Source organism: Anolis carolinensis, chromosome 2 (assembly GCF_035594765.1).
Source record: "Anolis carolinensis isolate JA03-04 chromosome 2, rAnoCar3.1.pri, whole genome shotgun sequence".
Lineage (NCBI taxonomy): Eukaryota > Metazoa > Chordata > Lepidosauria > Squamata > Dactyloidae > Anolis > Anolis carolinensis.
The window spans coordinates 29,919,366-29,991,454 of NC_085842.1; the positions used below are offsets into that span (position 1 = coordinate 29,919,366).

A 72,089-nucleotide genomic window follows, 5' to 3' on the forward strand; every position below is an offset into this window, starting at 1 on the left:
TTCTGCTTACTCGAGAGATACTTTTTTAAAACAAGCTTAACACTTCATACTATGCCATGTCATAAACTCTGCATTGACTTGATATTAGTACTAAAATACAGTAAATAATAATAACAACTTTATTTGTATCCTGCCACCATCTCCTAAAAAAGGACTCTGAGCGGCTTACAAAAAGGACATAATAGTGCCATAAAACACATAAAAATGCAGGTAAAATCACATCAGCATGTTAAACAATAAGAATATCTATTAACGTAAAACAACCCGTTACATAAATAAAAGGTGCAACCTCAATAACACACAGCAATAACTACTATTAAAATAGGTAGTACTACATCCCAGCCACAGCTGAATTTCAAACATTAAAGTGTGTCACTATCAATTTATTGGCTCCTCTAGATTAGCTGATGTCTTGGTCATTTTCAAAAACCTACCTAAAGAGCCATGTTTTCAGCTCCTTGTGTGGGGAGCTAGCCTAAAGTAAGATCAAATAAAGACAAGTACATAAAATATTATTTTAAAAAACCATTGTGAATGCAATATGCAATTTTAGTTAAATGACAATTAAAACTTTAAAATTGAAAGTAGTGTTTGAATTTTTTGCTGGTTGCTTAAGAGTCCTGATTGAGTTCCAGTTAACTGAGAGTCTACTGTATTGGGGCTTTCTAGATGGGTAGGTGCAGCCAAGGAGGTTGGTTGGAAAAAGAATTGGTTCCTATGCAGTTGGCTTGCTGTGTGTTGTAAGAGTATTAAATAAATATTTAATCTTTATTTCATGTAACATATATGCTTTTATTTTTGAGTAGCCTGTGCCCTTGTTAATGGTGATGGGGAAGGCAGCACCCAAGAGATATTTGATGATGCAAGACAGACAAGTCATCTGGCTCCACTGCTGAAGGCAGACTGTCCCTTGAAAGACGTCTCTGCAACACATTCGGGTAGCAGCTGTGAACAATACGCAGCACTCCAAGGTAAGCGGTCCCTTTAGAGCAAGGCAATCAAACCCACTTTCATTAAGGTCTACATCATCCTTACAATGGCCTTCAGAAGGCCTTTGAATCCATGAGTGGAGAATCCATGGATACAAATAGCCAACTATAATTTTTTTTACATACTGGTCAGTGCTCTTTAGTTTTTGTCCAGTTTGGGTCCCTAGATGTTATTGAATGACAACTCCCTTCACTTTTGATTATCCACCATGTATGCTGGGGATAATGGGAATTGCAACTCCATAGCACTTGTGGCTCTGACGTTGGATAAAGGTTTAAGGACATTTTGATTATAAGAATCCTATATACAAGTCTTGCATCTAAATTCAAACTCCACTATTCTAACCAAACAGTACAAACTGAAGCCTTCTGGATATTACAATGTCACAGTTCCCATCAGCTCCAGTCATGATGTCTAATGAGGAGGGGTTTTATTTATCTTGTCAGAAGTGAATTAAGGATACAGTTATCATGTATTTAAGAACACAAAGTTAAAAACTGGGAGGATTTGTAAAAGACACCATGATGTAATGGATTGACTGGAAAGGGATGTGTCGGCAGTTGATTGGCGGAGCATGCCAGGAGCCAGAATTCTGATTGGCTACTGTTTCTGGCTTGCTGTTGACAGAAACGGTTTTAACTGCCACTTTCACCAAAGAGAGTGAATAGAGCGCTGACTGGAAACAGACAGGCATGAAATGGCTGCCAACTCTCTGAAACATGTTTATTTCTAAGGCAAATGAGGCATCTTTAAAGACTGTTTAAAAAAAGGCCTGTTTATTCCCTCTGTTCTCTGTAAGATTTCAGAGAGACTGCTATATATATTGTTATTCTGTTTGACCTTTTGAACTGAAGTAAAACTGAAGTAAAGTTACTGTTACTAACTACACAAGCTTGAATGACATTTTATTACACTGCAGGGTATATTTTTGGTTCAGAAACTGTGGTACAGCTTCTATTTATTTACATTTACAACCTCCAACAAAAACTTGGCATTATACTAGATTTCCTTTGAACAAAAGCTGGCCATTTTGAGTGCCTCTGATGTTGCTGTGAGAAGGTCCTCCATTGTGCATATGGCAGGGCTCAGGTTGCATTGTAGTAAGTGGTCTGTGGTTTGCTCTTCCTCACACTCACATGTCGTGGACTACACTTTGTAGCTCCATCTGCCAAAGACTATTGGTGCCTCACTAGACTACAGATCCCAGGATTGCACTACATTGAGCCATGGCTGGTAAAGTGGTGTCAAACTGCATTCATTTTATGCATGGGTTTCCTCTTTCATCACGGTCCTGTGCCTCTACAGCCTCTGTGGAGTATTGGAATAAGAGTGAATAGAAAGGCGGTGAGGCTCAATAGTGTGATCTTGGATCAGCCATTACCTTTGTGTAATTTGCTTTACCGGATTGTTGTGAGCATAGGAATGACTGAAAAGGGCACATGCTTTTTCAAAGAAAGGATACAGCTTTAAATGTGTACCCTTTTTTTCTGGACAGCTGCTGTCTTGAGGAACCAAGACACTCTTCTAATGATCTTGAAGAACCAGGACATGCTGAAGGATCGCGTGGATAGGCTCCTGGGGACTCTTTCCAGCTTTGAAGAAAGATTTCAAGCCCTTGAGCGGAAGATGGGCGTCTTCGCCCAGTTCACCCAAGAACTCTCTCAAGTCGACAATGAAGCCATCTGGGGCTAAGGAAGACACTTCCATGCAGCACAAACAAATACTTTGGTTAGCATTCAAAATATGTGTATGTTTTTGTGTCTCCTTCTCCTTAAGTGAGGCAGAAACTTTAAGAGGCTGCCTTGGCCCTTAAATAGAGTTACATGTACAATAGAAAAACAAAATATTAAATTCGATCATCATGGTTTTTCATCTGATTTGCAAACATTCCTGTTCTCATAAATGAAGATGTGAACTATTCCAAAATAGGATCTGATTTGGTCCGGTTTACTTTAACAACAAGCAACCCAGAAGTTAGCTGAAGATGCTTATTGTTATGAAGACATTCAGTTTGGACTATGTTCAAAGTAAGAAGCATCTATGGATTAAAAAAATGTTTCTGATGGGCACTTAAAATTTTCTTTTCTAAATTTCAGCATTTGTCCATCATTTAACTAGTAAGTACTCTGTGTCAAATTCCAGTGGTAAAACTTGATACCATTATATTCAATGTAGATAAGTGACATTGCATCGTGTGACTTTTTCCTGAGCCAGCAGTAAAAATATAGCAAATATATACAGTTCATTGATGCTTTCCCCCCAATTTACCTGTACTTAGGTTGGTGGGCTTTGGAAGAATCAAATAGGATACAGTGTCCACCATGACATATGTAATACTGTTATCATCAAGTCAACAGTGAATATCCATCATAACCTAAATGGCTAGTTTCAACAAAATTAACTACGTTTAAGAAATTTCTGGCATGTGCCAACTTGAGCTAGAAAATAAAACTCAGAACAACCCATATTTTGGAGCGTCTGATGCAATATTAGGAAATAAATGCATTTCTACAACAATCTCAATGCATTTTTTCCTCTCAGGTTATGTATAAGTGTTGCTTGTCAGTAGTAATTGATTGTGTCCATATTAGCATGTGCAAATGGTGAAAAAAATAAACATGAATGGCCATGCAAACAAATCTTTTGCTTCTGTAACGTAAAAGTAAGACTCTTTCAAGGGTGAAGAGGTGATAATACAGTAAGACCCCTATATTCACAGGGGAAATGTTCCTGGCTGGACTGTGGATATCTGAAACCATGGGTATGACCAAACACAATAAATTACCTAACTTCTTGGCATAGCATAGATTTGCATTGGAGGACCTAAAGCTTTTTCTAGTGAGATGCCCTTGCTAGGTCCTCCAATGCAATCCTAGATTATGTGCATAAGACTCAAGGCCCGTGGGCCGAATGTGGTGGAGGCTCCTTCTTTGGAGGCTTTTAAGCAGAGGCTGGATGGCCATCTGTCGGGGGTGCTTTGAATGCGATTTCCTGCTTCTTGGCAGGGGGTTGGACTAGATGGCCCCTGAGGTCTCTTCCAACTCTATGATTCTATGAATCCAGCCCTCCATGATTTTTTGTATGTCCCTCCAGATGGCTGTATTTAGACATCATGACTAGACCTGATGAGAATTGCAATAGAGCAACATCTGGAAGACTGAAGTAGAATAGTGGGGTCTGAATTTAGATGCAAGGCTAGTGAATATGATGTCTGATGTTAAAATGTCCTTTAACCTTTCCCAACCCTTGTTTGGGTGCAATTCCCATTATCCCCAGTCCGCTTGGCAGATATAATCAAAAGTGATGGGAGTTGAGTTGTTCAATAACATCTGGGGACCCAAACCAAAGAGCACTGACCAAAAATAATAGTCTGCCCTCTGTATCCATGGATTCTCCATCCGTGAATTCCACAACCCTTTGAAGGCAACCATAAAGCTGACGTGGCCCGCAATGAAAATGAGTTTGACACCCCTTTCCTAGAGAGGCCATTTTCTCCCAGCATGGGTAAGTAAGTAACTGTGGTTAGGGCTGCTGTGATTACAGCGGTCTTGTATAGAGAAATCTATTATTAGAGGTGGTCTGCATGATCCACCCCTACCATTACTTTTCAATTCCCTCCAATAGTCAACATGTATTTCCATGACTACTGGGTGATGGAGCCTCCGGTGGCCAAGGGGATAAAAGCCTTGTGACTTGAAGGTTGTGTTGCTGATCTGAAGGCTGCCAGGTTTGAATCCCACCTGGGGAGAGCGCGGATGAGCTCCCTCTATCAGCTCCAGCTTCATGCGGGGACATGAGAGAAGCCTCCCACAAGGATGGTAAAAACATTAAAACATCTGGGCGTCCCCTGGGCACCGTCCTTGCAGACGGCCAATTCTCTCACTCCAGAAGCAACTCAGGTTGCTCCTGACACGAAAAAAAAGACCACTGGGTAAGCTCAGGACCCTAACTTGTTCTTTTTTTTGGTGGGAATATTCTCCCCTTAACTTGAGAATCTCCTGTCTTGTATGTAAACAATGCCCTTTTGGCTACACTTGGAGAGCAAATTTATTGTTGGGGTATTTAGCAAGGGCTGGGAATCTATAACCCTCCATATCTTGGACTTCTATCCTTGTCTTCCTTGACCATACAGATGGGAATTGTAGTATGCCAAACTTTTCAAGACCCCAACATTGAGGCCAGGGCCCACAATTTAAGAAGCAGTGCTCTAGATAATACTACGTAACACAATTTTTGTTCCTGGATTATAAATGTCATTTCCTAATTGGTTCTATCATAAAACATGAGAAAAGTTTATTAAAATGCAAAAACCGCAGGGATGGGAAAAGTTAAAGCCTCCAGATGTTGGGAATGCATCTCCCAGCATAGCCGGTGGCGCAGCAGGTGAAATCGCTGAGCTGCTGAACTTGCTGACAGAAAGGTCAGCAGTTCAAATTCGGGGAGCAGGGTGAGCTCCCGCTGTCAGCCCCAGCTTCTGCCAACCTAGCAGTTCGAAAACATGCAAATATGAGTAGATCAATAGGTACTGCTCCAGCTGGAAAGTAATGGCGCTCCATGCAGTCCTGTCGGCCACATGACCTTGGAGGTGTCTACGGACAACGCCGGCTCTTCGGTTTAGAAATGGAAATGAGCACCAACCCCCAGAGTCGGACACGACTAGACTTAATGTCAAGAGAAAACCTTTACCTTTACCCAGGGGGGTAGGACCTCTGTGAAAGTGAAAAACCACAAATAGAGGCATGTCTGATTTTTTTTAATGAGATAGAACCCCATATTATGGATTTTTAGGTCTTCCTGCATGACCCAAGTTCTTAAAGGGACCTCCGCCCTCCTTTACTTGGGTCTCACCTTCTTGAGACGGAACCCAGCAGGCTTTAGGACCCGGTGAGCAGACTGACCGCTAACCTCCTTTTGCCCAGTATCACATACGCTAATACCTGGACCCGCTCCCCATTGGCTGAAAGGCATTGCGAGCCCGCTTCCTATTGGCTGGAGGTAACTGAACTCGCTCCCCATTGGCTGCCGATTATTCTGGGCTCGCTCTCCATTGTCTCTTGTGTGTGTTAACAAAGCGGCTCAAGCGCGTCTGTCATTTGAGGCTGCGCACGGAAGAGAGAAGGAGGTGCCTCAATGTTGCGGTGTTTGGAGTGAACGGGCGCCACCTAGAGGTGAAACGCAGCGCTGCAGAGAACTCTGTTTTAGACAGCTCTGTGCTGTATTCTATATCTTTTTGCATTTATTATTTCCAATAGTGTTTTTTTTACATCTGCCTACTTTTTTTGCCTTCTCGCCTGCAGAACCAGCCTTTGTCTATATATGCACCTACACTGAAGAACTAATGCAGTTTGACATAACTTTAAACTACCTTATATGCACTGACCATATAATGCAGTTCCCAGACTGCAATGTAGAACCAGCCTTAGTTGTTTCATATTTCTTTTCAATGTTGGGCTTCTGACAATGCTTTAAATTGGCATGTTTTCATATTTGTCCACCTTAAATCTCTTAGAGGATGGTGATGATTACATTTATGTAATTCTGGGTTGCTGTGAATTTTCCGGTCTGTATGGCCATATTCCAGAAGCATTCTTTCCAGACGTTTCATCCACATCTATGGCAGGCATCCTCACAGGTTGTGACGTCTGTTAAAAACTAGGCAAGTGGGGTTTTTATATCTGTGGAATAATGTCCAGGGTGGGAGAAAGAACTTGTCTGTTTGAGGCAGGTGTGAATGTTGCAATTGGCCAGCTTGATTAGCATTGAATGGCCTTGCAGCTTCAAAGCCTGGCTGCTTCTTGCCTGGGGGATCCTTTGTTGGGAGGTGTTAGCTGGCCCTGGACACAGCATATTATTTGAGACCACAGAAATGCTGGACCATTCTCACAACCGCCATGCCAGACTACACAGAGAAGCGACTGCGGACTGTGGCGCAGGCTGGAGAGCAAGCCAGCTGCAACCAGCTGCAATGAATCACTCTGACCAGGAGGTCATGAGTTCGAGGCCCGCTCGGAGCCTATGTTTGTCTTGTCTTTGTTCTATGTTAAAAGGCATTGAATGTTTGCCTATATGTGTAATGTGATCCGCCCTGAGTCCCCTTCGGGGTGAGAAGGGCGGAATATAAATGCTGTAAATAAATGAATAAATAAATAAATAAATAAATAAAATCCACAAGCATGTGGACAATTTCAACAGAAAGGAAGAAACCATGAAAATGAACAGACCTCCCAACCTCTGAGGATGCTGCCATAGATGTGGGCGAAACATCAGGAGAGAATGTTTCAGGAACATGGCCATACAGCTTGGAAAACTCACAGCAACCCAATGATCCCATTATGGCTGCAATCTGTGGAAGCATTTTTCAGTTCCTGTTTGGTAGAAGCTTTACCTGATATGACATTTTTGGGTGTGTGGTGGTGAGCCTGGCACGGGTGTCACTAATTCCAGACTGTTTTTTTTTCCTTCGCAGTGCTTGTCCAACATGAAAGACAGCAGCGTCCTTAAGCCCCTCCTGGATGAAGGAGACCACATGGTCGTCTCCCCTGAACAAACCACTTCAGACCATGAGAGATTATTGGAAAGCTTAGTGCCTTTACGCAACATGCTTGACAAGGACACAAAATTTGCCCTTTTCTGTTTTTGCCAATCGTCTCCAGAGTGCGAGACCGCCCGGTCCAGGGTGCTCAGAATCTTGACTTTGCTTCTCATCTACGGCCTTCTCTTCGGATTGATCGTTTTTGCACTGGGCCAGTCCTATGTCACATCCAAAGTTCATACTTATCCCATTCAGCCAATCCCAAGAGAGTTTGAGAGGATTAAAGGGGTGATGAACATAACTATAGCCGTCTCAGGTGTCCCGAAGAATCTGACTCTAGCAGCCCTGCTGGAGGCCAAGGGGCAAGAACCACATGGGGGAGCCATGAAGATCTGCTTGGATAAAGCTGCCCAGGAGTTCTCTAAGGAGCCGGCCATCGTAAAGAAGAATGCCTTGATGGCCATTCTGTGCAATGGGACAAAGCAGGTCTTTCGCTCTGGGAAGGGGCAAAACAAAATTGGAGTTGTCTTGGCCAACGGGAAGGTGTATTACGTATTCATACACGGGGCCAGTGCAGAAGTCCACCTGGCAAGGCTTGGGCACCAGACATTCCCACTCAATCGGACCAGCATCCTAGATGTCCTCGAGGATCTAAAGTCCCAGAATGGCTCCGAGGAGATGCAGAGATGCCTCAACAAGACCTTAAGCGAGTTGCCCCGGGAGCCCACAACAGTGCCGGCCAATGCCAAAATGGTGGTGTCGTGTGGAGGGCAAAACTTGACCTTCCTCTCTGGGACCGGGAAGAATGAGATCCATGTGTATAGAGAAGAAACGGGTGGGGAGATCCAGTTCCGGGTGAAAACTTCAGGGTGGGATTGGTGGGCCAGGGTTTTCACAAGGGGAAGAGTGGTGTGACATGACCGGAGAGGACCATGCAGAAAGCAGTTTTGTGGCTCTGCTGAGAAACCGAGCAATTACTTATATAGTATTTGAATCTTCAGTACTCCTGGGATCACATTGCCACAGTATTTTATCCAGTCTCTGTTAGTCACATAGATTGCAATAAACGATTGCTTCAATGCAACCCTTTGTTCAGAATATTCTTTCAGGGCTGAGAGTGTCTACTTTGGAGTGAATATCAAGAAGAGAAGGCTGAGAGGAGACATGATAAAGGTAAAGGCTTCCCCTGATGTTAAGTCCAGTCATGTCTGACTCTGGGGATTGGTGCTCATCTCGATTTCTAAGCCGAAGAGCAGGCGTTGTCCGTAGACACCTCCAAGGTCATGTGGCTGGCATGACTGCATGGAGCGCAGTTACTTTCCCGCCGGAGCGATACCTATTAATCTACTCACATTGGCATGCTTTTGAACTGCTAGGTTGGCTGGAGCTAACAGTGGGTGCTCACTCCGCTCCCGGGATTTGAACCTGGGACCTTTCGGTCTGCAAGTTCAGCAGCTCAGAGCTTTAACACACTTTGCCACCGGGGTTCCTAATGTATGGTACTAGCTGCTGAGAAATCTATTGCTTATTTTAGATATGAACTGGCCAAATGGCCTTTAGTCCATTACCCCTAGCTTCTTGCTGTGGAGGTAATGTCAGCTCATATTTCTTGCTTGGCCATTTTTTTTTTTTTTTCGTGTCAGGAGCAACCGGAGTTGCTTCTGGAGTGAGAGAATTGGCTGTCTGCAAGGACGTTGCCCAGGGGACGCCCGGATGTTTTGATGTTTTTACCATCCTTGTGGGAGGCTTCTCTCGTGTCCCCGCATGGAGCTGGAGCTGATAGAGGGAGCTCATCCACACTCTCCCCAGGTGGGATTCGAACCTGGCAGCTTTCAGGTCAGCAACCCTGCTTGGACATGAAACCCATTAAATAACCTTATGTAAGTTGCACACTCTCAGTCCAGAAAACAGTGTGATACGGTTCACAATAACAATAAGTTCACTGTAAGTTGGAAACAATACGTAAAGAGATCTATGGAAATGCTTTTTGATATGTCCAGGACAGCACGTAAAGTCGATTCCCATTTAAAACTATATTTAAGTTATTGCTATACAAGAAAGCAGATAATGTTGTAAGTTAGCATGAGCTCTAATGAAATATTATTATCATCTCACCTTATGTTTCTAAAAAGAAACTCAAAGCAGCTAACACTAAAAACAATATATAATTTAAACCCTACTACACATTCAAACATTAAAATAGGATTAAATACTGAAACTATTAAATAGTTAAAACCATCAGCAGGTTTCTGGGTATTATAACTGCTGAATGCTTTAACAAACACTAGCTAGTCAGTTTTCTGATATATTTACTACTTCAGAAATTCACATCAGTCAAATGCAGTAGTCTATAAGATATTATTTTTCTAGTTCAGAGCTGGACAGAAGATAGATCTGGACCCAAAAGTAGATTTCTAAGAGATTTGTAGCAAAACCATGCATGATATGTGATATCCATCTATTTAATAACTATGGCAACAGAATTGCAATCTTATATGGTGATGTTAAAATAAAGGAAATTTTGGATAAATCATGAGTGAAACCTGTGTGTGTGGAAGAGTTAAGAGATCCTCATTCCGTTCTGGTACTCAAAAACCAAACTCCCAGACTATTAAATCAGGATATTTTATTTGTAACTTTACAAGCCACAATACAAGTAGTTTGCTCTAAGCTGTGGGTTGCTGAAGAGTTCAGGTTCCACTCATGCTTAAGGGTAACAAGCACCCAAAACAGACCTTCCTCAACTGTATCAACATACACACACACACACACACACATGTGTATATGCATGTGCATCTATACACATACACATGTCAATAATAAAGGTTGCCTTTGGAAGTTGCTGCGCCTAATGGGCTGGATTCTCATGTTTCTTGCAGGCATGTCAATTGAAATGAGAGCCACCATTTCATCAATGCAAAAGGCTTGTCGAGCAATTACGTCATTTGAGACTGAACTTAGAGGATTAGCCCTAAAAGCAGACCTTATTAATGGGGAGCCTTTTAGATAGCCAGTGCCCATGCTGAATAGGGACGATGGAGACTGTAGTTCAAACAAATAGTAAAAACACTAAATTGAAGACAAAGTTGTTAGAGCAATGGTTTCAAACCTATGGCTCTCCATGTATTTTGGATTTCAGCTCCCAGAGTTCTTGGCCATTGGACAAGCTGGCTAGGGCTTCTGAGAGTTGGAGGACCAAACATGTGGAGGGATACAAGTTTGGCACCTCTGTCCTAGAGGACCTGAAATTTAGATTTCCACCACCATGTTCAAAGGGTGCTGGAATTCTTGCTCATCATGTATATATTTTCCATTCAAATAAACATGTTGATATACATTCATTATACATTTTTCCAATTCATTATCAGAGTTTTATAATACACTGCTGTATTTAGATGCTAAAATGCTAACATAGGTATGCCCATGTGGTAAAGTGCTGATTCACAGTGACTAGGCCAGTGGCTGGTGTAACCATGAATGCAGGGTTGCATCATGGGAAGGTATATAAGCAGCCAGCCACTATGTGATGAATGTTGATGGATGATTGTTGTTGGAGAGTTGGAGGATTGTTGGAGAGAGTGGATGTGTGTGCATCTATGTATAGCATTAGCTGTAAGTATCTGCACTGCTACAACCAAAGAGAAAGCCTTCCTGTTGGAACAAATCAGCTGTGTGCTGTTCCTGAAGGTATCTCCCACACCAAGAGTATCTATAGTCTGCGCTGCCTCCAGCACTCTCCACAGGTGTTAGAACTATGACATTTCCAAGTCTGCTTCATCCATGGAAGAGAAGCTCCCATCTCCTATTTAGTTCAGCTCAGGTGATTAGCTAGATGCCGACTCTCCTCTGAAATTTATCAGAATGAGAGTGAGATGTCTTCTGTGCACAAGGATCTAACTCTCGTGCACTGCAAAGCCTCGGAAAGTGAACTGCTGCCACTCAGGGCCTTCCAAAAACAAGACCTTTGGCAGCTCAGTACAAGTTGGTGTTGTAGTATGGCTACACTAGGCCTGAAGGCCAGACTGCTGAAGGCTGTGGAACCTCAATGCTAGATTACAATGCCCAGTAGTCACAGAAAGAGATTCTGGGAGTTGTAATCCAAGTTCACATTTGGAAACCATGGTTCCAATGACTAACAGACAGCTCTCCATTTTGAGGCTTCATTTTAGTGCCAGATGGCCGCAACCTTAAGTGATTCACAATGATTGTTTGGCTCTGAGTTACAACTAGAGTTTGGGAAAGTGTTAAAGATGACAACTTCCAGAATCCGCTAGCCAGAGGTGTCTCAGACAACATGATCTGTGCCCAACCTCCTTGACTCTCTTGCACCCATGTACTACAGCCCCATCACAAGAATGCCAGAAGTTAACAATGCATAGCTCTAGCTATCAACTGAAAACAAACTGCAGGGAAAGAGAAAGATATTTATCCTCTATGCCATCTGTCTGCAAGAATAAAGAATCCATCCTAAGCCCTTCACAGTAATACTACATTCTTCTACTCACCAAGACCCATTCAACAGGACATAAAATTGCCCTTTCACTCATACTTATTTCTAGGCAGCTCTGCCCACAGCAAATGCAAACACAAGTCTTTAAAAAAACCCACTAGAGCAGGTTTATATCTCATGATGTCAAATTTAAAACTGACTCAGAAGTTTAGGATAGCAGAAGAACATGTGCTTCTCATGCTGCCTTTCCTGTATGTTTGAGCACTGCAAACTGCTCCACTGTAACAAGCATCTCTCCTTTCCTTCTCCAGTGCCACATTCTTTGAATCCTTCCCTAAAATGAAACACATTGTGACTTTGGAATGCCTCTGTGCTTTTCCTTCAGTTGACTTGCTTCTGGTCAGAGATACTGCTGCTTTGAGCTTTCATTGAGACGTTTCCTTTTCACTGAGAAGTCAAGCAGTTAGGACTCCACTCAATGTATTTGAGGGCCAATCCTAGCAGGGGAAGACAGTCCTTTTGTTACTCCCAGTCCGTTGGCGGCCGAATGATGAGAGGGGAAGCATTCTTGCGGCCAGCACGGATCCCTGGGTAGAAAAAAGGCCAAAGCTTCTCAGTGAAGGTGTCATTAAATGTGTAAATATGGGAACGGTTCGTCACATTGTAGAAAGAAAGTTTCCCAGCCTCGTAGTCCAAGAAGATGCCCACTCGCTTGGGCTTGATGACGACGTTGAGTGGGGTGAAGGGTGTGGTGGTGGCCGCGTACTTATCCCCATTTAACAGCCTCACCCGCCAATATCCGGTCTCCGGCACAGAGGTTATCTCCCCTTGACGGCTTACTGAGTCATTGCAAACCCCCAGGGCCCAATGGGTCTTTTCGCCCACTTCCACCTCCCAGTAGTGCCGGCCTGAAGTAAATCCTTCTGTTGCCAAGACACACGGGTAGATGGTGAAGCGCTTCGGGCTGTCTGGCAGGTCTCTTAGACGCTGCTCCACAAACTTAACACTCTTGCGGTCCTCGGAGAGCACTAGGTTGGGATGGGCTGTTTCAGGATCAAGGATGAGATCTCCTGCAAAGAAAGGAAGAGAAGTTTGTGGGTGCTGTTTTAAGGAAACCCAGTGTGTTGTGTCCTCTTCCTCCCTTCTTACAACTTGTTTTTGCCAGCCAGTTCAGAATGCATTCATTAAATGCAACTCTCATCTTTGGTAGACATTTCTCTTGTATAAGTATCTTCATTATAATTTAGGCTCACTACAATGCTCTCCCTCAACACTGACATTTTAGCGGTTTCTTTTGAGGCTTTTCCAACTCTGGCATTACAAATGTTTTGGATTACAGTTCATAATGGTTATGCTGGTAAGGGGTTTTGAGAAATATGCTCAACAAATTTGGCAGGTACACATGGAAAATAACATGTTGATCACCCACATGTGCTGATAATGGACAAGAACGTTTAGCACCCTCTGATATCCCCACCATGGAAACCAACTCAAAACTGGAAGGAGGGAGGAATGAGAGGAGAGAGGTAAGACCTACAGTTGAAATAATTCAAAAAGTTTCAACCTTGATCCACCATAACATGGCATCTCCATCACCTTTTCTTAAAGTGGGCCATTATAACACCTTTATACAACTCTTCACCACGTGAACCCAAACATCCCGTGCTTTTCATTTGAAAACCTGACCACCATCAACCTCTTTTTGGCATCAAATTAAAGATTTCTCTTTCCATCCTAACATTTGTGGCCCAGTGATTATCGACTGTTGTGAGGTTGTTGGGTCTATGATTTTTGTTTTGATCTGTATTCACCAAGGGCATGAGTTACACATTTATGTATATCCATGTTAATAGGTTCCTAATGTCAGAACTGAACTTAAATGGGTTAGTAAGAACCAGAAAAAAAAAAAACGTATCTCAAGCATTACTCTGTATTACCATGCTTTCCTCTATTGGTATTACAGTAGAGTCTCGTTTATCCAAGCTCCGCTTATCCAAGGTTCTGTATTATCCAACATAATTTGCCTTTTAGTAGTCTATGTTTTTGTAGTCAATTTTTCAATGAATTGCAAAAATTTTGGTGCTAAATTCATAAATACAGTAATTATTACATAACGTTATCGTGTACCGAACTGTTTTTTCTATCAATTTGTTGTAAAGCATGATGTTTTGGTGCTTAATTTGTAAAATCATAACATAATTTGATGTTTAATAGGCTTTTCCTTAATCCCTCCTTATTAGCCAACATTTTCGCTTATCCAATGTTCTGCCGGCCCATTTATGTTGGATACATGAAACTCTACTGTAGTTACTAATAAAAAGAAGTAGACTCCTTTTGACTTGAATTTGATCAGGATTGATTAAACTTGGCACTTGAATCCTTACCTTGGTTTAACACACCTACACAGATTAAAAAAAGAAACCAATGCTTTACTAAGTTTTGCAGATGACTTAAGTAACCATAGAAGTCTAGCAATCTTGCCACAAAAGGCTGTAATTTTAATATAATGGTTAAAAGTGGAGCAGCAGATGTAGCAGCTTCCTGCTTTGGAAAATGTTTTAACCAACCGTTTACTCTTAGGTTTGTAATTTGTTCCTATAATAGTCTTGTGGCAATATATGTTGATTTGTTCATCATATTAACATCCAGAGTTTCTTTGATTAAGCTCAAGATGGCATATGGAAAGAATTCCCAGGGAGTCTCTGGACAGACCCAGAACTTCTTAGCTTTGTCAAGAATGCTACACTGGATGCCTACAGACCATAACCCATGCTCAAAGAGCTAATAAGCTAATAAGCACCCAAACAATGAATTTATTTTGTTAATCTATTCAAGTTCAGATACTCCTTTCTTTATATTATGAGACAAGCAAATATAACTTGATTAAGTGTGATTATGAATAGCCATAGGAATGCAACCTTTTCAGATGTTGCTGGAAGGAAGTTCCCAGCAGTCCTAGTCAGCATAACCAATGGTGAGGAATACTGGAAGCCACAAGGCAACATTTGCTGGGCTGCAACATTTCCACCTGCGAAGATGGAAAGTCTAAATTTCAGGCACATTCTTTGGGGTTGCATTCCTTTGAGAATGTGTGTGTGGGGGGTGTTAACATGTTCTAGCCTAAAATTTTTCAGCCAGCGCTAGAGCCTTAGGAGAGGCATTTCAGTATTTTAGAAGTGAAAAATGCATAAACATCAATCACGCTGTTGCCGAAAGGCTTTCACAGCCAGAATCACGGGGTTGCTGTGAGTTTTCCGGGCTGTATGGCCATGTTCCAGAAGCATTATCTCCTGACGTTTTGCCCACATCTATGGCAGGCATCTTCAGAGGTTGTTGAGGTCTGTTGGAGACTACACAAATGTGGTTTATATATCTGTGGAAGATCTAGGGTGGGAGAAAGAACTCTTGTCTGTTGGAAGCAAGTGTGAATGTTTCAATTAATCACCTTGATTAGCATTGAAAAGCCTTGCAGTTCCAAAGCCAGTGTCAGGGTCTGCAATACAGACGAAGATGAAGGGCTGCCAAGCCAAGCATCTGAGTCAGTAGAAAGCAGGGAACAACAACACACACAGCCTGACATTGAGGAAGCTACCCCTGCAGTGCAGGACCAAGTGCTTCAGGCAAGTGGGAGTCCTGAGTTAACTCAGGATCAGGAGAGCAATGAGGCAGAGGTAAGTATCACAGAAAGACTGCAACAGAGGACTCATGCTATGCAGCTGCGTAGATCCGCCCAGTTGGCACACAGAAGGGCCAACAAGAAAGAGCACTTGTGCTATGGAGCATAAATAGTGGCAGTTTGGATTTGGCCTTTGCTGGGCGCAATGTTTGGAACCTGCTACAGTTTGGAACTCTGTTGGATGACTTTGTGTGCCTTATTGCGTGTAAGACCTTGGCTTTGGACTGCGGATTAGGTATAGTTTGGATGTTTTGATGAGGACCTTTGGACTGGACTACTGAATATGACTTTCGGATTATTTCTGCATAGTTTGTTGTTTGAATCTACTTTGGCTTGGATCCTGGACTGACTGATGACTAGCATAATGAGTGGCTGTTTATACTGAGAGATGCTGTGCAGGGTTGTGACTGCCTGGCTGATTGCTGCCTGGGGGAATCCTTTGTTTGGAGGTACAGTAGAGTCTCACTTATCCAAGCCTCGCTTATCCAAGCTTCTGGATTATCCAAACCATTTTTGTAGTCAATGTTTTCAATATATCGTGATATTTTGGTGCTAAATTCGTAAATACAGTAATTACAGCATAACATTACTGCGTATTGAACTACTTTTTCTGTCAAATTTGTTGTATAACATGATATTTTGGTGCTTCATTTGTAAAATCATAACCTAATTTGATGTTTAATAGGCTTTTCCTTAATCCCTCCTTATTATCCAAGATATTCGCTTATCCAAGCTTCTGCCGGCCCGTTTAGCTTGGATAAGTGAGACTCTACTGTATTCGTTAGCCCTGGACACAGCATATTATTTGAGAACACAGAAACACTGCACCACTCCAACAACCACTATATCACACTACACAGAGAAGCCATTTAAATCCACGAGCATGTGGACACTTTCAACAGAAAGGAGGAAACCATGAAAATGAACCACATCTGGCTACCAGTATTTAAAAAACCCTAGAAAATCAGGACAGTAAAGAACAACACTCTGAAAACAGGGAAATTACAGACAGGAAACAATCATGGCCAGCTAACACCTCCCAACAAAGGATTCCCCTTAGGCAAGAATCAGCCAGGCTTTGAAACTGCAAGGCTTTTCAGTGCTAATCAAGGTGATTAATTGAAACATTCACACTTGCCTCCAATAGACAAGAGTTCTTTCTCTCACCCTGGACCTTCCACAGATATATAAACCTCACTTGCCTAGTCTCCAACAGACCTCAACAACCTCTGAAGATGCCTGCCATAGTTGTGGGTGGAACGTCAAGAGAGAATGCTTCTGGAACATCACCATACAGCCTGGAAAACTCATAGCAACCCATCAATTAAACTTTCTGTTTCAGTTTAAAAAATGTTCTTAAGTCTTCTTCTTTAAATGTCCTGGAATGTGGGAGCAAAATCCTTATTGTTAGAACAATTTAAACGTTCCCCCAAATACTATAAATGTTTAGATTATTTACTGTTATTCAGAGATGTATAAAAACAGAACTAATAAATATCAGAACTGTCTAAGGCTTTCATGGCTGGAATCACTGGGTTGCTGTGCGTCTTTCGGGCTGTATTGCCATGTTCCAGAAGCTTTCTCTGCTTCTGGAACATGGCCATACAGCCCAAAAGATTCACAGCAACCCAAATATCAGAACTAATCATTTCTCATTATATAAATTAATCTTTGTTATCTGCAAAGTTTCTATTCAATAGTTTTGCTCCAGTATACAATCCACAAAAAAGAAACAATAAGTAGATTTTTACTCTTGGAATGTTGCTTGGCTTGTCATTAAATCACCCTTGTTCTTTCTTTTTTAAAAGAGAAGTATAACACTACTCTTCGGGTAATGCATATATTTATCCTGAATGTATAGTTTCTTCAAGTTTCCAGTATCTTTTGCTTTCAAATTACATTTTCCCCTTGATGCTATTATGCTGTTTCTTTATCCAACACCACCAAATGTTTCTATGCACAAATATTTCTATCACTTGGATGCTGCTGATAGAAAGTGTGGTAAAGTAGTAGAGTGTTGTACTGTGACTCTAAAGACCACAGTTTGGATCCTCACTCAGCCATGGAAACCCACTGAGTGACCTTCAGCAAGTCATATTCCCTTAAATCAGGACAGGAAATAAAGAACACCATTCAGAAAACAAAGGAATTCCAGACACAAATTAATCAGAACCAGCTAATACCTCCCAACAAAGGATTCCCCCAGGCAGTGCCATATCTTGAAGCTGAAAGGCTATTTAATGCTAATCAAGGTGGCCAATTGAAACATTCACACTTGCCATAAATGCAGGCAAAACATCAGGAAATAATGCTTCTGGAACATGGCTATACAGCCCAGAAAGCTCGCATCAACTCGCATTCCCTTAGCTTCAAAGGAAAGCAAAGACAAACTACTTTGGAACAAATATTGCCAACAAATCCTTGACAGGATAACTTTAGTTGCCATACAACAGAAATAACTCGAAAGAATGCAACAAACAACAAAAAGATGAACACCCAGACATATGAGTGGGAGCATTACTGCACCCCGCAAAAAGCTATTAATGTGTAACATCACACTTACTTACCTGTTAGCTTCTTAAGGATTTTCCTCAGGACAAAATACTGTCTGGGGAAGTTGCAGAAATTTTTTTCTAGCTCAATGGAGACTAAACGTGGTTCTTGGGCCTGAAGTTCTTCAAATCTGCAAGGACAAAAGAAGAGAAAGCTGAGTAAAGCTCCAGGATTAGGCTGGAAGAGGGTTGTTATGAGCACCCACATAGCCATCTAGCTGTGATTAAAACCAAAACCATTTAATCTTGCCACATATAATTCACTCTGACTTAAGATGCCACAGTTGACTTGTCCAGTGTTGATGGATGCTTTTCAATTTGAAGATGTGGACCAAATCCTTGGGGAGGTGAGAACAACCCCATGTGCTCTAGACCCCTACTTTTCCTGGCTCATTAAACAGGCCAGAGGGGGACTGGCGGAGTGGGTTGGGAAGTGATTAAGACCTCATTGTATCAGGACAGGATTCCCGCAGGCCTCAAGGAGGCTGAGGTAAGATCATTTCTAAAAAAAACCCTTACATAAGACCCCTTGGTACAGGACAACAGCAGATTAGTCTCCAATCTCTCATTTTTTGGGCACGGTACTGAAACACAACTTCACACCTCCACGGGTTTCTGGATAAGCCAAATTATATCAATTTTAGTCTGGTTTTAGGCCTGGTTATGGGACAGCTTTGGCCGCCTTGGTGGATGACTTACGCAGGGAACTAGATAGGGAATGTGTCTCTGTTGGTTCTCCTGGAACTTTCAGTAGCTTTAAGATACCATTGACCATGGTATACTTTTGAGCTGTCTTTCTGGGATGGGATTTGGAAGCACCATTCTTCAACAGCTCCATTCCTTCCTGGAGGGACATTCTCAGAAGGTGGTACTGAGTGACTCCTGTTAACTTCTTGGCTACTGGCCTGTGGGGTCCCTCAGGGCTGTTTTGTCCCCCATACTGTTTAACATGTGCATGAAACCACTGGGAGAGGTCATCTGGATTTCTAGACTGCAGTGCCATCTATACACAGATGACACCCAACTTTATCACTCCTTTCCACCTAATTCCAAGGAAGCGGTTCCTGTGCTAAACCAGTGCCTGGAAGTTGTAATGGACTGGATGAGGGCAAACAAATTGAAACAATCCAGGCAAGACAGAGAGATGGTCCTGCTCAGTTGAAAGACTGATCTGGGAATAGGAATCCAGCCTGTGCTGGATGGGGCTGCACTCCCTGAAAACACAGGTTTGCAGTTTGAGGGTATTCACCTCTGAATCTGGAGACCCAGGTATCAGCAGTGACCAGAAATACTCTTGTACAGTTAAGGCTAGTGGGCCAACTGTGACCAGGGTGACCCTATTCCTACTGGCCTTCCACAAGCAGGTCAAGACCTCCTGCCAAAAGGCATTTGAGGGAAGATGAGGGGCATGCTGCTGGGGAGGTTGTGGGTGAGATTCGAGGAGGGGCACGATTGTGAGTTTTAAATATATTTTAATTGTATATTAACCTATGGTAACCACAGTACTATTCAATTATTAATGTTTGAATTCACTTTGTTTTAAACTGTTACCAGACTGTATGGTGAAGAGGTAAGATGATAGCCATGCTTATACCATAGATCATATTAAAGATGGAGCAAGCTTGTTTTCTGCTGCTCTAGACTCTAGAAATTAGAACACAGAGCAATGGATAAAAACCATGAGAAAACAGATTCTACCTATACATTAGGAAGAAAGAGTGGAACTATAAACAACCTCAACCAGAGCAGGGGAATTGGTAATCAGATCATTCTTACGGCCTTCTGGTTGCAGAGCAGAGATCCACAACAACAGTCAAATGCTAGTCATTTGAGTCTAAATTTTATTATAGCAAGATGGTGTATACTGGAAAAATTAATATTCTCTATCCTGGCATTATTCAACGGGCAATTAGCTTTACTTTTTAATCGAAGTATGACTGTGTAATGTATAGATTTCAAGCTGTATTTTCTGGGATATCCTTCATATATTAATGTATATTTCAAGGCCATAAATATAGTCTTAGAACCTACCATTCTGCTTACTTCTCTCTCTCTCTCTCTCTTTCTTTCTCTCTTTCAGTATTCATAAAATTCAATATTTTTTAAAAAACAACTACAACTATAGAAAGCAGCAACTACATTGCCAGAATGACAAAAATGAAATGTGGTCCTTACCTTTCAAGAGTGCTCTTCACATCCTGTAAAATGACAAATAAATTGAACTTATTAATATTCCTTTGGGTAAAACCTAAGAACAGTTAAGAGCTGTTTGAATATACTGCCTTGAAATGTCATGGAGCTTCCACCTATGGAGGATTTTTAAAGAGGCTAGATGGCTTTGATTGTGTATCCCCACATGGCAGAATAAAATTGGCCTATGATGTTGTGCATCCGTTAGCTGAAATGCTTGGGGCAAGATGTGTTTTAGATTTTTGAATACTTGCATATACATAAAGAGATGTTTTAGAAATGGGGACCAACTACAAACACAAAATTAATTTATGTTTCATGTACACCTTGTACACCTAGTCTGATGATCATTTTATATAGCAGTTTCAATTTTTTTTCTGGATGAAAAAAAAAACTGTATACACTAAACCACCAGAAAGCAAAGCTGTCACTACTTCAGCTACCCATGTGAACAAATTTAGATTTTGGAATTTCTGCATAGGGAATGCTCAACCTGTAATGGGCAAAGAACTTGACAGCTATGAATATTTCCACAACCATAAAAGTTAGCAGTGTTTAGGTGTAAATTAAAGCTGCAGTTCTGGAACTTCTGGGAGTAGATTATTTATTTAGCAAGCTCAGCATGAAATCTATCATCTGCAACATGGCTATAATTCTACCTGGAAACTATATCTTCTCCAGATTAGTCAGTGTGGAAAATCCTAGAAAGCTTTGTCTTGTGAAAGTTAAAAAAAATCCAACAGGTCTCTCATTGCTTGACCATTTGACACACTTCCCAAGAATACGGAATTGTCCTTTCTGGTTTGAGCTCTTGGAGTTACATGCTCAATGATGGCACAACAAAGGAAAAAGGAAAGGCACCCCAAATGTCTCCTTTCTCAATCCATTTTCCACAACAAAAAGCCAAGTGTGCTCCAGGCAACTGGGCAAGATCAATGGTCTGGGAATGCATCAAATCCCATCACTTTAGAGGAAGCTCCTGAAATTGGTCTGCTCTTTAAAGGATTTGTTCAAAGACACAGTCAGAGGGGAGGATTCCCTACCTTCTGGGGAGATGAGGGTGTTAGTGATGAACTCCTCACCTTGAGCATTTCAATGCCCGACTGCAAGCACTTTTCCTCAATCTCTGTGATAAGACTGTTGAGAATGGCCCGCTGCTCAGAAAGCTTTGCCACGTTCTCCTTCAGCTTCTGCAAAATCTCCTTCTCTTCTTCCTCCAGACGCCTCATCAGGATTTCTTGCTCAGCTGCCAGGAATAGATGCAATTCTTCAAATTCACTGATGATGAGCTGACGGCGGTCTTCAATCTTTCTCTATGGAGAAAGGAGAAGAAAGGGTTTGATGGATAATAATCTTGCTGGATGGCAAAGACCTTATTGCTTAGATATGTGATTGCTTTGTGGGTTCCAGCTAATAATTACATGCTGTTACATGTCTGTTTTTATTTATACTGTTGCTGTTTTGCAGTTTTATTGTATTTTATATGAATTACTTCAATTATGGTAATGCTAACTGCTTTGAGTAAGTATCAGAAAGCTGGGCTATGCTTCTCTATAAATGACTAAATAATACAAGGAACCTGAAATCTCCAATAATATTATTTATTTACTTACTTACTTCATTTTTACTCCGCCTTTCTCAACCCCAAAGGGGTCTCAAGGCAGCTTACAGATCCGGCAAAAGTTCAATGCCGCACAGGTAAACAATAGAACACATCTCATCATAATATAAACAATCTAAATATATAAGCAGTTAAAACACATATCAACCATTTAACAGATTAAAACCATACAAAATGCCAAGTCATGAGTTATAAATTACGCAGAGTTCAAGTTCTTGGTAGGCAGAAAAGGACAATTTCATCTTATCTTTAAAAAAGCCCAGCAAATGTAATGGAGGAAATTAAAGATACATTATTCTGGTATATGCTATGAGCAAACTGTGTATCAGGTTTCTCTACAAGACACTATAAATTAATTTGGAGGGTGCGAGATTTTTAGAGGATACCAAAATTGTAGAAAAAACTAGTAATGACACCAAAGGGGGTGGAGTAAAAGGATGGGAAAACAGGTCGTTCACAGTTTGAAAGTAGCTAGTTTCCAATCATTATTTGTTTGCGATTAGTATATATTCTGCAGTGCAAATACAATCACATTCTGTCAGACTCAAGAGGAACCTGATGAACAAATTCTGCCAAGAAAACCCTGCAATAGGTTTGCCTTAGGATCATCATAAGAAATTATTTGAAAGCACACAACAATAACAACTCGTTTGGAAGGAGATTCCCACTCAAAGTACAAAACACATAATGTAAACACTTGCCTTTAGTTCCCCAGGCTTCTTCTCCTCTTGGGATTTGCAATAGGCAATCTTCTGCAGCTTTTGTTCTAGTGGCTCCAGGCACTTCTGCATCTTTTCCTGTATGAAAGAGAAGCAGCAGAGATGGTCGTTAGAAGACTAATTTAAGAACAGAATGATCATTCTAGCAGTCCAACAAAATATCCCTGAGAAGCCTTAAGGAGCACCTAAGATTAAGAGCCTCATTTCCACAGACTGTTTGTTTGTTTATTTCTTTTGTATGCCATCCTTTTCTCAGAGTGGGACCCAAGGCAGCTTCCAGAGAAATAACTTTTAAAAAACAATTTACAATAAAATGTAAAACAATTAAAATCAACTCATAAACATTTTGAAATAAATTTTAAAACATACTGAAGTTTTAAAAGATAAAACATTTTCAATGGAAAGTCCCCCTGCTTACACATTAAAAGACTGCTTATGTCAGGATGACAAATGCCAGTCTTGGATGATATTCTGACATGCTGGAATGTGGGGAGAAGAGTGAGAGTTGATAAGGCCATTTCGCCTGGCTGATGTTTTGAGAACCAGACTGGGAGAATCAAAAGTAGAGTCAGAAGAAGGGGGACTGGTGTTAAAGAGAGTATAAAAACTGCCATGTTGATTGTGGGTTAGAACCATCTTGCTTGTTTTCTGATGGTCAAGAATAAAGTGTATCCAGTGTTCCTGAACATTGTGAGCTGTGTTTATTCTAGGGGGGCCAGAATCTGACAGCTTAAACAAAAAGGTGTTCAAAGAAAAGGAGGGAGAGGGCCAATTTATTATGCACAGAAAAAAATTCCAAAGGGTGCTAGCAGCCACTAAAAAGGCTCTCACCAAAGGAAACCTGTAAAGGTGGCAGGGCCAAGTGAAAGCCTTCCCATGAAGATCTTAGACCCTGGCAGGCTCATATCGCGAGATACGGTCTTGCAGATAATCTGGACCCTAACTGAATACAGATTTGTCAGTCATGACCGACACTTTGAATTGTAGTAATTTTTGTAAGTGTTATTTATGTTCATTTATATTGTAATTTTAATTACTACGGATACTGATGTATTTATGTGTTACAGCATGATATGTGCTGTTTTGTAAACCACCCTGAGTCTCTTTCTGGAAGATGCTTGTGGGACATAAAGTTGTTTATTATTATTATGTCTGTTTCCTGAGAAATCTGTATAAAGACCAAGTGGCCACAGTAAGAACAGACCATGGAACAACAGACTGGTTCCAGACTGTGATAGAGTACGGCAGGGCTATATACTTTCACCCTACCTATTCAACTTGTACGCAGAACACATCATGTGACGTGCAGGGCTTGACGAATCCAAGGCCAGAGTTAAAATTGCTGGAAGAAACATTAACAACCTTAGATATGCAGATGATACCACTCTGATGGCTGAAAGTGAGGAGGAGCTGAGGAGCCTTATCACCAAGGTGAAAGAAGTGCAAAAGCCAGACTGCAGTTAAACATCAAGAAAAACAAGATTATGGCAACCAGACCGATTGATAACTGGCAAATAGAGGGCGAAAACGTGGAGGCAGTGACAGACTTAATATTTCTAGGCGTGAAGATCACTGCAGATGCAGACTGCAACCAGGAAATCCGAATAAGTTTCCTCTTGGGAGTAATGGTCAACCTCGATAAAATAGTGAAAAGCAGAGACACCACACTGGCAACAAAGGTCTGCATAGTTAAAGCAATGGTATTCCCCATAGTAACTTATGGATGCGAGAGCTGGACCATAAGGAAGGCTGAGCAAAGGAAGATAGATGCTTTTGAACTCTGGTGCTGGAGGAAAATCCTGAGAGTGCCTTGGACCGCAAGAAGATCCAACCAGTCCATACTCCAAGAAATAATGCCTGACTGCTCACTGGAGGGAAGGATATTAGAGGCAAAGATGAAGTATTATGGCCACATCATGAGATGTCAGGAAAGCTTGGAAAAGGTCATGATGCTGGGGAAAATGGAAAGAAAAAGGAAGAGAGGGCAACCAAGGGCAAGATGGATGGATGGTATCCTTGAAGTGACTGGCATGACCTTGAGGGAACTGGGAGCGGCGACGGTCGACAGGGAACTCTGGTGTGGACTGGTCCATGAGGTCACGAAGAGTCGGAAATGACTGCGTGAATGAAGAACCAGAAAGAAACCAGGAGCCAATGAAACTATTTTGAAAAGAACGTTATATGTTTGCTATAACTGGTGCCAGTCAGTATTCTGTCTGAACTACTTTCAATTCACTAAAGTTTTTGAAAAGTTTTCAAAAGCAGCCCCACACAGTATTATAGTAGTCCAAACAGGATGTAATCAAGGTAAGATCTGACGTCTCAAGGAACAATTGCAGCTGGTGCACTGGTTTTAGCTGGGCAAATGCATTCCTGGCCACTGCCGTAACTTGGATAACCTTAACCTTAACTTTCATCAAAAGGAGCAGGAGCGTCCGGTGGACTAGGGGATAAATGCCTTGTGACTTGAAGGTTGGGTTGCTGACCTGAAGGCTGCCAAGTTCGAATCCCACCTGGGGAGAGCGCAGATGAGCTCCCTCTATCAGCTCCAGCTCCATGCGGGGACATGAGAGAAGCCTCCCACAAGGATGGTAAAACATCAAAACATCCGGGCGTCCCCTGGGCAACATCCTTGCAGACGGCCAATTCTCTCACTCCAGAAGCAACTCCGGTTACTCCTGACACGAAAAAAAAAATCAAAAGGAGCAATTCCCTTCTTTGAGTAGAGTGGCAAAAGGCTTTTTGAATGTTTGGACAGGAAAACGACAGTGCTGGTGCTTTTGCCTCTCTGCAAAATGGATCCAAGGAACACCACACTGAGCCCCAAAGTTTAACCCGCAACTCATCCATAGGTCACATGAAAATCCATAATTGTGGCTCCAAACCTGCCCTCAATGTGTAAGTGACTTAATACACAAGAACAGGCAAGTTACAAACAACCAATATACAAACAACTCATAGGTAAGAACAGGGGTCAGACAACAACAAGCAAGAGAAATCTACCCCTGGAAGGGAAATTCACTCCTGTAAGAGTTATTATGGGTAAAAGGTGTCTCCAGGAAGATTTCTTTGCAATCCTTGTTTCTACAACAAGCCATTTTTTTCAGAATCTATCCAATTATCACAGGGACTGAAAGTGAGGTGAAATCTTTTGAACAGGGACACAGCAAAACAAACACCATGTAATGTTAACCCTTCTCTATGTTATCCAAAGCTGGAGTTAACACTTCAAAAATGCAGCTGTTCTGACTTACATACAAACTCAACTTATAAACAAACCTACAGAACCTATCTTGTTTGTAACTTGGGGACTGCCTGTATACACCGTAGCTTGCTTTTGAACAGACAGAAAGAGGACTGTATTTCAAACAATTCATTCCCATTATAAAGTGGATATTTTGGTAAATTATCTGATGCTGAAGTTTAAGACTGAATGAGCTCTCCCAATTGCTTTCTAATAATAGTGCCTATACAGGGATTATAGTGCTGTCGTGTTAACTCACTGTAGACAAACCACTAAGAATGAAAAGGATAGTTATATAAAACAGAACAGACATGTATTCATTGATTTCATAACATTATCTTTCAATTTCACTGAAACACAAATTATTTATAAACTGCTAGTCTAACTATGTCATTTTAATGAATCTACTGCTAAACTTTACCATTCTTTAGAATGTATTAATAGCCTGAATTAATTGTACAAGATTTTTCATAGGCTTTGAAGCAATTTCATCAAATCACTTTTATATTTATACATGGTTTAATTCTATTTTTTTCTGAAGCTGAAGCAAGTCTCCTAACCAAACAATGAGTCTATTTAACAGTATCTATGTTTGTTTATAGGAATTTGAATGAAATAGAGCTTTCTCCATAATAAAGAAACTTGTCAGAAACCAGGTACAAAAATGACTATAACAGGGATGGAGAAACTGCATCTCATCAACTGAAAGTATTTCATGGGGGCTTTTTTTTTTTGCAGCCTCTACTAATCACTCCCAACATGTAAACTGCCACCCTTCCAGGATTGGCAAATACATCAAAACTACCTCCCAAAAAGGAAATCAGCTGACTATGGAAGCTGAATGTTACTTTAGTTTTTGTTTGATCGGCTCTGATTTTGTTTTAAGTCTCTCTTTAATTTTCTGGCACTCACACAGGCTGTGCAGTGCATTCTCAATGCAAACTCATCTACTGCTGTGATAACAAGGAAACAATGGTCTGACAAAAAGAGCAAGTACGTATCTCATTCATAGTTCAGCTTGCTGGTCAGGATGCTCTTCACTGTCTCCCTGTTATTATTTTTTTAAATCCTGACTGCAGTCATCCTCCTGCCCCAACTTTACCTTATATTCCTGAGAAGCATCATCCACAGAGACAACTGTGTGAGAGCGGTGTTCGAGGGAGATCTCGCACACTAAGCAAACAGCCTCCTGGTCCTCCTTGCAGAAAAGTCCGAGCACTTCATTGTGCTTTTTACATAAGTTCTCGTCCCGTACCTTGCGCTTGTTTGTGACCTGCAGCTGCTTGGCTATCTCTACCATGTTGCCCAGCTGCCGGTTGGGTTTCAGACTACGGTGGCGGGAAGTCTTACGGCAGACAGGGCAAGGGAAGTCCCGATTTAGATCCTCCCACCATCGGGTAATGCAGTCTCGGCAGAAGTTGTGGCCACATTCAATGATGACAGGGTCTTTCAAATACTCCAAACAGACGGAACAGCTGGCTTCTACCTGAAGGTTCTCCAGAGGGTTTGTCGTAGCCATGACTCTTGAAAAGCAGAGAGGAAATACTGTGGTCAGAACCAAGTAAGCCTCAAGAGTTGAGAATGTTTAGGACAGCATATATTCACTCTACATGGGTGAATGCTTGAGTCTTGGGCCTGACTAGGTCTATAGGACTGAAGAAACCCACTTTCAAAATGGAGAATCACAATACATTATGGTCCTGAGGTTTGAAGTGAAGAAATAGTGTGTACCTGTTGACAAGAACATGTCTGAGAACCAGGACATGTTATATAACCAATTATATCTGGAGAATATAATTGCCATGATATTTGCAGAGATAAGAATAACAGAATGTTGAGCAATCTATGAACCATTGACAAACCTTCTGATAAACAATTTGAGTATAAAAAGAAACAAGGGACTTTCCAAGTATGTGCAAATAAAGAGCTGCAGCCCCTGGCCTGCACACCAGACCATTTTGGAACTGATCACTCCAAAGTGGGTTTGCTGCTTGAGGTAAGCATGAGAGAACTGATGAGACTCCTTTACCTTGGATGACTGTTTATATTAGAACGGATTATGAGGCCAATAAAATACATGAAAGCCAGATCCAGTTGTCTGTGAGTTTACTTCAGGCATCCTTCAGATGTTTGGGCCTCCAACTCCCAGAAGCCTTAGCCAGTTTGTTCAATGATCAGGAATTCTGGCAGTTGGAATTCCAAACAGCTGGAGAGCTACAGTTTGAGGATGCATGGTTTACTTGAATGCTACTTGGGTATGTCTTGAAATGCTATCTGGATATAGAAAAAACAAAGGAAACTCACTTTATGACCATTTCAGCCAACATCAAACACTATGAAAAATTACACCCAAGAAAGAATGTAATGACATGTCAAAATTATCTATAACCGAGCAGAAGTACAACAGTGCTCTGGTTCCTGCCTGGTATATACATCTAGAAACTATATGCACCTAGAAGAATGTACATTCAAGTACCATGGTGGGACTTATGAAGCTCTCTAGATAACCTTGTGCTGCCACTACCAGCATTTCTCCATTTTAGTGTAATTGGCTAGATCTGCTAGGATGTAGTCTCACAACATTTGGAAGCCCATTTTATGCATGCATGTATGTATTATTTATAATTTGCTCCTTCCTACCATGAAGATTAAAAAAACCCCCTCACAATTAAAAAATATATAGTTAAGGACATACCAAAAGTGAACACTACAATAGAATGAAATTACAGTATTAAAAGTTTACCTCTCAAGTTAATAGAAAATGCAATTACAATACAATAAAATATACATGTTATATATACAATATTGAATACATGTTGGTTATGTGCAAGATATGTACATATTTCAACCTTTGTTTACAGCTTTGAGTATTCAAAATATTTCATGTTTTTATGATTAACAAATTTTATGTTTTACTTCTCTATCTTCTTTGTTCATGACTCAAAACCTTCACCTTGAAAGGAAGTATAAAGATACTTTAAATGATTTAAATATTTTAAGTTATTATAGCATTCAGAAAAAAGAATAAACAATTCACATGTTTTCATTTATTTTGTAACTAATTTTATAATGGTTGAACAGGTATGTATAGGCCACAGGCAATATACCAGTGCTATAACAATTTTATGTCATGTTTTGCATTGCCAAGCAATTTATTTGTGTTGCCATTTTATGATTTTATACAGCCCCTGAAGGCAGTCGTAAGAACATACAGGCCAAAATGATCTAGGCTCTTTTGCCAATAAAACAATAATCTTTTGTACATCTTGGGATTTGTTCCCAGCTTCTTCTATGAACTTTAGAGAAGGCATTCATCTAGTAGTTGTTGCTGAAAAACCAGGCTGATTAAAGAACTGATACTCACTGTATTGCTGATCCTCTAAGAAGGATCACTTTCAGAAGTCCATGCAGATGAAGGTAACATCTGGCCAGGAGATCCTGCTAATAGGTTCCACAGGGCAAGCACACCATGCCGGATTTGGGGACCAGAACCTGAAACGACAAGAGCAGAGGAATATCATCACTAAACACTTTATGAGGGGACAAAAGTTTTTTTTAAAAAAAATGATGCATAAGAGAACTTAAGGCATCCCCAAGATTGGATGTGGAAAGTTCAAATGACCAGAATTAATACAGTTTGGCCCTTAGCCATGTCCGCCCTTCTAAAGGCCAAGGGAAGAAGTAAATAAAACCTTAGGCAAAGCATGAAGTGATCTGCCTAAGGTATAAGCACCTAATGAGCCACTATGACAGAATGGGAATCTGCGTCCCATGTGCCAACTGGAAAATGCATCACTGTATCAAGGGTGGAGAGATTACAGAGCTGCCAAATCTACTTTATTTTGTACTAAATCCCAAGCTCTACCAATCAGAGTCAGGTGCAAAAGGCATACATTCAGAATTAAAGAAGATTGTCAGTAAAAAAAATTCCCCCCAGAACAGAACTGAGCTTGCATACAATAGTCCATGTCAATTGCATTCAAGATTTTTTTCCATTGGTAGCAGCCAAATTTAGGGGGAGATGCCATTTTCAATTTTTTCATGATGTTTAAAAAGCTGGGAATCATGTGGCAAATTTGATAGATTTACCCCCCCCCTCCCCAAATTAAAAATATATATTTTAAAAAGCTGGGAATACAAAACCTTTGCAAATTATAAAGCTATCTATTAGACTGAATTTCCTGAGCTACATCTTGGCAGTTCTCAGCTAACTAATAAAAAAAGCAGTACAATACCAGTTCTCTATATCAGGAGAACTTGTAATCTATCTGTTTTTGAAAAAGATCCAAATATCATACTGTAGAAAAGTATCAAGATCAGGGGTCCCTAAACAAAGGCCCGTGTGCCGAATGCGGCTTTCAAGGTCATTTACCCACCCGCCATCCTAAGCTTTAACTTCAAGTCTGTCTATGGCCTTTTTTTATATGATTGGATTACTATAATTTATTTTATTGAACTTTACCAGAGTTTACAGCATGTCTAATATTTATGGTTTTATCTTGTATACTGTATATTTTATTAGATGTAAGCTGTCTTGGGTCCTTGAAATACTGGTGAGTCTATGTTGGTTAAAATTGTTCAGTTTATATATTGCATTGTTATTTCATGTTTTTTTCCACTACAAATCAGATATGTGCAGTGTACATAGGAAGTCGTTCATTTTCCCCCCAAACTATAGTCACTGTCATCCCCCTAATCCCCAGTCTGAGGGACCGTGACCTGGCATTCTGCTTAAAAAGTTTGAGGACCCCTGATCTTGACACTGGTATTGCCTCCTGCACTTAAAGCATTTTTAAATGCCTTTTCTGAAGTGCCTGCAGCCATCACTGGTAGCCTAAGAAGAACTGATTAGTCTATAAAGAAGGGTAGCAAATTTTATAAGCTGCCTTGCGCCCCAAGTCTGGGGAAAATGTGACATATAGCAAAACAACATTCTCAGGAGTACATATGATCTGGTCTGCAAACAAATGGGATTGGGGGGGGGAAGCAAAATGGCTACAACAAAACTATAACTTCAAAAGTAACCTGCACTCCATTTATTACAAAAAAATTATCAGTAGTCCCATTTCAAAAACAACTGTACTAACAGTGTATGGACAAGAAATGTTTCTGATCAACTGGTATGTTCATTTTCTCCTCTGATTAGGTTATGGATAATCAAAGGTTTATTCCCCAACAGCGGGTGAGTGATCCAATGACACAGAACAGGTTGAGCAGTTGCTCTTGATCTCTTCCAGTTCTGCAATCCCAAGATTGTTTCAAGATGGGGACTTTCTTCTGTACCTTGTCATCCAATCCTACCCTTGTAATTAAAAAAATACATAGTTAGAAAACAGTATTTAAGATTTACATAGTATACTCTAGATCATTTCACATGCACATTAGAACATCTTCTGAAGTAAAATATTGTATTTAAATTGCAGATGAATGGTTGAGATGGCATGCCTGGGACAAGGTTTAAACTGGGGACTTGCTATAAACCATAGAATAAATAGTATATATTTAGTAGTATGTTATTGTTGATAATAGTTGTCTCTCAGGGTTAAGACACCTTTGGAGAGCAATACTAACTTTTCTTAGCATACAAGTCCCAACAAGTCGCTTCTCCAGAAAGAACTAACTAGAATGCCATATGGGAGATGGGTACACAAATATCACTCCCACATATTGGATGAGCTAGGATGAAGTCAAAATATAAGCAACCATATATGTATCTTGCAAAGTCAGGGCTCAGACTGAACCAACTTCAGAGCACAGGATGGAGAAGCTCTTTATAACTTTTTTGTCTGAAGGTCAGCTCAATGCTTTTTATCAATTTTTATATAATTCTGCTCTTAAGCTACTACACCCTCCCCACCTGACTACATGTAAGGGAAATGCATTTTCTACTGTGAGCAGATTAGCTAACCACTAAGACACATAGGACATAACATAAGGGAACTATATAAGTGAGATTGTGGCTGAAATTACAACTGCTGATAGCAGAGTGGGTCAGATTGGAAAAAGAGGAAAGAGCAAGAATACCTCTGCAGAACTTTCCATCCTATCCCTTTCTAAGGGGGGGGGGGCTTCCAGATAGGCCCTATTATCCCAGGATCTGATCCCAGGTTTTCTGATTATCTTGCAGTGGGGACTCATATAATCCAGTTTAATGCAGAAAACCTGGGATCAAATCCTGGGATATAGGACCTGTCTGGAAAGGCCCTCAGATGGAATAGTTTAGGCCTACACAACCCTTCCACATAGCAATATAACCCAAAATATCAAGGCACAATGTCTGCTTTGAACTGGGTTACCTAAGTCCACACAGACATGTAATCCAGTTCAATGTGGATTTTATACAGCTGTGTGGAAGGGGCCTGAGACTCTGTCTACACTGGCCATTTCAAATCAGTATTAAGAAAAGTGGTTTTGCTGTGCAGATGACAACAAAAGACCCTTCCACACAGACATATATCCCAGTATAACAAGGCAGAAAATCCCACAATATCTGCTTTGAGCTGGGTTATCTGAGTCCACACTGCCATATATTCCTCTTCAAAGCAGATAATGTGGGATTTTATTCAGCTATGTGGAAGGGGACACAGAGATTCCCAGAAAACGCTTGGATGGTGATCACACAAGTCATCAGGTAAGGGCTTTTTTGGTGAATTTGTTGTCCGGCGGCTGCAGTTTGAAGCTAGCTAGATTCAAACTGTATTAAATGGGAACTAAGGCTGCTTCCACACAGCTGAATAAAATCCCACATTATCTGTTTTGAACTGGAATATACGGCGGTCTGGACTTAGATAATCCAATTCAAAGCAGATATTGTGGGATTTTCTGTCTTGATATTCTGGGTTATATAGCTGTGTGGAAGGGCCTTAAGAAAGAGGAAGAAGAAACAGCTAATCTGAGTGGACAAACAGACAAGAGAAACTTTCTAATTGAAACCCCTTTGTGATTTTTGGCCCAACCTTATATACCAGGCATGGGCCGAGTTGGGCCCTCCAGGTGTTTTGGACTTCAACTCCCACAATTCCTAACCGCCGCTAGCGGCGGTTAGGAATTGTGGGAGTTGAAGTCCAAAACACCTGGAGGGCCCAACTCGGCCCATGTCTGGACTAGACATGGAGCTATGGATTTAACGAAGGGGGCATCCCATATATATATACATATACACATCCATATCTATACCTGGATCAGACTGGGAGTCGGTGGGAGGGGTGGTTTGGGGTGTCCATCAGGGGCCACGCGAAGCCCCTCTCTCTCAGTGTCCTACTTGCTTAAATATCCTCCCCTCCGCTCAAAACAGCCACAGGAAATGGCGTCATCGGAAGTAGCCCTCGACCATAGAGAGAGAGAAAAAACAGCCGAGGAGAGCGCTCTGACGGGATTAGCTGGTAGGGGGAAATGGAACTCCGCGTTGCTAGGCGACGGAGTGAGAGCTGGCAATAGGCGTCCGACTGAGTTTTCAAACTTCAGGCCGCTGAGCGATTCGGACTCCATTTCCCAGAAGCCTCAGCCAGCTTTGCCAACGCTCGGTAATTGTGGGAGTTGAAGTCCAAAACAACTTGGAGGGTCCAAGTTGGCTCAGGCCTGCTACGGAGGGACAGAAAGTGCGGAGAAAGGTTCTGAACAGGGGCACAGACAGCAAAACAAACTCCACAAAGGTGTTCACTCTTCCCTATTCTATCCAAAGCTTGCTTATATATATAAACTGGAGGACCCTCCCCGCAATAACATGCTATGCTAGATTTATATATATTTGTATACAGTAGAGCAGGGGTCCCCAAACTAAGGCCCGGGGGCCGGATGCGGCCCTCCAAGGTCATTTACCTGGCCCCTGCCCTCAGTTTTATAATATAATATTTTTATATCAGTTTTAATAATATAATATATTGTATATACATATAATATTGATAATAATCTTATGTTATACAATATAATACTAATAGTAATACCATATAATAATATTAATTATATGTTATGTATTACATATTATTTAATAGTATAGTGGTATAGTTCAATATAGTAATATATAATGCTAATATTGTGTTATGCTAATAATATAATATATTGTACTAGCTGTGCCCGGCCACGCGTTGCTGTGGCTTAGTCTGGTGGTGTTGGTCAGTCTACATTAGGTTGTATTTATGCTGTGACCTCCACCCTTCTTTATACTCACATTAGTAGTAGTATTTGAAGTCTGTTACCTTGTTCAATTTTTCAGTTTTGTGGGTCCGGATTGTGTTTTGTGGTGTGATTGTGTTGTTACAATCGGGAGGCAAGGCTTTTGCGTTGTTTTGCCAAGTTTCGTATTTCTGGGGCGTTTAATTGTGTTGTTATAGTCATGATGCATTGTTGTGAATTTTGTGGGTCTGGATTGTGGTTTTGTGGTGTGATTGTGTTGTTACAACTGGGAGGAAAGGCTTTTGCGTTGTGTGGTCAAGTTTTGTATTTCTGGGGCATTTAGTTGTGTGCCAAGTTTCAAATTTCTGGGGCGTTTAGTTGTGTTGTTATAGTCACAATGCTTTGTTGTGAGTTTTGTGCATCCGGATTGTGGTTTTGTGGTGTGGTTGTGTTGTTACAACCAGGAGGCAAGGCTTTTGCATTGTGTTGTCAAGTTTTGTATTTCTGGGGCGTTTAGTTGTGTTGTTATAGTCACGATGTATTGTTGTGAGTTTTATGGGTCCGGATTGTGGTTTTGTGGTGTGGTTGTTTTGTTACAACCGGGAGGCAAGGCTTTTGCATTGTGTTGCCAAGTTTTGTATTTCTAGGGCGTTTAGTTGTGTTGTTATAGTCATGATGTGTTGTTGTGAGTTTTGTGGGTCCGGATTGTGGTTTTGTGGTGTGGTTGTGTTGTTGTAACCGGAAGGCAAGGCTTTTGCCAAGTTTCGTATTTGTGGGATGTTTAGTTTTGTTGTTATAGTCACTGCGCCCGCAACTTTATCCTTTTATATATATAGACTAGCTGTGCCCGGCCACGCGTTGCTGTGGCGAAGTATGGTGGTATGGGAAATAAAGTATTGAGGAATTGGTGGTAGTTAAGGTCAAGGGTAAAGGTTTTCCCCAGACATTAAGTCCAGTTGTGTCTTACTCTGGAGGTTGGTGCTCATCTCCATTTCTAAGCCGAAGAGCCGGCGTTGTCCGTAGACTCCTCCAAGGTCATGTGGGATGACTACATGGAGCGGCGTTACCTTCCCGCCGGAGCAGTACCTATTGATGCACTCACATTTGCATGTTTTCGAACTTCTGGGTTGGCAGAAGCTGGAGCTAACAGTGGGGGCTCTCTCCGCTCCCCCAATTCAAACCTGTGGCCTTTCGGTCCAGAAGTTCAGCAGCTCAGCGCTTTAACACGCTGCGCCATCAGGGGATATTATTTCCTAAAGGTTGTGAATATACAATATTTCTGATTGGGTTTTTTTTGTTTGTTGGAGGCAAGTATGAATGCTGCAATTAGGAAAAATGATTAGGATGTAATGGCCTTGCAGCTTTAAAGCCTGGCTGTTTCCTCCCTGAGTGAATTTTTTGTTGGGAGGTGTTAGCTGGCCCTGATTGTTTCCTGTCTGGAATTCCCTTGTTTTCAGAGTGGTGTTGTTTGCGATATTTTATGTGCTTCTACTGTCTGTGGCCCTGAGAAAACAGAGGAGTTTCCAGACTTTGGTGATGGGAATACTTTGTTGGGAGGTGTTAGCTGGCCCTGATTGTTTCCTGTCTGGAATACCCTTGTTTTCAGAGTGATGTTGTTTGCGATATTTTATGTGCTTCTACTGTCTGTGGCCCTGAGAAAACAGAGGATTTGCCAGACTTTGATGATGGGAATACTTTGTTGGGAGGTGTTAGCTGGCCCTGATTGTTTCCTGTGTGGAATTCCCCTGTTTATTTACTGTCCTGGTTTTAGAGATTATATTGTTCTGCATTATTCTATCCCAGTAATTATTTCATATTAAAGAAGAATCTCACTTATCCAACATTCGCTTATACAATGTTCTGGATTATCCAACGCAGTCTGCCTTTTCATAATCAATGCTTTTGTAGTCAGTGTTTTAAATTCATTGTGATATTTTAGTGGTAAATTTGTAAATACAGTACAGTAGAGTCTCACTTATCCAACATAAACGGGCCGGCAGAACGTTGGATAAGCAAATATGTTGGATAATGAGGAATTAAGGATAACCCTATTAAACATAAAATTAAGTTATGATTTTACAAATTAAGCACCAAAACATCATGTTAGACAACAAATTTGTCAGAAAAAGTAGTTCAGTACACAGTAATGCTATATAGTAATTACTGTATTTATGAATTTAGCACCAAAATATCACGATATATTTAAAGCATTGACTACAAAAATGTGTTGGATAATCCAGAACGTTGGATAAGCGAGTGTTGGATAAGTGAGACTCTACTGTAAATACTACATAACATTACTGCGCATGGAACTACTTTTTCTGTCAAATTTGTTGTATAATATGATGTTTTGGTGCTTAATTTGTATAACGATTACCTAATTTGATGTTTAATTGGCTTTTCCTGAATCCCTTCTTATTATCCAACATATTCACTTATCCTGCCGGCCTGTTTACGTTGGATAAGTGAGACTCTACTGTATATTTCTAATCTTATATTATCTGCTCAGAACTGGATTATCTGAGGCCCCTTCTTCACAGCTGTATAAAATGCACACTGAAGTGGATTATATGGTAGTGCGGAGTCAAGATAATCCAGTGCAAAGCAGATAAGATTATAAATGGGTTATATAGCTGTGTGGAAGGGCCTTGAGTCTACACTGCCATATAATCCAGTGCAAATTAGATAATCTGTGGAAGAAGTCTAAGTGAGGCCTAAATTTGCCTGTCCCCTAACTGAAACCTGGCTGTCCCTTGGTTGCTAGGCAACCAAGTGGGCAGAGATTAGCCCTCTAAACTGGCAGCAATTGGATAAAAAAATTATTGCTCTCCCTCTAATTAGGACTTTATTTTTCTTTTCTTTTTGTTGTATAACCTTGAGGCGTGGATGATGGGTTGTGTTGTCAAATTTTGAGGTTGGGGGGCCTGTACTTTTGTTGTTTTGTGAATTGCCGTGATGCCATCACTCTTTTATATATATAGATGTACATACAGCTGCTCCGAGTCCCCTTCGGGGTGAGAAGGGTGGGATATAAATGTAGTAAATAAATGCAGTAAATAAATAATTAATTTTAGACTTAGGCTCGGCCAAAGTCTGACATGACTTGAAGGCACACAACAACAACAACAATCCTAATTAACTTGACTATCTCATTGACCAGTAGCAGGCCCACACTTTCCATTGAAATCATAATAGGTTTATGTTGGTTAAAATTGTTTTCATTTTTAAATATAGTATTGTTCTTTCGTTGTTGTTGTTGTTGTTGCACTACAAATAAGACATGTGCAGTATGCATAGGAATTTGTTTGTAGTTTTTTCAAATGATAATTTGGCCCCTCAACAGTCTGAAAGATTGTGGACCGGCCCTCTGCTTAAAAAGTTTGGGGACCCCTGCAGTAGAGTCTCACTTATCCAAGCCTCGCTTATCCAAGTTTCTGGATTATCCAAGCCATTTTTTTAGTCAATGTTTTCAATATATCGTAATATTTTGGTGCTAAATTCGTAAATACTGCATATTAAACTACTTTTTCTGTCAAATTTGTTGTGTAACATGTTTTGGTGCTTAATTTGTAAAATAATAACAAAAAAAAGCCAAAAAAAGCCAAAAAAAGGAGGTTGATTTGGAGCCCATGGAGCTTGTTGAAAGGAAAAGCAGGGTGGAGGGTAAGTTATAGTTTCCCAAGGGTTAGTACAGCCCGGAATGGGTGCTTGGGGGGAGGGGGGGGGGAGAGAGAGAGAGAGCACCTTTTGGGGCCCAAAAGGCGGGGCGGGGGGGGGAGAGAATCCCAAACCCCAGAATCAGAAAAGAGAGATACGTAATAATACATGCAACAGTGAAAGGGGGAAAAAGATATAAATGAAATGTAAGCAGATAGGTGACACAACACTTGTTTTTCTGGTTTTTCTTCTTCTTTGACCCTAGAGATGATTAGATCAACCCAGATGTATAGGGATGCAAATTTTCTTCTGCCAGCTCAGACAATAGCTGGGTCTTTAGAGTTTTGGTCAAGTCAAAGGGTCACTTTGTCTCATGCTACCTGGATCCCAACCTATTTTACTGGTCTACCTTGGCTTCACATATTTATATGTGAACCTTATATTAAATCATCTTTTTGTGCAAAAGGGGGGGGGGGTCCCTATTCGGCATCACTTCCACAAAGCCATATAACCCAGAATATCAAGGCAGAAAATCCCACATTTTCTGCTTTGAACTGGAATATTTGGTAGTGTTAATTCAGATAGATCAAAACAGATATTGTGGGATTTTCTGGCTTGAAATTCTGGGTTATATGGCTGTTTGAAAGGGCCCTGGGTCCACACTGACATATAATCCAGTTCAATGTGGATTCTATACAGCTGTGTGGAAGGGGCCTATGTTATGTGACAGTGTGTGGACTCAGTTCAAAGCAAATATTGCAGATTTTCTGCCTTGATATTCTGGATTATATGGCTGTGTGTAAGAGCCCCTACTTTCTTTCAGCTTAATTCACCACCTCATAGGGGCGTTCCAAAGCTAAAATACAGTTTGCAATTTCTCTAAAGGTGGAATGCAAGCCTCCCACAGATAACCCACAAGCATTTTCACACTTTGATCTGCAGGTTCAGGAATGTATTCTGCTAAGATGCAGCAAGTTTTTTCTTGGACAATGATGGAAGGTGTTGTCCATGTTTCAAAAATAGTCCAGCAGGATTTACAAGCACAGCTTCTGATTTGGGAGATTCAGGTGAAGCAAATCCATGGGTATCAAGGAGATGACAGATAAAAGTAGCAGAGCAAAGGTCTCTATAACCAACATCTGCTCCACACTTTGGTCAACAGCCCTCCTGTACTCTTGCCATCTGTTGTTGTCTGGCAAGGGCCAGTGATTCTGATGAGGATGATGGTTTTGAAAACAAAGCGTCTGTGTCTGAGAGCATTCAGGGCGATTTGCAGACAGGCCAGGCTGAGCCACGTTGGCCTGCCCATGAACTAGCAGATGTGCACACTGAAGAATGCAAAAGCAAACTTTCACTGGAGGTTGGAGAATAGGCTCTGGGAAGAGACAGAGGGTGCAGAGGTTTCAACGGAGTGAAGATTAGCTTTTTGGACTCAAGGCGTGAAAACCAGGAAATTCAAATATTCCCAGAGAATTAGAGAAAGACTCAGGTCCAAATGTAACTAAGATAATGTCATGAATTCTTTGGTGTTTTATTTTCTGTAAATCAGAGAAGATGACTTTGCTCGGGGAAAACAGTCTTCTGCTTGTGTTTCCAAGTTTTCTAGTCTATGCCAAGAACCTTGTTTCATAATAATGTTTTGCCTATGTACCTTGAAAGAACTTTGCCGGGATTAAGTTCCTTTGTTCATGTTCCTGTATTTTACCTTGGATTATTGCTATGTTTTTGGATTTCTAGTTCCTATGACATTTAAGGACTTTTACTGAACTCTGACTGCTGTTGTATAGCGCTATTTATATCCTGTCTGCAGATTTTGGATATAAACCCTGTCCCCCCTTTTATTATTCTTTATTCAACAAGCTCATTATATTTGAACTATAACACTCTGGTGTGGTGTTGAGTGAAGAGGTGCCTCAGGGCTGAGGTGCAACACCATCCTTCCCCAGAGAATTTGGAAAAGTTAACTTTTTGAAATGCACTCTGGCCCCATCTACACTGCCATATAATCTAGTTCAAAGCAGATAATTTGAATTTTATTTAGCAATGTAGAAGGGGCCTTAATTATTGATTGTTCACGGCCTGTCCAGACAGTACCTTTATCCCAGGAGTTCCTGCAACAATCAGGAGGGTGGCCAGATGCCATTCTCCTTTCCCAGCACTTTTACAATGTCACAGCATCTCTCTCCTCAAGGAAACAACAATCCCTGTGCAACTTGTATATTCCATAGAACAGCTTTTGGTAAGAAGTACAAGGATGAGTACTCTGACACTATATCTGCCCTGTTGGCTTATTGCAAATTGCCTTTTTACGTTTATGTTTTAACTGTTTACTAATATTAGATCTATTAATAAACATGTCCTAAATGTTTTATTTATATATTTAAATTTCTATTTTTGTTATTTTTGAGTTGTTTGATAAGTACACCTGATGTTGTTCATTTTATTGTTTATGATTTGATCAGTCTGTTATGTTTTCTAATGTATAGTTGGCATTTTGCCATTATGTTGTAAACCGCTTTGAGTCCCCCCAGAGGTGAGAAAAGTGGTATATAAATGCAGTAAATAATAAATAAATAAATAAATAAATAATAAGGCCCCTTACATACTGCCCCTATATCCCAGGATCTGATCCCAGATTATTTGTTTATCCCAGATTATCTGGCAGTGTGGACTCGTATATTCCAGTTTATAGCAGAAAATCTGGGATCAGATCCTGGGCACTGTGGAAGGGCCCTAAGAGGTTGGGTCTAGCTATAAGATAAGGAGCATATTTACCAGCAGAAATAATTCAGTTTGATACAGCTTTAAGTGCCAGGGCTCAATGCTGGGGCTCAATCCTCAGAGTTGTAGTTTGGTGAGGCACCAGCATTTTTTGGCAGAGAAAGCTCGTAAAACTATAACTCTCAGGACTCCATAGAATTGAATCATTGGCACTTAAAGTGGTGCCAAACTGCATTAAGTCTATAATGTAGAAGCACTCAAGAAAACAGGGTGCCGACTGGACCTCCTGCCCACAGAAGCTGCACAACTGGAGCAAGAGATGGAAGAAGGGAGCACTGAATTTTAACATTTCCCCCAAACATTTAAAATAATAATCTACGGCTCATTTTCTCTGTCTCTAAAGAAACCAAGTTGGTGTCTGGGTGTGGGTGTGTTTGGGGATTTAAAATCCAGGCTGCTCACAGATGAGAAATCAGTTTCAAAAGACAACTCAAGAGACACTGTTTCTGCTCAAGGACACCAGAAACTCAGTATGATTCAAATCTGGCTGTTTGCATCCTGTATTTTTCTTTTCCTCACAGAAGACGGTAAGTTCCCCAACAAAAATGACAGTTTTTGACTTCCCATCTTTGAACAGTCTGTATTTGTAATCCTCAAACAAACCCATGTTTGTTATTTGACATCAAGTCAGCATCAATTTACGGGGATCCTATGAATAAGAGATGTCCAAAAACCTGATCACCCACTGCCCAGCCTAGTTCTTGCAGACAAAGTACTGAGGTTTCTTTGTTGAATTGATATCCCTGTATTTCAGGCATGGGCAAACTTTAGACCTCCATTTGTTTTGGACATCAACTCCCACAATTCCTAACACCCTACCTGCTGTTAGGAATTGGGGAGTTGAAGTTCAAAACACCCGGAGGGCCGAAGTTTGCCCAATGTGGACTCATATAACCTAGTTCAAAGCAGATCTTGTGGATTATTTGCCTGATATTCTGGGTTATATGGCAAATACATATACATATGAATAAAAAAATAAAACGCAGTTAACCCTTTGTGTCATGAAAACAAATGTTAAAATATAGTTAAAATAAAAATACAGTTAAAAGTCAATTTAAAAATTAACTCTTCCCCCTCCCCCAAATCCTACCCACAATGTCTAGATCTAAAATCCTAACCAGATATTTCACAGATGTGTGGGTTGTGAGTGTACACTATGAGCAACTTCTAAAGTTTTGATCAAAGGGCCACTTCTCCCCTTCAAGAACAAGTAGCCCTACTGCTTTTTGATGAAGACAGGAGATGAATGGTTTATTGGAGAATATAAAGAATTTTGAAAAGTTCAGAGTGCAGTAACTTCATACAACATTCAGCATATGTGCAGATTATGTAGTTGAATTCTCACAGTAAAAGTTATGGTATGATCAAAGGAGAAAAAGCAAGGACAGTACTTCACTTATATACCAGTCTTTAGTTGCAATGCATAGTGATTCAGTCATCCTTATTACATATTTAATTCTGACAGCTATCCAAAAACCCATACAAGCTCTTGGTTGATTTAGAAACTGTCCAGCTGGGATCCATGCCCGAAGTAGCTCAGGACTCCATCCAATATAATCATTGGTTGGTATATCCGTAGTGGTGGATAATTGGATAAACAGTCATTGGAGCATTTGAAGTGTCAGTCTGTTTATTGATTTGCTCGAGAGAGGGGTGCCATCGAGAAGGAATGTGGTGTGTCTGATGATAATTGGCTGGGATGGGTCCCCATATCTTTAGCTCCAGTGTGAACAATGGTGTTAGGCTTGATAAATAATAGGGTGCTTCAAGGCGACCAAGTCAATAGGTCTCTCCACAGGGGCCCAATACAGGGAAAGGGACTATTCCCAGGTTAGCCCAGACCGTATCAGATAAAACAGATAAAAGGGGCCTAAAGGCTTTGACACAAAGTCATTGTGTGTTCCTCTCCCATTTGTCTCAGTTCGTTTTGTGAGGTTCATGATAGTTTCCTCTGGGTGGGGCCGAGATGAGGTACCATTCTTGGGAATTTCCAGTGAATTTCATAGAAAAGTTACTGTAGGGCAAAAAGGTGAAACAAAAGGGTGATGATTTCCTGTAATTAAGCTTTTGGGCTGTCAAACAAGGGAATTCAGATGAGTTCATATTTCTGTGGCTACCAACCTCTCAACTGATTGAGACAGTCAGTAGGATAAGAAACGGTCCAACAATATCAGATCCAGAGTGGAGACCACTTGCTGGTCTGAATACACACACACACACACAAGCCTTTCCACACAGCCATATACCCCAGAATATCAGGGTGGATAATTCACAATATCTGCTTTGAACTGGATTATCTGAGTCCACACTGTCATATAAGCCAGTTCAATGTGTATTTTATACAGCTGTGTAGAAGGGGCCTAAGTCACCATTGTCCAAAGGATTAGCCCAACCCAATTGTCCCGGAAATTTCCTGGGGTCAACAGGGAGGCAATGATCCTTTAGCTGTCTCTGGCAGAAATCATATAATTTAATATATTTTTGTTATATATAGAGAGAGAAAAGGAATAAAAGATATAATATGGACAAAAGACTACAAGGAAGGGATACAATGTAGGCCGAAGCTGTAAAGAAGGATACATTCTGTTAAAGGGTTGAGGAGCTTTTGCTTTTGCAAGAGATTCACCACTGCAGGCCTCGTCTGGTCTGTACGTGTTTTGATACGAATTAGCACATATCTACAAATTCTAAATATATATAACAAACCTTTGAGGGAGGTTTGCTGCGGCTGCCGGTCCATCCCGGGGATCGCGGAGACCTTGCAGAAAAGGGAGAAGAAATTATTTTATCTTGTTTTGTTTAGGTGTCCTTGTTTAAGTGTCCTATAAATCTCTGGGGTTGGGGTTGCATTCTTTTGACAACTATAGGGTTTGGTTTCCAGACCTTTGAGCATATTGCTCGCCCTTCTCTGGACACCTTCCACTATGTCAACATCCTTTTTGAAGTATGATGCCTAAAACTGGACACAGCATTTTAGGTGAGGTCTGATCAAAGCAGATTAGAGTGGGACGATTATTTTCCTTAATCTAAACATTTCACTCCTATTAATGCCACCTAGAATCACACTGACTTTTTTAGCTGCCATATCATACAGTTGAATCATTATAACAATCATCAGACCCAACTGGAGGTTGATAGTTAAGGCTTAGATTTGTATTAGTAATTATTTCATTTTTATGCGTAACTTTTGGGCTACTCTAGTTTTTTTAATAAAAAATCCTTTTCTTTTTACAAATCAGATGCTGTGCTCTGCCGACAATGTACCAGCCCAAGGCCTTGGATACCGTGCTTTCCCCCAAATGCCATTTGTGCTGCTATCAACAATGAACATCTCTGCATGACGCTGAAAGTTTATAAAGGTCAGGAGTACAACTTTAACTCCTCCACTATTTTCAGCATTAGATCAAGGCCATGGTACTCTCTTTCTCCCCTTGCTAGCTTGTACATGTTTTCAAGTTGATTTGGCTAGGTTTTGCCTGTTTGGAATCCAAATTCCAGACTGGCTTTTGGGGGTCCATCTACACTGCCATATAATCCAGTTTCTGAATCCAAATTATCTGATTTGGATTATATGGCAATGTAGATTCATATGCATCCAGTTCAAAGCAGATAATCTGGATTCAGGATCTGGATTATATGGCAGTGTCCATCCAGCCTGTACTTTCCTTTCCAAGAAAAAAACCAGCCCTTGCTTTTCATGAGGCAGAGAGAGGCTGGATCTAAACAATAGAATGAAGGCCATTTGAAGCTACTTTAATAATAATAATAATAATAATAATAATAATAATAATAATAAGTGAAGAACCTGCTTTGATTGAAGTCAAAAATCAGAAACTCCTCAAAGTACAGCAGACAAAACACCAGTACAAGAAAACTGCACTACAAACTAGAGCTGACAGCTGGCACAACAAAACATTGCATGGAAAGTTCCTTAACAAAATTGAAGGAAAAGCTGGCTATGGCTCATGAATGGGACACTGAAGAAAAAGACAGAAGGCCTGATCCTTGCAGCCCAGGAGCAAGCCATCAGAACAAATGCAATCAAGGCCAAGATCAAAAAATCAGCTGATGGCCCAAAATGCAGACTGTGCAAGGAAACCGACAGAACCATTGATCATATCCTCAGCTGCTGTAAGAAAACTGCACAGACAGACTACAAACAGAGGCACAACTATGTGGCCTAAATGATTCATTGGAACTTATGCCTCAAGTACCACCTGCCAGCAGTAAAGAACTGGTGGGATCACAAACCTGCAAAAGTATTGGAAAATGAGCATGCAAAGATACTGTGGGACTTTCGAATCCAGACTGACAAAGTTCTGGAACACAACACACCAGACATCACAGTTGTGGAAAAGAAAAAGGTTTGAATCATTGATGTTGCCATCCCAGGTAACAGTTGCATTGACGAAAAACAACAGGAAAAACTCAGCTGCTATCAGGACCTCAAGATTGAACTTCAAAGACTCTGGCAGTAACCAGTACAGGTGTCCCTGGTGGTGATGGGCACATTGGGTGCCATGCCAAAAGATCTCAGCCGGCATTTGGAAACAATAGACATTGACAAAATTACGATCTGCCAACTGCAAGAGGCCACCCTGTTGGGATCTGCACGCATCATCCGAAAATACATCACACAGTCCTAGACACTTGGGAAGTGTTTGACTTGTGATTTTGTGAAACGAAATCCAGCATATCTATCTTGTTTGCTGTGTCATAATAAAATAATAATAATAATAATAATAATAATAATAATAATAATAATAATAACAACAAACTTTATTTATACCCCGCCACCATCTCCCCGCGGGGACTCAGGGCAGCTTACATGGGGCAGAGGCCCAAACAACATAAGGACAAAATAAAAGCAACATAATACAAATCACAATATAAAAAAGATAAAACAGCAAAATAATATGAACAAGAGTATTATAACAGTTGAAACCAATCAATTAAAACAACAATACAAGGATTAAAAAATTGCATTTAAATTACATAAATAGTAAGACCATAAGAAATACAGTATAGATTATTAAAAACCATCTGGGGCTGATTAGTTAATGACTGTCCCACCGAAGGCCTGCTGAAACATCTAAGTCTTCAGTTGTTTCCTGAAGGAAGATAGAGAGGGAGTCAACCTAATATCCCTGGGGAGGGAGTTCCAGAGCCGGGGGGGCACAGCTGAGAAGGCCCTCTCTCTCGTCCCCACCAAACACAGTTGTGAGGAGGGTGGAAGCAAGAGGAGGACCTCCCCAGAAGATCTCAGAGATCGGGTGGGTTCATAGGGAACGACGCGGTCACAAAGATAGGCATGTCCCAAACCGTTTACTGCCATCACTCAATCCATGGAAGTATGCAAGTTGTGGTTTTACAAAGTATTTCACCTTGGTGTTGTTGAAGGCTTTCATGGCCAGAATCACTGGGTTGCTGTGAGTTTTCCGAGCTGTATGGCCATGTTACAGAAGCATTCTCTCCTGATGTTTCACCCACATATGGCAGGCATCCTCAGAGGTTGTGAGGTCTGTTGGAAACTAAACAAGTGAGGTTTCTATATCTGTGGAATGTCCAAGGCAGGAGAAACAACTCTTGTCCGTTTGAGGCAAGTGTGAATGTTGCAATTGGCCACCTTGAGTGCATTGAATAGCCTTGCAGCTTCAGAGCCTGACTGCTTCCTGCCTGGGGGAATCCTTTGTTGGGAGGTGTTAGCAAGCCCTGATTGTTTCGTGTCTGTTCTTTCTCCCAACCTGGACTTTCCACAGATATATAAACCCCACTTGCCTAGTTTCCTTTTTAAAAAATATTTTTATTGGAAATTTTATCCTTGAAGATAGAAGAAGAGGGGTAAAAAAGGATTATATAATTGCAAGTAATAAAGTTTTCACATCGAAAGTGGGAGAACATTCCTTATTAGTAGAAAGTAGAAAATAAGAAAGAGTGAAGTAAAAAAAATGAAATAAAAATAAAAATATAGAAATTGTTGACTTCCATCTGACTTTAACTGGTTCATCAATTTTTTTTTAAGTGCTCGTAAAAATCGGTAAATCACCACATCTCCTTTGTCCTCATCAGTCTCTAAGATTGTGTCTATTCAGCAAATAGGATCAAAATTCATTTGTTTTAAATAGACCTTTACCAGGTCCCAGTTGGTATCTTTCTTTGGCAGACCTTGGCTTGAAGATAACCAGTATGTACGTCTATCCATATTCATCACCTCCACGACTTTATTTAACCATTCCTCCTTATTTGGAATCTCTTTTTGTCTCCAGAACCTGGCATATGTTATTCTCGCGGCAGTGACCAAGTAGTTGAACAGGATCTCTTTATTTTTGTCATGGTCAATGTCTAACATTCCAAGTAAGAAATACTCGGGTTCTCTTTTAATTTTTATCTTTAAAAATGTTTGTATGGATTCATTTATGTCTTTCCAATTGCGTTGGGCTTTTGGAAAAATCCACCATAAGTAAAAAAAAGTACCCGACTGTTGCTCACACTTCCAACATTTGTCAGATGTGTTCTTATAACATTTAGAAATTTTGTAAGGGGTAATATACCACCTGTATTGCATTTTTAACCAATTCTCTCGCATGTCATATGCATAAGTATATCTAAGGCCCTGGTTCCAAACCTTCTCCCAACTTTTTGATTGAATCTGATGTCCCACATTCTGGGCCCATTTCACCATGCACTCCTTTATCTGTTCTTTTACTGTAGCCCACTCTAGTAGTTTTTTTTATATAATTTTGTAATTAATTTTTGATCACTCTTCATGACATTGTCCCAGAATCCATTTCTGTCTGCAAATCCAGTCTCTTTGTCTTTCCTGAAGAAGTCGTACACTTGTCTATAGTGGAACCAGAAGCACTTCGGAAACATAAGTTTGATCTCTTTTTCCTCTTTTAATTCAAATTTTCCTTTTTGTTTTGTTAACAAATTGTCATAGGTAGGCCAAGTTCACCATCCCAATTCTCTCCTTTGGAAGACTTCCAAAGGAGATACCCATAAAGGGATTTGCGTATAAAATTTAAATCTATCCCAAATTTTTATCAGGCCCACTCAAATAAAATGTTTAGAGAAGTTTCTTTCTATCTTTAACTTATTGTACCATATATAGGCATTCCACCCCCTCCGTAAGTCAAATCCCTCCAAGGTCAAAATGCTTCGCCTTTTTAGAGTTGTCCATTCTCTAATCCAACTTAAGCCCGCAGCTTCAAAGTAGAGTCGTAAGTCCAGTAGGCCAAATCCACCACTTTTTTATTATCTATTAAATTCGTCCGATTTATCCTAGGCTTTTTGTTTTGCCATATAATTGGTTCTCGCAGAAGCAGAGGCAGCAGGAGGACATTTTTGCTCCCTGGCTTCAGGTAGGATTTGGCTAAGATTTGGCTAAGAATTTAAACTGAGTGTGGGCTTGGCTCCTGTGGTCAAAGTCTAACTGTTGTGTGACTGTTGTGTTGAAAGAGAGCCAGGTACTTAAGTTGATTGACAGCAGGCATTGTCCCCTGTTAATTGAGTTTCTGGGAAAGCTTTATATAGTTAGCACCTTTACTAACTATCCTTTGCAGTACATACAGGAAACAAAGCAACATAAACAAATACACAAAGAGGTGGTTTGTTGCAGTTTGCACATAAAGTGCGTGCATATTACTTAACTGTACAAAGATCCCACTTGGCCACCACGCTCACCAAGAGATGCAACAAAAGCAAAACATTCCCATCACATGCACCAGCTGTGGCATGTTCCGCTTTTTCACACAAAAACTAGACAACTACATCTGCTCCAAATGCAAACAGATGACTCTGATGGAGCAGAGGATCCAACAGCTCGAGCACCGTATTAAGACCCTTAAGGACATTCAGGCACTAGAGCTCTTCTTGGACACTGCACAACACGCTGCTGTAGATCAGCAGCCTGCATCACACCAACACCACCAAGACCATGATCAGGAACCTTATGGGGAGATCAACTCAAAGGTAGACAACCCTCAGGCTTGGAAGGAGGTCACCCATAGAAGGAGACGCAGGACCAGGCAGCCTCCGCAGAACTCCTCTGCTCAGCTGCATTTACACAACAGATTTGAAATTCTTACATCATTAACATACAATCAGGAAACACATCTTGTGGAGGACCACAGTTTCTTAGATACTACTCAGTGGACCACCCTGGATCAATGCGCAGGGGATAGCCCTGACAGGGACAGTGCATCACCACAGTCACACTTATGTAATCATGCAAATGCTCCATCCCCAATCATAGACCAGGAGCAACAGGAACATCCTTGGGAGAGTAATGGGCTCTCGGATGTATCTCAATGGATTGTCATTGATGAATGCACTGGGGATGTTGAGGAGGAGGACAACACTTTACACCTACATGATTCACTTCAACAGGAACACTCTTCAGGTGACATACACACTGTCTTGCACAAAAGGGACCCTGTCAATCCTCAAAGGAAACAGGTCTTGGTAGTAGGTGACTCCCTCCTTAGAGGAACGGAAGCCATCATTTCCAGACCGGATGGGATGGCTCGAGAAACATGCTGCCTCCCGGGGGCAAAAATACACCATATCACTCAGAGGCTCAGCAGGCTCCTAAAGCCCCATCACCCTCCCCACCTTATGTTGATACATGTAGGTACCAATGACACCGCTAGGCATACTTTTCAAAAGATCACAAATGATTTTCGAGCTCTGGGAACAAAGCTAAAACTGTATAATGTACATGTAATCTTTTCATCCCTCCTCCCTGTTGTAGGACACGGCTCTACAAGGGCCGGAAAAATAGTACAGGTCAATAACTGGCTCAGAAAATGGTGTCAAGAGGAGCATTTTGGCTTCCTTGACCATGGTCTACTCTTCCAAGAGGATGGACTACTGGCAAGCGATGGGGTGCATCTCACACAAGTAGGAAAACATCTTTTTGCACACAGACTCACAAACCTCATCAGGCGCACTTTAAACTAGATCCACTGGGGGAGGGGAACAACAGCCTGGCGAACAATATATTACCCACGACCACAGGGAACCGCCGAAAGGCTAAACGGAGGGCTGCACAAACACAGCAAGGACCAAGTACAGAGAGCACAATAATCCCAAATAAACAGTTCGAGAGGAGGTCACAGGGGCTTACATGTCTTTACACTAATGCTCAGAGCATGGGAAATAAGCAAGACGAACTCCAACTCCTAGCACAGCACCACACATACGATGTCATAGGCATCACTGAAACCTGGTGGGATGACTCCCATCACTGGAATTTAACCATTGAGGGCTATAACCTCTTTCACAGAACTAGAACAAAGGGGAGAGGAGGGGGAGTAGCTTTATATGTCAAAAACAGTTACGTTGCAGAAGAAATGCAAGACTGTAATCCGGGAAACCAGCTTGAAAGCATCTGGATAAGAATCAAGGGAACCGGGACTCAAAAAGATCTTGTCGTGGGTGTCTACTACAGACCTCCGAGTCAGGATGAAGGACTTGATGAAGCCTTCTGTCAACAGCTGACCAAACAGGCACAAAGAAGAGATATAGTAGTCATGGGCGATTTCAATTATCCCGATATCTGCTGGAAAACAAACTCAGCCAAGAGTACAAAGTCCAACAAATTCCTCACTTGCCTTGCAGACAATTTTATGGTCCAGAAGGTAGAAGAGGCAACAAGGGGATCAGCAACTCTTGATCTAATCTTAACAAATGTGGAAGACCTGATCAATACAGTTGAAGTGGTTGGATCCTTAGGGGCAAGTGACCATGTGCTCCTGCAGTTTGCAATACAAAGGAATGCTGAAACTAAGACAAGTCAAACACGCTTTCTGGACTTTAAGAGAGCTGACTTCCAAAAAATGAAGGAATTACTGAGTGGCATTCCATGGACGCCGATATTAAAAAACAAGGGAGTTAAGGATGGATGGGAGTTTTTCAAAAGTGAAATACGGCGCAAATGCAAACAGTGCCAACAAAGAAGAAAAATAAGACAAGTGCAAAGAAGCCAGAATGGATGTCCAAAGAACTTCTAACTGAGCTAAAGCTCAAAAGTGACATGCACAAGAAGTGGAAAAGGGGAGAAATCACCAAAGAAGAATTCAAACGTATAGCCAACACCTGTAGGGAAAAGGTTCGCAAGGCTAAAGCGCAAAATGAGCTCAGGCTTGCCAGGGACATAAAAAACAACAAAAAAGGCTTTTTTGCTTACGTTGGTAGAAAAAGGAAGAAAAAGGAGGCGATAGGGCCATTGCAAGGAGAAGATGGGGTGATGGCGACAGGGGACAGGGAAAAGGCAGAACTGCTCAATACCTTCTTTGCCTCGGTCTTCTCAGAAAAAGAAAGCCATCTTCAACCTCAGCAACACGGAATGGACGAAGGATTTGGGGAAATCCAACCCCAAATAGGGAGACACGTTGTCCAGGAACACCTGGCCTCTCTAAACGAATTCAAGTCCCCAGGGCCAGATCAGCTACACCCAAGAGTACTGAAGGAACTAGCGGAAGTTATTTCAGAACCACTGGCAATTATCTTCGAGAGTTCTTGGAGAACGGGAGAAGTCCCAGCAGATTGGAGGAGGGCGAATGTGGTCCCTATCTTCAAGAAGGGAAAAAAGAACGACCCAAACAATTACCGTCCGGTCAGCCTCACATCAATACCAGGCAAAATTCTGGAAAAGATCATTAAGGAAGTGGTCTGCGAACACTTAGAAACAAATGCGGTCATTGCTAATAGTCAACACGGATTTACCAAAAACAAGTCATGCCAGACTAATCTGATCTCTTTTTTCGATAGAGTTACGAGTTGGGTCGATACAGGGAATGCTGTGGATGTAGCGTACCTGGATTTCAGTAAGGCCTTCGACAAAGTCCCCCACGACCTTCTGGCAAACAAACTAGTAAAATGTGGGCTAGACAAAACTACGGTTAGGTGGATCTGTAATTGGCTAAGCGAACGAACCCAAAGGGTGCTCACCAATGCGTCGTCTTCATCATGGAAAGAAGTGACAAGTGGAGTGCCGCAGGACTCCGTCCTGGGCCCGGTTCTGTTCAACATCTTTATTAACGACTTAGACGAAGGGTTAGAAGGCACGATCATCAAGTTTGCAGACGACACAAAACTGGGAGGGATAGCTAACACTCCAGAAGACAGGAGCAGAATTCAAAACGATATTGACAGACTAGAGAGATGGGCCAAAACTAACAAAATGAAGTTCAACAGGGACAAATGCAAGATACTTCACTTCGGCAGAAAAAATGGAAATCAAAGATACAGAATGGGGGACGCCTGGCTTGACAGCAGTGTGTGCGAAAAAGACCTTGGAGTCCTCGTGGACAACAAGTTAAACATGAGCCAACAATGTGATGCGGCTGCTAAAAAAGCCAATGGGATTCTGGCCTGCATCAATAGGGGAATAGCGTCTAGATCCAGGGAAGTTATGCTCCCCCTCTATTCTGCTTTGGTCAGACCACACCTGGAATACTGTGTCCAATTTTGGGCACCACAGTTGAAGGGAGATGTTGACAAACTGGAAAGCGTCCAGAGGAGGGCGACTAAAATGATTAAGGGTCTGGAGAACAAGCCCTATGAGGAGCGGCTTAAAGAGCTGGGCATGTTTAGCCTGCAGAAGAGAAGGCTGAGAGGAGACATGATAGCCATGTACAAATACGTGAAGGGAAGTCATAGGGAAGAGGGAGCAAGCTTGTTTTCTGCTGCCCTGCAGACTAGGACACGGAACAATGGCTTCAAACTACAGGAAAGGAGATTCCACTTGAACATCAGGAAGAACTTCCTCACTGTGAGAGCTGTTCGACAGTGGAACTCTCTCCCCGGGGCCGTGGTGGAGGCTCCGTCCTTGGAGGCTTTTAAGCAGAGGCTGGATGGCCATCTGTCGGGGGTGCTTTGAATGCGATTTCCTGCTTCTTAGCAGGGGGTTGGACTAGATGGCCCATGTGGTCTCTTCCAACTCTACTATTCTATGATTCTATGATTCTATGATTCTAAATGTCTTTATGCCAAATATTAAAAATACTTAGATTCCTTATAATTGGGAGAGACTGGAATAGGTAGAGCAGTTTGGGTAGCACATTCATTTTGATAATTGAAATTCTTCCAAGAAGAGATACCTTCAAATTTTTCCAATTGTCCAGATCCTTTTTTTTTTTTTAACTTCCTTCCATTTTTGTTTATAATTATTTTTCATCAATTGGGAATTTTTGCCTGTTATTGTTAAACCTAGATATTGAATTTTTCAACCACCTGAAGTCCAGTAAGTTTTGATAATTCTTCCTTTTTTTCCTTTGTCATATTTTTGGTCAGGGCCATCAATTTCCTTTTATTTAGTTTAAGACCTGCAACTTTGCCATACTCTTCTATTTTTTCAATCCAGTTTGTTATGCTTTCTAATGGATTGCTAATAATACAAATCACATCATCGGCATAGGCTCTTATTTTGAATTCTTCACTTTTTATTTTTAAACCTCTAAGTCTAGAATCTTGTCTGATCTCATTTAGCAAGATTTCCAGGGACATAATAAATACTAATGGTGACAAGGGGCACTCCTGTCTGGTCCCCATGCCTATATTAAATGTTTCTGAGTCTTGAGAATTAATTGTTACTTTTTCCTCCTGCCTGTCATATATTGCCTCAATGGCATCCATAAATTGAAATCCAAAGTCCAATTCTTTTAATAATAATTTTAGGAAGTCCCCATTTAAATTGTCAAACACTTTTTCTGCATCCAAATGTAGTAGAACTAACTCTTCTTGATTGTTTTTCTCATAATATTCAATTACATTTAGGATCATTCTAACGTTGTCTCTAACTTGATGAGAGGGAAGAAAGCCCACCTGCTCTTGCTTTATCCAGTAGTTTAGAAAAGTTTTAAGTCTTCCTGCTAAAATGTTTGCAAAAGATTTATAATCTACATTAAGAAATGAGATTGGCCTATAGTTCCTTACATCTTTAGGGTCTTGACCTTCTTTCTTTAACATTGTAATGGTAGTCTTTTGCCACAAGTCAGGGGGCTTTTGCCCTCGGAGTATCGCATTCATAATTTTGTGGAGGTATGGCGTTACTTCATCAATCATAGTCTTGTAATAGCTGGTTGAAAAACCATCTGGGCCTGGGGCCTTGTTTGAGTCCATCGCCCTTATGGCCTTTTTTATTTCATCTGCTGTGATCTCTTTCTTTAATCTCTCCCTTTGTTGTTCCGTTATTATTATTTTTTTTTTGAGATTCTGCTTGTTCAAAAAGGACACAATACTCTCTTTTTTATTATGTCTTTGGTATATAATTTCTTGTTTCAGTATGTCTTGGTCATTCGTGTGGATTTTACCCTCTGACTCAATTTCTGTAATAAACTGTGCTTGTTTCTTTTTTCTAATTTTCCTGGAAAGCCATCAGCCTGGTTTATTTGCATTCTGAAAATTATATTGCTTGATAAACTCCAATTGTTTAGCTGTTTGTTCTGTTTCTAAATAATCTTTCTGTGTTAACCAGAAATTCAAATTTTGTTTAAGTTTCTTATCTGAGGGCTTCTCTTTTAGACCTGCTTCTTGTTTAATTATTTGTTCCACAACTTTGTCATATTTTTCTCTCCTAAGTTTGTTTTTTCTGGCATTCTGCTGGATCGAATGACCCCACATAACAGCTTTAATCGCATCCCATATTGTTTGGATTGAAGTTTCCTGGGTCGAATTTAAGTGAAAGTACTCCTTTAAAATTTCCCCATTTTTTTGATATCCTCTTCAGATTTTAACATGTTCTCATTGAATCTCCATTTAAAATTATTTCTCCTCTCATCTAATCTAATCTAAATTCAATCAGGCAGTGGTTGGAGATACTTCTAGGCAAAATTTTAACTTTAGATACTCTTGTTGAAATGGAATGCGTAGCCCATACCATATCAATCCTCGACCATGACTGATGTCTATCCGAGAAGAAAGTGAAATCTTTATCTTTTTTGTGTGATATTCTCCAAATGTCAATTAAAACAAATTCTTCCATTAAATTCACAAATTGTTTTCTAAGTTGGCTCATTTTATTCCCTGTCCTATTTTTCTGATTTTGGGATTTATCCAACTGTGAGTCCAATACCCCATTAAAATCTCCCACTATTATCAAATTGTCAAAATGTTGGCTCAATATTTTTTCAGTTAGATCCTTCACAAAAGATGTTTTGGCATAGATATTGCAAAATAGTGTGGTCTGATTGTTGTATTTTAAAGTTATCACTATTACTCGGCCCTCTTGGTCCCTGAAAGCTAATTTAGAATCAAGTCTCGAATTGGTATAGATTACAACTCCTCTCTTTTTTCACTGGTTGAGGAATGAAATTCTTTCCCAATTTTTTTTGAATTAAATTTGAAACATGTTTTTGAGAAATATGTGTTTCTTTGAGTGCCATGATATCATACTTTTAATTTGGTTAAATGGTTTCCTCCTCTTATTTGGGGGGTTCAGTCTATTAACGTTTTTACTCCAACACTTAAGTTGCATAATGACTCTTTATTTAATATTATACAAACTATTATTTATTTGTTTCCAAGTCCGGTTGAGGTATATTCTTGCTCGTGAGAGTCGGTTCCAAATCTGGTTGAGGCATATTCTTATTTGTGAGAGTCAGTGAGAGGAATCTAGCTCACTTCTTTCTTTCTTTCTTTCTTTCTTTCTTTCTTCTTCTGGTGACAACTTCTTATCTTGGTCCTTCATCAGTCTCTCATAAAATGTCTTAGACTTGTCCTCTGAGGTAATCCAAAATCTCTATATGAGACCATCATTCCTTCGCTCTTCTCCCAGCAGAAGCGGATATCTCTTTTCCCCAGTTCATTGGCCAGAAAATTGTATTTTCTTCTCTTCATCAGGATAGAAGCAGGATGTTCTTTAAGAATGGATATTTTGCAGCCCTTACAGTACTGGGGGTTGTTACTGTTACTCCTCAGTTTTTTTCCCCCTTAGATCTTTCCTTGCAAGATGGACAATAATGTCCCATGCCACTTTGTGTTTTTTTTAATAGTTTGTCATAATTCTATATGTCTTTTTGATATTCTTGACCATCTCTTCCTCCGAACATTGTGTCATCTCAGCCGTAATTTTGCTTATGATCTCCTTTAGATTCTCATTTTTTTCTTCTTGGATATTTCTGAATCTCAACTGAAATTCTGTTTCTTTGTGTTCTATTCTTTCTTGTCTAGCTTCCAGTTTTGTGCTTAGATGTCGTGACACAGAGGCCTTAAAAAGCCACACACACTTTTTAGTCCAACAAAAGATTTATTATAAAGCAAAAATATGCTTAGAAACACTTAACTTCAGTGTTTCTAGCTAAAACTCAAAGCGTTTGCCCAAACTGGGCTTCAAAAAGCAACTGGAGAATAACCTGGATTAAACAGGAAAAAAATCCGGATTAAACGGAAAGAAAACCCAGATTTAACTCAGTCAAAATAAACAGTAAACAAACAGCACTGTAACAAAGGGTCCCCACAGACAGCGCTGTATCCAGGAAGTAAGTTGCAAATAAGTATTGCCAAAGCCAGCCGAAGCCCCAAGTGGTCAAAACAGAGCCGCAGTCAAGTCAATCCAGTCCAAACGTCATCTTTAAGGTGGTCAAACAAGCCGTAGTCAAGACAATCCAAGAGTCCAAAAAGGAAGAAATCCACACTCACGATAAACCAGTCCAAACGTCGAGGATTCCCAGGAAACAGGACTCCAGGCTGCAGAAACCAAAACCAAAACCAAAACCCAACACGAGAACAGGCAGCGACAAAAAATACAGACAATACGCAACCAACACTTTGCCTTCTGCAAAGATTCCCTATTTCAGCGCCTACTTTTAACTTACACATCATTATCTGATGATGAGCTGGCCTCCACCCCATAATCATCTCACAGCTGTTCTTGTCTTCACACCCGAACCCCTGTTACCATCTCTCCAATTCCTCCACCTCCTGTCAAGACTTAGATTTCCCCACCACTCAGATGTATCTCCTGTTTGCCAATCCTCGTGTCCCGAAAACCCCACAAACGTGTCGCTAGAAGTTGGCTCTGCACATATACTCCCAATCTCTTGTGCCGTAGCCCAATCCATTGTATCATCCTCATCACTCCCAGATCCATCATTCCCAGAGAAACCCATAAATGATTCATCATCTGTGGGAGCAGTAAATATATCCCGGAGCTTCTTCCTCCCGTTCTTCATCTGATTCCTGCTCCTGAGTAACCCTCTTTGTACCTCTATTCCCATCCACCACATTTCATTCCTCGCTCATCGCTTTTTTGCTTACATTGGTAGAAAAAGGGAGAAAAAGGAGGCGATAGGGCCTCTGCAAGGAGAAGATGGGGTGATGGCGACAGGGGATAGGGAAAAGGCAGAACTGCTCAATGCCTTCTTTGCCTCGGTCTTCTCACAAAAAGAAAGCCATCTTCAACCTCAGCAACACGAAATGGACGAAGGATTTGGGGAAATCCAACCCCAAATAGGGAAACAAGTTGTCCAGGAACACCTGGCCGCTCTAAACGAATTCAAGTCGCCAGGGCTAGATCAACTACATCCAAGAGTACTGAAGGAACTAGTGGAAGTTATTTCAGAACCACTGGCAATCATATTTGAAAATTCTTGGAGAACGGGAGAAGTCCCAGAAGATTGGAGGAGGGCAAATGTGATCCCTATCTTCAAGAAGGGAAAAAAGAACGACCCAAACAATTACCGTCCGGTCAGCCTCACATCGATACCAGGCAAAATTCTGGAAAAGATCATTAGGGAAATGGTCTGCAAACCCTTAGAAACAGATGCAATAATTGCTAATAGTCAACACGGATTTACCAAAAACAAGTCATGCCAGACTAATCTGATCTCTTTTTTTGACAGAGTTACGAGTTGGTTCGATACGGGAATGCCGTGGATGTAGCCTACCTAGATTTTAGTAAGGCCTTCGACAAAGTCCCTCACAACCTTCTGGCAAACAAACTAGTAAAATGTGGGCTAGACAAAACTACGGTTAGGTGAATCTGTAATTGGCTAAGCAAACGAACCCAAAGGGTACTCACCAATGCGTCGTCTTCATCTTGGAAAGAAGTCACAAGTGGAGTGCCGCAGGGTTCCGTCCTGGGCCCGGTTCTGTTCAACATCTTTATTAATGACTTAGACGAAGGGTTAGAAGGCACGATCATCAAGTTTGCAGACGACACCAAATTGGGAGGAATAGCCAACACTCCAGAAGAAAGGAGCAGAATTCAAAATGAACTTGACAGACTAGAGAGATGGGCTGAAACTAACAAAATGAAGTTCAACAGGGACAAATGCAAGATACTTCACTTCGGCAGAAAAAATGGAATGCAAAGATACAGAATGGGGGACGCCTGGCTAGACAGCAGTACATGTGAAAAAGATCTTGGATTCCTTGTGGACAACAAGTTAAACATGAGCCAGCAATGTGATGCGGCTGCTAAGAAAGCCAACGGGATTCTGGCCTGCATCAATAGGGGAATAGCGTCTAGATCCAGGGAAGTCATGCTCCCCCTCTATTCCGCCTTGGTCAGACCACACCTGGAATACTGTGTCCAATTCTGGGCACCACAGTTGAAGGGAGATGTTGACAAGCTGGAAAGCGTCCAGAGGAGGGCAACTAAAATGATCAAAGGTCTGGAGAACAAGCCCTATGAGGAGAGGCTTAAAGAGCTGGGCATGTTTAGCCTGCAGAAGAGAAGGCTGAGAGGAGACATGATAGCCATGTACAAATATATGAGGGGAAGTCATAGGGAGGAGGGAGCCAGCTTGTTTTCTGCTGCCCTGCAGACTAGGACACGGAACAATGGCTTCAAACTACAGGAAAGGAGATTCCACCTGAACATCAGGAAGAACTTCCTCACTGTGAGAGCTGTTCGACAGTGGAACTCTCTCCCCCAGACTGTGGTGGAGGCTCCTTCTTTGGAGGCTTTTAAACAGAGGCTGGATGGCCATCTGTGGTGGGTGCTTTGAATGCGATTTCCTGCTTCTTGGCAGGGGGTTGGACTGGATGGCCCATGAGGTCTCTTCCAACTCTACTATTCTATGATTCTATGATTCCCCGCCACTTGAAAACCCCTCAAATGTGTCTTCATCAGTAGGTGCCATAAGTATATCCCGGATCCGTTCCCTTTGCTGTTCTTCATTGACACCTGCTCACCTGACTCAACCACAACATTAGAGACTCTAATTTGTTCACTCTCATTTGCAATTCTTCTTGAGTCTGCTCAATTTTTTGTTTATCTTGTTTTATCTCTTGTTGAACTTGGTCAAAGCTTTTTTTAATATTGCTAAATTCGTTAGTAATTTCCCTTCTCATATTCAACATTTGTTCCTGAAAGGTATTCTTACTTTTGGATAATTTCATTAATTCTCTCATAATATCTTTGAGTCCCAATTTTCTGGAGAGATTGTCTCCGCTGTAATATCTTGGCTTCTTCTTTTACCTTGGAAGCAGCCATTCTTACTGATAAGATATACGTAAAAATAAAGACCCCTTTATAAGTCCGTCAACTAATTATAATTAATTTGCCCTCAGGAGGGAGTTGATTTTCCTAAATAAATATGATTGTAAAAATAACAACTTTTGAGATTATAAAGAATGGTGGCTGTGATGTTAGTACGATGGTAAATTCATTCACATTGGGGTTTAGTATTCCAGCCATGACGACTTTCAAAAGGGACTGAACACATGTTGAGAATACAAGGACTTCATTCAATATACATCTGGAACAGATCTTGAGGAAGCAGGATTTTTACATGCAAAGCTCACACAATTCCTCCATTCTATATTATTGCATATTTCTATTGTTCTTACTCAAGGTGTCTTATTTGTTAAGGTGCAATCCAGTTAAAAATTACTAAAAATTCAAGATTAAAATGAGATTAAATTACCAACAGCTCCCAACTGACTTTAAAGCAGCAATTTAAAACGTGTTAAAATGACAAAAAGCAGTTTAAGACAACAGTACAGTTAAGTCATTAAAAGCAGTATAGACACATTTGTTCAGAAATATCCTAGCAAAAAAGGCTGAATTCAAATACTAACAGATGCATTTTTTTATTCTCTTTCTCTCCCACCCTAGATCATGAACAGTGGCAAGTAGTCATGAGCTGCACCACCGTGGATAATCCAAAATGTGAAGACTGGTACCTGGATTTGTTTACCGGGAGAATGTATATATACAGCTGCTGTTCTAATAAAAATTTCTGCAATGATGACACCTACAATGGTAAAACCACGTAGTTCCTAACTTAATTTGGCAGCCTGGTTCTTTTTTGTTTCTGCTTTCTTCTTTGTGGGATTCTTATGGGGCAAAAGGGATCCCAATTATATTTGGAATTACTGGCAGCAGTAAAACACAAGTATTGCAAATTAATTGATAAAGTGCAAGGGAAAATAAATTGTTACCTCCAGAGGTTTAGGGTTATTATCCTCACCTGGTTTAGCATAAAAGATAAAAATGATAGGGTTGTGTCCCCAACATCTTGAGGATGCAAGGTAGTCAATTGCTAAAATAATGTATAGTAATATCTTATTTATCTGTTGGTTCCCAAATTTTATATTGGTTCTTTGTCTGTTTGCGTGGACTTGGAGATAGGCACAAGCACACCTTGACATAAACACAGGGCTCAAATCTACAATGTTTAACTCATCTTTAACTCAACCATGGGGCTGTAATGGTGCAGCAGGTTAAACCGCTAAGCTGCAGAACTTGCTGACCAGAAGGTTGGCGGTTCAAATCCGTGGGACGGGGTGAGCTCCCATTGTTAGCCCCAGCTTCTGCTAAGCTAGCAGTTTGAAAGCATGCAAATGTGAGTAGATCAATAGGTACTGCTTTGGCAGGAAGGTAATGGTGTTCCATGCGGTCATGCCGGCCACATGACCTTGGAGGCATCTAGAGACAATGCCGGCTCTTCGGCTTAGAAATGGAGATGAGCACCAACCCCCAGAATTGGACACGACTAGACTTAATGTCAAGGGGAAACTTTTACCTTTACTAACTCAACCATTGAAGCAAATGAGATTAAATAGTTTTTACTGGTGACTGGATTGCTGCCCTGTTTCATTTTGGTTTTGATACATTTATCCATCAAAGTTTGCAGGTCTGTTTAAGTTGAGTAATAACAGACTCTTACATGACCATGGATAGTACATCTGCACTTCAGAAATAATACAGTTTGACAGCCCTTTAACAACTGTGGCTGAATGCTATGGAATCCTGGGATTTGTAGTTTGGTGAGCATCGGCACTCTGGCAGAGAAAGCTAAAGACAAACTCCAAATCTCATGATTTCACCAGCATTGAGCCATGGCAGTTAAAGTAATGTCAAACTGCATAAATTCTACATTGTAGATACACCCCATGTTTCTTGCAAAACCTGTTGTGAATTTCTAGCCTTTTTGTTGTAGAAGTATTTTGAAGAAGTGTGGTGTTTCACAGATTAATATAAATCAAAAGTAAGATATCTAATCTTTGGTTCATGTTGCTTAAATGTGAAAGGAGGATAGGATGAGTGGGGCTAAGGTTAACAGGCATTAGGTAGACTGGATAACATCATGCCTATTTTGGGGGCTCCATGCCCTTCTCCCTCTCTGCTTAAAAAAAATCCCAGAAGCAAAACTTGATTTCCCCATTTTATATAAGGGATACTATTTTACTAAATCGTTGTATATAACGGGACATAAGTTTTTAGTATCCATGTTGTTAGCATGGCCATTTGGTGGACAAGTGATAGAGATCGAGACTTCTCAAAGGCTTGGAGTAGGAAACTAAGCTTTATTGTAGAAACTCCATTCTAGGATAGGAAAGTTACTCATGGAGATAATCTAAACCATTTTGGAAAACAAAAAGAACTCCTGGGAATGAGAAGGGGTGGAGAAATGAAAAATCCCTGAGAGTATCAGTCTACATCACAGATGTGAGTAGAATCGCCCAGATGTCATCCTATATTGGATTTTTAATGCCTTGGATGATTGTTTAACATTTTAACTATGTTTAATTTTAACTATGACCTGTTTAATTTGTTTTAATTTGTGTTGTTATGTCTAAATTGTTGTATTTTATGATTTTATGTGACTATATTGGGCTTGTTCTCTGTGTGAGCCGCCCCGAGTCACCACCTGGGGAGATGGGAGGCGGCATACAAAAAAAAAATTATTGTTGTTGTTGTTGCTGTTGTTGTTTGACAAAAGACAGGAGGATTCTTCAGATTCTTCAAACTATCTACCCCTATTCCTACTGCTATTGCATTTCCAGCCTACATGGAATGAAACCCCAGCATTTGCCAATGGCAGACTGTACAAGTCACATAACCTGTCTTGATTTTCTCAACCAGCTGCTGCATGAGAGAATATAGTAGAGAACACTATTCCAATCTTGTGCACTGCAACAAACCTGCATTGTTAATCTTTTTGATATAGCCACAGGGTTCACCCCCATTTCAAGGTTCTCCCCCATGATCTTATAGCACTTTTAACTTCCTCATGTTTACAAGTCTTACTTAGCGCACTTTTGTCCAGTTCATTTTTATGACTTTTTGCTGTGTTTTAACTTGTGTTCTATTAATGGTTATCTTTTTATTTTGTGTCATTTTTTAAAAATTTCAGTCGCGTGTTTTTTGGTACCTGATGTTATTGTATGTTCGTTTTGTATTTGTAAGCCACCCTGAGTCCCCTCGGGGAGATGGAGGCGGGGTACAAAAATAAGATATTATCATCATCATCATCATCATCATCATCATCAGTAGATGAAATGGAAAGTTGGTGCTGTCTTCTCCATGACCCGATAAGGCATAATGCCTTGGCTCAACCTGAGTAATGAGAAGAATTTCTACAATAGTACACATTGTTGTTAGGTCTGGTTTATTTATACAGCAGACTCAAAGTGGGAAGATAGCAGTTTTATCTTTCCCAACATTGTGAGCTGCTCAGATTAAGAGGAATGCTGACAACCAACTTATAAGTTACTTGAGCAGTAACTTCTTATTAAGTAACACTGAAGAGCAAAAGAGGAGGGATGTCAGAAAGAAAAATTGTGAATTGGCCTGTCTCAATATTCAAAGGACTTGGAAGCTGAAGCAATGTTTATGGTACTCTAAAACCTTTGGAGTGGAAACAGCATATATAATAATAATAATAATAATAATAATAATAATAATAATAATAACAACAACAACAACAACAACAACAACAACAACAACTTGGGGCGGCTTACATGGGGCCAAGTCCAGGTGGTTACACTAATTGTAGGTAAAGTAAAATACATCAAGTAAAATATAAATACCTGTAGGACATAATAAAATAACAGTCACATCAAAAGTAACACAAATAGTTTAAAAACCTGAGCAAGCTCATAAAAGCGAACTGGGCCAATGAAAGTGAATAGAGTGAGGATTGTAAACTAGAGAGTGAACTAGGTAATCCAACTGCTATAATTGGTAAGGAGCTTGGGATGAGGTAAACATAGGAGCTATATTATAATGAACCCAACGACAGATTTCACAAGCCCTTTCCTCCATACACCCCAGTAACATTTCACATTTTTTTCATGGAAATCCCAAACTGCAATTGCTGAACTGGCCACTTGTGGAATGAGACAGCATTTTCCAAATTCACAATTGCAATAATGATATTTCAGTGAGTTTTTGTAAATGAAAATAGCAGTAACAAGTAACCTGCTATATGATTAGAGTAATAAGTTAAGTGGCTACAGACAGTCTCCGAGTTACAAACATCTGACTTACAAAGGACTCATAGTTACAAATGGGGGTAAGACAACAGGAAGTGAGATAAATCTACCCCTCAGAAAGGAAATCTACTCCTGAAATAATAATAATAATAATAATAATAATAATAATAATAATAAATTATATTTGTTACCTGCCTCTCTTGATGGCTCAAGCCAGGGAATAACAGATGAAAAAATAAATGAACAATTTATAAATTACATAGATAAACGTGCATGCACACACACACACGCATTTATGAAAACTTACACAAAACGCAGTTACAAAATTAACAAATAGTGGTAATAGAAGGCAAATCAAAATTCTTGATTGAAAGTTGACTGAGAATGCCTGATGGAAGAAATGGGTCTTCAATTGCGATTTAAATTCCAGTAGATCATTTACCTGTCGGATTTCTTTTGGCAGGTACTACCCAACTCATTGGGGGGCTGAATAAAAGGTCCTCTGAGTGACTGTCGCCAGTCGGGTTCGGGCTGGTTGGAGTAGCCATCCCCCAGAAGACCTGTGTGTCCTAAAGAGCAGGAGAAGGCGATCCTGTACGGAACCTGGACCTAAACTATGGACTTCATCAGATTACACTGCGAAGTGTTCAGAAGAGTTCAGAAGAAGAGAGTTCAGTCTAACTCCATTCCGTAATAAAAAGTTTTCTCCTACCTTACAATCACACTGTTTAGTGCACTCAGTTGTCTTGCGTATTTTTCAATGAAGAGGTTTCCACACTGCAGACATTTGGCCCCTTAAACAGACCATCCCCCTCGGTGCCTTTTGGTACTTCAACTCCCACAATTCCCAAAAGCAGAGAGGGAGAGAGAAAAGATATGGGAGGTGTAAAGAGCTATGAACGACTGAGGTTCCTATCAGGCAGGGGGGAAAACATTTTTATCCCACCGCTGCCACCAAATCGTAAAGAACTTTTCTATAACCCAGAATAGTCAAAATTAATATGGATTGCATCTAAGGATATACAACAATACATGTTAACATACATTTATGACATTATTACCATTCAACATACAAATCATAAACTTATTGGTCATCTTTCCCATCGTTAAGATTCACAATCCCCAATCAAAAGACATTTTAAAAACACATTTTCCATAAATCATACTCCTCTAACAGTTTAATCTCTATCCTGGGTTGTTCTCGAATCTTTATTCACACACTGGACCAATCAACCATCCAATATTCAGTACATTCCATAGGGATCTTCTTCATGCCACTTGGTACAGTCTAGACATTTCACACTGCGGCGCATTCCAGAGGTTAACATGTTGCCAGTGACAATTACATTTATTTTTCCCAGCAACATAATGAACTCCCTCTGTTCCAAAATGTCTTTTACGAAACTTCCAAGAGTCATTCAAGAAGTCCTGGGAAACCCAGTTCATGCACTTTCGTGGAAATCAAAAGCAAACCGCTGATGGCCGAAACCGCGAATCTCCAACGTGTAAGGGCCTTTAGAACTCTCTCCGTTGAAAAACAACCTTTGCTGGTTTCTTAGTTTGCTGCGATTAGCGATGACTCTCAGGCTCAAGATGTCTGTCTTCTTCTTTCCGCTCACAAAGGAGCTCCTTGGTCCCTTAGGCTCTCCTGCACACAGTAATTCAAATTGACCAAATCTGGTGTTTTTCTGAGGTAAATCTTTTTCTGGCCACAACTGTTGACTCGATTCTGTATTTGTAGTGACCAAAGAGGCAACCACTGAATAGACAGAATCAGTCATTTCCCAAAATTCCCTCAGAACTTCATCTTCCTTCTCATCTTTACTGGGAACCACATTGTTTGCTCTGTTAGCACCAAGCAACTTCATGTCACTATCTTTCTCTAGTAAATCTTTTTCTGGTAAATCTTTTGTTAGGGCACAGTCACTTTTCAAACCATTACTCTTCTTTATAACAACCTCCATTTCTTTACAGTGCTCAAGTAAATCATTCTCATCCATGACTGGCACTTCCAAATCCTCCATTACCACAGCTTGCTCCACTCCTGTGTCACTATGGCACTGAATAGGGATCTCAGCCACTGGTGACTCATTTGCCTCAGCCACGCAATGAACTGCAAGCTGCGACACAGACAACTTCTCTTGGAGGTCTACGATTCCTCCATCTCCAGCAGAGCCCTCTGCTTGGGTGAAATGAGAGCTTAACAAGATCAGTAGAGTCATTGTTTTGAGATGGCTTCGACTCTAAAGGATAAACTTCTACTTTACAGTACTTGAGATACTCTCCATACTCCACAACTTTTCTCTCAATTGGCCTCTGTCCCTCTATATAGCCATACCAATTTACTAACTTATTCCAGGCTGCAGTAGGAATTACCTCATAGTTCCATTTATCAATAAGATTCTCTTTTAAAGTCTGAGTTTCTGAATCCGCAAAAAGTTTTGTGTTGTCAATGGGTCCTGGGTAGTGATTAGGCTTTCCCGCATAATACAGGTCCCAATATTCAAAACCCACGTACTTCTTCCACTTCATGAACCACTCAAAATCAATCAGGCACCAAGAATCTCCTGAGCACAATGGCATTTTCAGAAGTGGTGTGAGCTCAATCCGCTGCATCTCCACATCCTCCTCCTTAGTGTATTTAGAAACCTCTTTAAGGCTAAATCACTAGGATTAATAATGGGAGTCCCTGGTTGTGCCACTACAGACGGCTGAGAGAGTGTCAACCTCTGTTTTTCCAAGTCGATCTCCATCTTTCTCAGCTCTGCCTCCTTCTCCAATTTCCTCATCTCCATCTCTGCCTGTCTCTGTGTCTCTCTCTCTTCTGCTTGTCTCTGCCTTTCCTACATTTCTAATTTCTTCATCTCTAGTTGATATTTCATCACCATCTCTGACATGGTGGTCTTTTCCTGTCATTTGGTGGCCATTTTCTACAAATTTTACCTCACTGATTTTTCTTATGAACGATCTTAGGCACTAAATCAGGATGTTACATGTATCCCACAGCTGCCGCCAATTTGTAATGAACTCAGAACGACTGAGGTTCCTTTCAGGCAGGGGGGAAAACTTTTTTATCCCACCGCTGCCACCAAATCGTAAAGAACTCAGGCAGGGGGGAATCCTTTTAAATCCCACTGCTGCCACCGATTGCAGAGATGTGGAGATGGAGGTTGTTTTTATTAATTAATTATTATATATATTTTATATCCGTTGCCACCAGTTATTAAAGATGTTTTATTTAAAAGCTGCCACCAGAGGTAAAGATGTTTATAATGTGGCCATCAGATGTTAAGGGGATTATCCACTCTTGCCACCACTATTGGAAGATGTAGCTACTGGCTACTTAGAGAGGAGACTTTTAAAATTCTATGTTTCTTCTTTCTTCTGCTTGTTTATTCTTGATGAAGATGTGTATATGACAGAGACTGAAATGTTTGAGAGAACAATAACATGTTTATTGAGGCACAAGCTTAATGGTTACAATTCTCACTTAGAGGCACTTTGATTGACAGTTGCAAAGCTAGAATGAGGTGATTCAAACTTCCTAAAATGTCACTTCTTTCTCCACTGCTTTAACCTGCAGTCACCCTGTGAATTTCAGTCACAGACTATCTGTTCCTTATCTGGAAACAGACTACCTTAAAATAAGTCACCAAACTTATTTTAAAATTGACTCAAAAATCAAACATTTGAGCCACCCTAATCCCTCAACCAGAATCAGTCTCCCGGTACCTCATAAAAACTAACCTTCCCTATGGTTCTCTGACCACAGACTGAGTTTCCCTCCAAATTCTGCTCTCTCTTCAGCTAAATGCAGTTGACTCCGCCTACTTCTCCATGGCAACCAACTCATGGTGCAGAGCAACTGAAATATTAACCCTTTTAAAACACAGTTAAACATGGCTTTTATAACTTAAAAAAACCACACTTCATTACAGGAGGGAATCCCATTTGGAACGGCAGCAGCAGAGGCTCAGCTGGTGTTTTGGACTGCAACTCCCACAATTCCCAACAGCAGAGAGGGGGGGGGGAGAGAGAGAAGGGGTGGGAGGGAATCCCATTTGGAACAGCAACAGCACTGGCCCTCCCAACACAGGACACAGACAAATCGTGGAAGGAAGGAAAAAGGTACCCTAAAAGGCTACTTTGTTTTTTGCAAAGTAAAAGTGTTATGAGGTAGCTTACAACCAAACCTTCCTGCTTGGGGAGCAAAAGGAAATGGCGGAAATTGCCCAAATAGGTTTATTTTGACTCCTCCCCCAATTTCTCCTCCCACAAATTGGACGATCCTAACCTGAGAGCAATGAGGGCTAATTCATTCAGAATTTGGCAAAACATCTGGAGTTTTGAGAAAAATCAATTTCCTCACCTCTTCCTGATATGTTGGAAAAAAATGCTGCCCTCAACGTTTAAAAGACTCAAGAACTGCACGTTAACCAAAATGAATGTAGTGGATCCACAGAATACCAGATTTTAAGTGTAGAACTCAGTGAAATTTAAGTTAGGTGATGAAGTGGCAAGAAAGGGTTATCATGGGGGAAAGATGTCTCTACTGAAGCTTCCTCACCAATCCTTGTTTTTGCAATAAGCTAAATTTTTCAAAATCCAATTTTCACAGGGACAGAAAGTGAGGTGAAATCTTCTGAACAGGGACACAATCAATAAAACAAGCTGTTTATCTAAGCAGCCCAAAAGACAGTTGCATCTGTCAACTAGGAAATTTAGGTATGCTTTAGGCAAGAGGCTAATTTAACTAATTTACAACACCATAAAACTGCCAGCAGAACATGGAAAGGAATGAGGAAGTACAGCACTCGGTGTCACTTGTGGATGATGAAGCAACAGCTCCCCCTGTGGCCAGAATCGAGGATACCCTCATGAAGCTGGAAATGTTAAAATTGCCTCTGTGCGTGTCTATACTGTATGATGTTCGTCTGATGGCATTGAATATTTGCCACATACATGTTCATTGCAATCCGTTCTGAGTCCCCTTCGGGGTGAGAAGTGCGGAATATAAATACAGTAGAGTCTCACTTATCCAACACTCGCTTATCCAACGTTCTGGATTATCCAACACATTTTTGTAGTCAATGTTTTCAATACATCGTGATATTTTGGTGCTAAATTCATAAATACAGTAATTACTACATAGCATTACTGTGTATTGAACTACTTTTTCTGTCAAATTTGTTGTATAACATGATGTTTTGGTGCTTAATTTGTAAAATCATAACCTAATTTGATGTTTGATAGGCTTTTACTTAATCTCTCCTTATTATCCAACATATTGGCTTATACAACGTTCTGCCAGCCCGTTTACGTTGGATAAGCGAGACTCTACTGCACTGTGTGTGTGTGTGTGTGTGTGTGTGTGTGTGTGTGTGTGTGTGTGTGTGTATATATATATATATATATATATATATATATATATATATATATATATGGAGTTAAACTTTTAAGTGCACTTGTTCTGATTTACAAACAAATTCATCTTAAGAACTTGGGGACTGACTGTAGTGTATTTCCTCGATTCTACAGCCCCATCTACACTGCCATTATAATGCAGATGGAGCTAAATTAGACTCATGCAGACTCATATAATCCAGTTCAATGCAGTTAAACAGTGGCAAAGTGGTTAAAGCACTGAGCTGGAGACTGAAAGGTCCCAGGTTCAAACCCCGGGAGCGGCGGGAGCGACCGCTGTTAGCTCCAGCTCCTGCTAACCTAGCAGTTCGAAAACATGCCAATGTGAGTAGATCAATAGGTACCGCTCCAGCGGGAAGGTAACGGGGCTCCATGCAGTCATGCCAGCCACATGACCTTGGAGGTGTCTACGGACAACGCTGGCTCTTCGGCTTAGAAATGGAGATAAGCACCAACCCCCAGAGTCAGACATGACTGGACTTAACATCAGGGGAAACCTTTACCTTTACCTATATGTGTCTACACTGACCATATAATACAGTTCAATCTGCATTATAATAGCAGTGCAGATGGGGCCTGTGACGCACTCCCCCCATATAAACATATCTAAAAATGGAGTGTGTCTTAGAATTGTAGGTGGATGATGATAGTGATGATGATGATGATTTCTTAACGGTCTCTCCTCAAGGTTATTTATAAATCAGGCATTAATATCCTATTGAGGTTACTGAAATTAGTGTGCGTCTTACAATCAATGGCATCTTAGAATTGATGGAATATGGTAGGATCTTTTCAAAATAACACTCCATGCTCTCAATGAATGGCCCAACTCACTCTCCTAAGTCTGTTTCACCTGATGCCCATTCACATTATACAGTAATTGTGCTATTATTCCGTTTTAACTGCCATGGTTCCATCATGGGATTTGCTGTTTGCTGAGGCATTAGAGAAGCTCTCTGGCTTAAATCTCTAAGTGTGGACTCAGATAACCCAGTTCAAAACAAACATTGTGGGATTTTCTGCCTTGATATTCAGGGTTATATGGCTGTGTGGAAGGGCCCGTACTAGACCACAAGCTGAACATGAGTCAACAGTGTGATGCAGCAACTTAAAAGGTCAAAGCAATTCTAGGCTGCATCAACAGAAGTATAATGTCAGGATCGAAGGAAGTCACAGTCCTGCTCTATTATGCTTTGATTAAACCTCACCTGAAATAACACTGTGTCCAGTTCTGGGCATCACAATTCAAGAATCATAGAATCATAGAGTTGGAAGAGACCTTGTGGGCCTTCCAGTCCAGCCCCCTGCCAAAAAGCAAGTAAATCGCATTCAAAGCATCCCCGACAGATGGCCATCCAGCCTCTGTTGAAAAGCCTCCAAAGAAGGAGCCTCCATCACACTTTGGGGCAGAGGATTCGACTGCTGAACAGCTGCTATGGTAAGAAAGCTCTTCAGGTGGAATCTCCTTTCCTGTAATTTGAAGCCATTGTTCCGCATCATAGTCTCCAGGGCAGCAGAAAACAAGCTTGCTCCCTCCTCCCTGTGACTTACTCAAATATTTATACATGGTCATCCAACCACAAAATTATTTTGTTGCTACTTCATAACTGTAATTTTGCTACTGTTATTAATCATAATGTAAATATGTGATATGCAGGATGTATTTTCATTCACTGGACCAAATTTGGCACAAATACCTGATATGCTCAAATTTGAATACTGGTGGGGTTGAGAGCAGGGCTGTAGCCAAGGGGGGGGGGGGGTGTGAGGATTCAACTCCCCCAATTTTTTCAGGGTTTTTTTTAAAAAAAAAAACTGTTTTATTCCTGAATTTTAACCGATTAAACAAATCCCCATGAGTGTCCACTGAAGTTTATCTGGCCTGAATGTCCACTGAAATTTATTGATGGAGCCTGATTTCTAAATTATTTTGCATTATGGAACTATTCTTCATGGTTTACTAAAAAAAGTTTCATTCCCCCTCCCCCCAGTTTTTTTCTGGCTATGGCCCTGGTTGAGGGGGATAGATTTTGTCATTTGGGAGATGTAGTTGCTGGGATTTATAGTTCACCTACAATCAAAGAGCATTCTGAAATCCACCAATGATGGAATTGATCCAAACTTGGCATACAAAACTCCCACAACCAACAGAAAATACTGGAAGGGTTTGGTGGACACTAACCTTGAGTTTTGGAGTTGTAGTTCACCTACATCCAGAGAGCTCAAACAATGATGGATCTGGACCAAACTTGGCACAAATACTCAATATTCCCAAATGTGAATGTGTTTTCTGATGGTCTTTAGCAACCCCCTTGTTACACCCCCCCCCAAGGGGTCCCGACCCCCAGGTTGAGAAATGCTGCTCTGGAGACTAGGACACAGAGCAATGGATTCAAATTTCAGGAAAAAAGATTCCACCTGAACACTAGGAAGAACTTCTTGATGGGAATAGCTGTTCAACAGTAGAATATACTGCCTGGGAGTGTAGTGGAATCTCCTTCTCTGGAGGTGTTTAAACAGAGAGTGGATGGCCATCTGTCAGGGGTGCTTTGATTGAGTCTTCCTGAATGGCAAAGGGTTGGACTGGATGCCCTTTGTGGTCTCTTCTAACTCTATGATTCTATAACTCTATAATCCTAATAGCTGGTCATCTAGCTTCTATAGAAAGACGTCCACAAAGAAGGAGACTCTGAGGCAGTCTATTCCGCTGTGAAGCAGTTCTTAAAAGACATGCAATGATATCATGGCCCATCAACCCAATTCTTGTTCCACCTCCATGTGGACACATTGATCTCTGGAGCATAGGCAAGTTTTGTAGATAAAAAAGCAGCTTTTAAGGAGCAGCCAGTGGTTCATTCCTTCAATGCCAAAGGTTTGATGAATGGGGTAGATCTTCGTCTATCCACATGGGAGGACATTTGGCTCAGGGCTGGCTACTCTCACTTTATATTTTCCTGTGCCTCCTGAGAAGAGGTAAGTCTCAGCTGAAAGACAAAGAAGGGGATGGCCATGTGTTATATTGTCCCTTACCTAGATTCTTTATGAACAGTAATAACAGTAATTTACACTTGTCTATTCAGACAGGCTTTTAGCAACTATCGAACTGATTAAGTTGGAGTGTTGTTGGTTTATATTATACTTTGTTAATTTTTGTGACTATTTTAATTGGTGCTTTTAAACTGTGTTTGTTCAGCTGTGTTTTAATGTTCACATTTACTAGATTTTCACTTGTACTTTGGTAAATTCCCATTGGTGACGTATACATGTATATATTTTAAAGCACTCCTCACTTTTGAGTGAACATTTTTCAACTACCATGCAACTCTATCACTGTACAGTTACCCACCTCTCAATAATTTCAGCCAACTTGGGTCTCAGTTCCGTGAAAAAGATGGAATGTATATCAAACATATCTATGAATAGATATAAGGGCATAGCTTAACATCTAGGGCTACTGGGAACTATGGGAA

At 40.8% G+C, this 72,089-nt stretch overlaps 2 protein-coding genes across 8 annotated transcripts; one reads left to right on the forward strand and one right to left on the reverse strand.

The window, feature by feature from the left end:
* The first annotated feature begins 6,056 nt into the window (after positions 1–6,056).
* Positions 6,057–8,606, forward strand: LOC100558663 (uncharacterized). The gene is made up of 2 exons (XM_003217933.4): positions 6,057–6,158; positions 7,457–8,606. The coding sequence occupies exon 2, from the start codon at positions 7,469–7,471 to the stop codon at positions 8,435–8,437; it is 969 nt and encodes a 322-aa protein (XP_003217981.1). The 5' UTR covers positions 6,057–6,158; positions 7,457–7,468; the 3' UTR covers positions 8,438–8,606.
* Positions 8,607–10,128: 1,522 nt separating this feature from the next.
* trim39 (tripartite motif containing 39) lies at positions 10,129–33,289 on the reverse strand. 7 transcript variants are annotated; one of them, XM_062969570.1, is made up of 10 exons: positions 33,151–33,288; positions 31,062–31,271; positions 29,339–29,466; positions 27,077–27,497; positions 22,713–22,808; positions 21,473–21,703; positions 20,376–20,398; positions 18,216–18,331; positions 14,357–14,371; positions 10,129–13,042 (listed from the first exon to the last, which is right to left on the reverse strand). In XM_062969570.1, exons 4-10 carry the CDS (start codon positions 27,491–27,493, stop codon positions 12,495–12,497), a joined length of 1,446 nt encoding a protein of 481 aa, XP_062825640.1. In that variant the 5' UTR covers positions 27,494–27,497; positions 29,339–29,466; positions 31,062–31,271; positions 33,151–33,288; the 3' UTR covers positions 10,129–12,494. The 7 variants fall into 7 exon arrangements, with proteins under 7 accessions (XP_062825640.1, XP_062825639.1, XP_062825643.1 ...); XM_062969569.1 differs by having other exon boundaries at positions 31,062–31,276; XM_062969575.1 differs by lacking the exon at positions 14,357–14,371 and adding an exon at positions 14,891–15,000 and having other exon boundaries at positions 12,861–13,042; positions 31,062–31,276; positions 33,151–33,289.
* Between the last annotated feature and the right edge of the window lie 38,800 nt (positions 33,290–72,089).

Bases quoted from the DNA above. Each gene is read 5' to 3' on its own strand.
- LOC100558663 (XM_003217933.4), top strand. From the start codon at position 7,469: ATGAAAGACAGCAGCGTCCTTAAGCCCCTCCTGGATGAAGGAGACCAC.
- trim39 (XM_062969573.1), bottom strand. From the start codon at position 27,493: ATGGCTACGACAAACCCTCTGGAGAACCTTCAGGTAGAAGCCAGCTGT. The intron at 22,809-27,076 runs GTAAAGTTGGGG...TCTTTCATACAG, and splicing joins ATGCTTCTCAGGAATATAAG to GAAAAGATGCAGAAGTGCCT. The intron at 18,332-20,375 runs GTAAGGACCACA...TTGTCCTTGCAG, and splicing joins GTGAAGAGCACTCTTGAAAG to ATTTGAAGAACTTCAGGCCC.